Source organism: Copadichromis virginalis, linkage group LG7 (genome assembly GCF_057382275.1).
Source record: "Copadichromis virginalis isolate Kocher_CV1m ecotype Utaka linkage group LG7, C_Virginalis_male_GT1.1, whole genome shotgun sequence".
NCBI lineage: Eukaryota > Metazoa > Chordata > Actinopteri > Cichliformes > Cichlidae > Copadichromis > Copadichromis virginalis.
The window spans coordinates 8,706,892-8,767,839 of NC_140624.1; the positions used below are offsets into that span (position 1 = coordinate 8,706,892).

Here is a 60,948-nt window from a genome sequence, read left to right on the forward strand (position 1 = left end):
TCCAGAAAATCTTATGTACGCAAACACGCATTGCAAATTCTTATCTGGTGCGCGTCTTTTATTTTGACAGCGCATGCGGACCACTTATGTGCACCCCTGATAATAATCATGACCCCACAGAGCGGGACATTCACTCAGCCAAAGAGGTTTGAGATGGCCCAGCAAGCTGCAGGAACAACAATGGCCACTGTGGCAACACCCAAGCCTACTTTACACCACCAAGTATGGGTCTCCACAGTTTCCTTGAGTTCTGCATTGTCTTTTCTAAGCTGTGCGTTCTCCTGCATGAGTTTATCTACCTTACTTTGGACCTCGCACTTCCGGCCTTAGTGGTCTTTGAGTACGCGGCCCTTGAGGACTTTAAGGCTGCAGACCCTGAATTGGGATACAGCCCATATGTGATAGACAACAGGAAATTCGCATGATCTGAGCATGCGCAGAATGATCCACAGCGCTCCTTTGATCTTCTCAAACGATCACTGTGACGTCATATTCTTTGCCACTAGTGGCAAAGAATATGACGTCACAGTGTCCATAGTCTATAAATAAGAGCTCGTTTAACACAGTTTACTTTGGAGCATTTTCAGAAACCAGGAACCTTTCAAAAAGCTAATACACCGTGACACTGTGCGGTCAATTTAAAAAAAAATGGCAGAGGAAAGGTTAAATAATTTACGCTCTGTACCAAACATTGATCAGTATTTTAACAGAATGAGTGGTACAATGCAGACGTTGATTACAAAGGCTCAGATAAAGGAAGAGGGTCACCTTAAGGCGATAAGGAGCCTTCGTGCTGAGGTGTGCGAGGTCCAAAGTAAGGTAGATAAACTCATGCAGGAGAACGCACAGCTTAGAAAAGACAATGCAGAACTCAAGGAAACTGTGGAGACCCATACTTGGTGGTGTAAAGTAGGCTTGGGTGTTGCCACAGTGGCCATTGTTGTTCCTGCAGCTTGCTGGGCCATCTCAAACCTCTTTGGCTGAGTGAATGTCCCGCTCTGTGGGGTCATGATTATTATCAGGGGTGCACATAAGTGGTCCGCATGCGCTGTCAAAATAAAAGACGCGCACCAGATAAGAATTTGCAATGCGTGTTTGATCTCCTCAAGATCGCATGTGCACCTGCGGACCACTTATGTGCACCCCTGATAATAATCTGATCTTATAAAATTTTTATAAAACTTTATCTTATAAATACGCTGTGCTCTCCTTTATGTTTGATTTTATTTTGCCCCTCACCCCCCAACCAGTCATGGCAGAAGACCGCCCCTCCCTGAACCTGGTTCTGCCAGAGGTTTCTTCCTGTTAAAAGGGAGTTTTTCCTCTCCACCGTTGCCAGAGTGCTTGCTCATAGGGGATCATTTGATTGTTGGGGCTGAATTTTTAGATTTCATTTAATTGGCTTGAACTGAAAAACCTAAAAAATTCAGGTGAGGGGTTCACATAGTGGAGAGCACTACATTTGTTAACTGCACTTTTATTTGTAGATTTTGTAGTTCTTCCTACTACAAAAACTACAAATGAAAACAAGGCAGTTAGCAGCAAATGAAAATAAATAAAACACATTTAAAAAAATCTGCTACTGCTCTGTGTGTTTACTTCAATGAATATTTGTATGTTTTTGTGTTAGAAGATTATAGATTGTCCAAATATGTGAGAGTTTTTAAATCAGCACTGCATGAGATTAACTGTGACACAGACGGCTGTCGGCCTGGCGAGGGAGAGCTCCACTTCAGCCTCCAAACTGGAGCCAGTGTGTTACTCACAGAATCACAGATTTACTCACATTTACTGACAGTGGATTGTCTGATTGTTCTGTGGGGTCTTTGCAGTATTCAGCCCCTTCAGGTGACTGTTGTTGTGACTGCAGGTAACATTTGGACAAAAGTCTTATGACTCCATTTTTAGGGTTTAATTAGGTTAAATATTTAACGAGTCAATTCGAGAATTCAAGACATATTTATCACTAAAATGATAGGTGAGAACAGATGGAGGGGGAGTACATGTTTGTTTCTTCTTTTTACATTTCAGAGAAAACTAATCGGTGTAAGATATAACAACAGATGTCACTCACACATCAGAGTCCTTTTACATATTTTAATAATGGAAAATCTCTATTTTCATTGTTTGTTAAGTGCACACACTGCATGAGGTCACATATTTATAAGCATTTTTGGTTTGTTCCACAGTTTTCAGGAACCTGTTCAGTGCATCCCAGTTCATGTTCTGTTGCTCTCGAGTGTTCACACAGAGTACATTCACATGCTTAACCTTGACCTTAACAATTAACAGCCTTGTCCCTGATGCTCAAATTTAAAAAAAAAAAGTAAGTTTCATCAATGATATGGTGAAAAGAAATCTGAACTTTATCACCTTTTGATCTGAAAAGTTACTGGTAATATATAACCTAACTTCCCCAGAAGCTGGTAAAGAAGTTGGACTCACTAGGAATAAACACAGCCCACTGCTGTTCACCCTGCTAACACATGACTGATAGAATCCACACAAACTCTGTTCAGGTGACAAATCTTTTCTAGTTTATTTAGCGACTGCTGTGTCTTGTGCTTGTACAAAGACATGTTCTGTGTTTGAACTGCCTAGGGTAGAGCAAGCTTTGTAAGTCAGTGCAGCCTCACTATGCTGCCCTCACGACACGTGACCATGTGAAGCTAGACAGCTAGCGAACAAAATAGAGGAGATCTTCCTTGGAGTTCTCGATTTGTTTTGTTTTGCTTTTTGTTGTTTTTTGTAAATGTGCATATGTTTCTATATAATGTTAAAGGATTAGTTTGGACCTTTAGAAGTCTGGTTCTGTAAAATAGTGCAGTGTCACCACGCATAATTTAGACTAGTCGCTTGACTGCAGAAACATGACTATGATCTCTTAGAAATTTATAGATATCTAAATTTTGATCATTTGGAGTTAAAGCAGACTTGTAAATATCCAAAGTAACCCTTTGGGTCTTAAAAAAGATGCTTCACCACCATGTATTAAAACACAAATACACACACACAAACGCAAGCCCCGTTTGATTCCTCTTCATTTACCAGGGACACTGTTCTGTACTTCTGCCTGGTTACTGGTTTGGGCTTAGATGCAGCAGGGTATGCATTGCATAATGATGAAGTCTAAATTAACAGTTAGATAAGATAACTCTTTGTAAATGTTCATTTTTATGCAGTCAAATGGAAAAAAGTGGTCAAAATAGTTTATATTTTACTTGTCATTGGAAAGAGTTTGTGCAATACTGCAGAATGTTATCTAGCACAATTTTGTAAAATACATATTTTACTGATTTGTTTGTGTTTTATTACTTCCATACAATTGTGTTTTGAGGTATTTTTAGAAAAATGAAAGTATTAATTACATTTGAGCAAACAATGAATATTGTAATGAGTGGTAGTGATAAATACAATGTGTATGTAGGTTAAGTTCATTGCTAATAAAAATGAAGTGTAAGATGTTTAACTACATTGCTGTCTGTGTTATTGATGAAGTCCTAAATTATCACCTTTAAAGTGGTTGTGCTAATAACATCATGTGCAGTAAGACAAGCATGGAGAAAAGCTCTGACTGGGAGAGGCTGTGAACAAATGACATAGAATAGAATAATCCTTGAATTGTCCCACAAGGGGAAATTTGGATGTAACAGTAGCAAGAAAGACACATGTACGAACAAACAGTACACAAGACACAGAACTGAAACACACACAATTTTTACATATTTACCTTAAGAACAATGCTTACCAAAAACAAAGTACTGTACTGTTATTAAATTAAATAAAGATAAGAGGCAAACCTCTGAATCAACATTAAGATTTAAGAGATGGATAGACCGTGGTAGAAAACTGAGAACAGGTCACAGTTTTTTGGCTTTTTTAGGTTGTAATTTGTACTCACGCTGCTGCTTGGCTAAAGTGGCAGCTAACAGAAAAGGAAATGCTGGAAACAGGCTGAAGATGAGTCGGGGAATCTGTCATAGAGCAAGAATATGTCTACAATTCTAAGATGATCTGTCCCACTGGAGGTCAAACACAGTTCGTCTCATTCACAGGAGGTTTAGGCTGAGTTCTGATCTTTCTTGCTCAAGCCATTTTTACTCTGTGGTAATCCATCAGTATGGTCTGTGTGGTTGCAGGATTTAGCTGGTGGGCTTAGTGGTTTATATTCACTGTGAGGTATGAATACACATGTGACGTGACACACAGCACAACACATGGCACACTCTGTTAGGTCTGCGCTTCCACAGGCCCCGCTAATTTAGAAACTTATTCTCATTCACGAAAGCAAGGAAACAAAACGGAACCAGGTTTTACTTGCTAACAAGGGAAGGCTGTACTGACTGACATCCTCTCTAGGTTATCCAAGCTGTATTTGTGCCTATTGTAGTCCAGGATTGCTTCTTGCTTCCAGGCTTCCTCTATTGCCCATCACTGACTGCTGGTTCCCTGTGTGTTGTGCTCAAATGAAGCACATTCCTCCGTTGCTTTGGCATGTGGGAAATTGTCATAGTAGTGCTCCTGAACCTGAGGAGCTTGTTTCTCCAGTCTCAGAACCATCTACTGATGTGGTCCCGACACAGGAGAATCTTGGTCCTCAACGTGAAGAGCTTGACTCTCCTGTCTCAGAGTCCTGCAGGTTTTAGATGTGTCCTTGAACCAACACAGCTGATTCAAATGGCTAAATTACCTCCTCAACATGTCTTGAAGTTCTCCAGGGGGCTGGTAATGAACTAATCATTTGATTCAGGTGTGTTGACCCAGGGTGAGATCTAAAGCCTGCAGGACACCGGCCCTCGAAGCCTGGCGTTGCCTACCCCTGATATAGACAGTGCTTGAAGCAGTTATGACCTTCTTGTAGTGATGGCCAAATGAAGCTTTCCGAAGCACTGAAGCTTGTATTGAAAAACGGTTCATTACTCGAAGCTTTTCAACACAGTCCTCTCCGGTGACATCTGGTGGTGAAAATTTTGAAGAGCAGCTTGAATCTGCAAAATAAAACGGACTGCTCAATCATCGCTGCTCACTCAAGAGTGGAGTTCTCTCTGATATTGGGCCACCGTTCCGTTGCTTTGAACATGTAATTGGTTTTGTTTTCTCGATTGGGGGGCTGAAAAAAATGTAATGCGTATTTGCGTAATACATTTTGATCAATAAACTTTCCCTATTTAAACATGCACTATGGTGTGGCCTTTCTTTGCTCATAACTCCTTGATGTTGGTAAATACAATAAGTGAGCAATATATATAATATACATATGAGAATGCACAGCACATTATGGAGTATGCCCCTGCTGTGAAGTCCTGCCTCCATCTACTTGTCGTTTAATCACTGGACAGCTGGACAGGTTCATACAAAATATTAGATGAGGCCAATTGTCCTATACATATTTTTGACCTAGGGGTGGGATTGATTGTGAACTGGAAAGGGAAAATGCTTAGGGAGCTGAGTACGGCTGCATCGTTACTGATTTGTAGAATCATTTTTGATTCGATACAGGATCCGATTCAATTTGATTGGAATCTGGAAAGTTTTGCCTCAGTCAGAAATATTACAATTCTGATCATTTAACAGTATATATCCATAATTTCGTATCTATTAAAAGAAAGCTGACACATGTGAGACTTAATTAGAGATGTAAACAGAGAGTTATGAAACCTGCAGCTGCAGAAGCCAGCGGAAAAAAAGAGAGGCAAACACAGCGCGGACCCGACGACGCACCAAAATCTGACTCTGACGCGTCGGGTCCGCGCTCTGTGTTCACGTTTGTATGCAGAATCCGTAAACCTGCTCCCAGTTACTGTTTTAGCTGTATGGTGTTTGACGACATGTTGTGAGGTTTAACCTGAGATGCTGGCGTTTCAGGCATAATAACGTTAATTTACAAATCGACACGGGATTTTAATGAATCAATATCACTTTATTCAATTTAGCATGGATTGTAATCAGAAAGGCGATAATCAAAACCCACCCCTAATCAAGAACTTGCAAAGTAAAAACATGCTCTATGTCAGGTAGCCCTTTTGTTATTTACATTTAAAAAGAGGATTAGTGTTACTGTGCGCTGGCTGAGTCTGTTTCGTTTCTTAGAAATAGTTTCTCCTGCCCTGGAGAAAATCCACTTGCATGGAACAGAAGAGGCTGTGGAGTGCAGGAACTACACTGCAAGCTGGTAGATATGCAGGTATTCCTGGGTCCTGCAGACTATCACCTAAAAACAATAAACAAAATGATTTTCTAAACTGTGTAGCAATGTAATGTACGTATAGTGTCAAATACATTTTTGTAGTCTTCATTAGCTTTAATTCACATGGAAGTGTTCCTGAAGTCATATGCTGTAATGATATTTACATTATGAAAACATGATTTTGGACATTTCAAGTTTTTCACTTCGGCAGATAAAATGAATTGAGCAAAATCAACTCAAAATATTCCCACACGCCAGAATGTCCTCTCTTCCTCGCTGGCTCCATATCTGTCAGTGGAATGATCACCTCTTCGCTCTCTGTCACCATCAACACACTCCACGAATCCCGTGGATGATTCACTTCCTTATATCCGTTTGAATCAGGTACCGAAGCAGTTACGTGCGTAATGAAGCTTCGGACGTCACTGGTCACGTGACTTTTGCCAAACGAAGCAAGCCTCGACACAGTGCTTCTGAACCAGTGTGTTGTTTTTTTCGACACACGCTCCGGAGCGTCAGCTTCAAGCGGGCCATCACTACCTTCTTGCCATATTGGCAGAATAAATGACCTGGAAGCTGTTGCACTGTCTGCACCTGTAAACTCCAGGACACGTTTACAAACAATTTTCGTTGTTATTTGCGCTGCAGCTGCAGGTTAGGGTGGAGTTACTGTATGTGTGTGTGTTTACAAGTAGTTTTAAACCTTGTGATCCACAAAACAGCATAACAGTAAAAGAAGAATTGACTGCGTTACAGTCAGTGCGGGAGCGGCGGCTTTGCTCGTGCGCGATTCATTTGCAGTTTGGACGCACGTGAACATCTCCTGCCCTGATAGCGGCTGGAGGAGGACTATCCTCCGCCTGTGAGCGCTTTGGCACGAGCGATGTGCCCACGGCAGCACCCGCTGCTTGTTGAGAGTAACAACGCTTTCACGTCAAAAGTCGTCATAAATAAGTCTCCAATAACACCAGAAAAAGCCGCCAGATTTGTCGCTAGTCGCTTTTTAGAAAAAAAAAAAAACGACGCTAAGGGGGGTTTGAAAACTCCCTAAATATAGCGACAAAATCGCTAAGTTGGCAACACTGTTTGGACTGTTTTCAGGGTATTTAAAAAAATTCAAAACAAAACCGTGCATCACAATGGGTATTCTCTGAGCATGCGCAGAATTACGCACAGCTGTCATGTGATCCTGTGACCAAACAAAGGATCAAAGGCTCAAAGAGCGCTGACGTCAAATTCGCTGCCACAAAAGTCTATAAATAGCCCCTCTTCACCTTTGCAAACACAGTTTTACTTGGAACATTTTCAGAAACAGCGAGTTGTGTTTAGCAAACCAGAAACCTTTCAGAAAGGGACTATTTTAAAGTTAAATAATTAAGCACACGTATTTTTCTTTCGACACGTTGCATTAAGCTTTTAAAGAAATGTCACGAGAAATAGTCAATAATTCACAGTCTGACAGAGCGATTCCAGCGGAATCACAAAGACTATATGGGTTAGTGGAGAGAGAAATATCGTATAGAGACCTTCAAATGAAAATACAAGAACAAATTAGTACGATCCACCGTGATGTCAAGGCAGAGTTAGAGAGACTTGAGCACCAAGTGGGAGAAGCTCACCACAAAATAACAAAAAAAGAAGAGATAATAGAAAAACAGAATAGAGAAATAGATCACAAGACTGAACAAATAATTGAGCTGAAAAAAGAAATATGTGTTCTTCAGCGTCGGATGAGACAGGCTCTGGATGAAAAACAGTCAAGGCTGGATTCTCTGGAGGCTAAATTGGAGGAACAGGTTAACACCGTTCAAATGATGGATCGTGACTTTCTGGAAAAGGAAGAATATCTCCTTAGACAGAACAGCAGCATTGCTGCTCAGTTGTCACTTATTGAAAGGGAGAGAGACGAACTCAAGAAAACTTTAGAGCCTCTTGAGTACCAAGAACAACAGTCACAGGTGGAATCTCTGGAGGCTCTGCAGCTGGAGAATTTTGCTCCTGAACCTGAGGAGCTTTTTTTTCCTGCCTTGGAACCACCTGTGGTCCTGACACAGGAGAATTTTGCTCCTGAACCCGAGGAGCTTTTTTTTCCTGCCTTGGAACCACCTGTGGTCCTGACACAGGAGAATTTTGCTCCTGAACCCGAGGAGCTTTTTTTTCCTGCTTTGGAACCACCTCCTGACGTGGTTCCGACACAGGAGAATCTTGGTCTTCAACCTGAGGAGCTTGATTCTCCTGTCTCAGAACCATCTCCTGACGTGGCTCCGACTAGTGGTTCATGGCGTCATGGTGCCAAACGCCTACTTAAAATAGGTTTAGGTGTTGCTGCAGTAGGCCTTATTATAGCTGCAGGTTACTGGGGCTTTTCAGTGCTTAACAGTGATTGCCTATTTAACTCTGTCTATGGCCTCGTTGAGCCATATTGCCACCTTGGTGATCGATTAGTCCCTTTTTAAAGACTAGTAATGATGGACTGCTTTTCATCCACAGTCCAGAAAACCATACGTTGTTCATATCAGACAACATAAGCAACATTTAGCTAACTTGTGCTCTCATTTTTCTTTTCTTTTGCCTCTCACCCCCCAACCAGTCGCGACAGATGGCTGCCCCTTCCTGAGCCTGGTTCTGTCAAAGGTTTCTTCCTGTTTAAAGGGAGTTTTTCCTTTCCACCGTGCCTAGTGCTTGCTCACAGGGGATCATTTGATTGTTGGGGTTTAATTTGTTAAAAAACATAACAAATTAGGTGAGGGGTTCACATAATAGAGAGCACAACAAAAACTACAAATTTTAAAAAAATTTGTTAGTTGCAAATCAAAATAAAGACAACAATTTCTGAAAAACATCTCTTACGGCTCTGTTTATTTGCTTAAATGAATACTTGTATTTTTTGTCATAGAAGAATATACATTGTCTTAAGTATTTAATAATTTTAAATTTAGCCCTGCGCTGCATGAGATAAACACAGACGGCTGTCGGCCTGGCGAGGGAAAGTTCCTCTTCAACCTCCAAACTAAACCCAGTTTGTTACTCACAGCATCGCAAAATTAGACACAGCAATTTCTTAGAGTCTGGTTTAAGTCCTGAAATGACATCTCCTTACCTGTCACGGTTCTGGGTCAGTTTGACCCAGTATTTTGAGTTGTTATGTTTTGGTGTGTTTTTGCATTATGGATTTTTTTCTTATTCTCTTGTGGTGCTTGTGTTGGTTATGATGATGATGATGATGATTATTAATCTATGTTTTAGTTATTCTTGTTTAGGGATTAGTTCTTAGGTTTTGTGTTCTCATGTTTTTTGCTGGTTTAGTTCAGTGTCTAGTCTGTCTCTCTCTGTCCGTGTCTTAGTTTAGTGTGTATTGTTTCGTGTTTTATTTTGAAGGATTGTGTCTTATGTCAGTGTGTCCAGCTTCGATCCCCTGACTCGTTAGCCCCAATCTCTCCCAGCTGTGTCTCCCTCCTGTTTTCCATTCCCTGATTACTTCCCTGTGTATATTAGCCCTGTGTTTTCCATTGCTCAGTGTTGCGTCGTATAGGTTATACCTGTGTGTTTTTGTGTTCAGTACTTTCATGTTCAGTACCCTTGTTCAGTTCATGTTTTGTTTTCTCCAGCAATAAAGTTGAGGTTTTAAGTTACAATTTTGTGTTCGAGTCCTGCTTTTGGATCCTCATCTCTGCCTGCCCGCACACAAAGCCCTGACATTTCCAGCATAGAAGCATTCACAGTCATTACACTGTATGTACACTATATGTTGAAAAAAAGAAGAAAAACAGAAAGCCAAATAAGAAATACTTCTAAGCAGTAGAAGGTTGTTGACAGTAGCAAGCTACAGGTCTCTCAATATCTTACTGTTTAACTTTTGTGTTAACTAGATTGACATTATTGAAGTCAAGGTTAAATTTTAGTAATGGTGGTTTCAAAAATAGTTTCAATGCACTGAAAGGTGATCCAGAAGTAGAAGAGTCATCAGTGAATAATGAAACTGGAGATGTCACTTCTAGAGCAGGACATCTGACTTAAGTCTAATGAACCACGTGCCATTCATTCTTCTTAAATATTTATTACAGTAGTTCATTAAAGAAAACCCGAGAGTGCGAGAGAGAGAGAATATGAACTTAAATTAAATAAATGACTCCAATAAGTAAGAAAGGAAACATTCTAAAGTCTCATTGTACTGTCGCCTCTGTCAGTGCGCCCTAGGGTGGCTGTGGCTACAATGTAGCTTGCCATCACCAGTGTGTGAATGTGTGTGTGAATGGGTGGATGACTGGATATGGAAAGCGCTTTGGGGTCCTTAGGGACTAGTAAAGCGCTATACAAATACAGGCCATTTACCATTTTTTGCATCGCACAGTTACTTTTTTTGTGACGCAATTGTGAGTAACTGTGCGTCACAATACAATATTATATGACGTAATTTTTAAAAAGTAGAACGATACAGTCCTTTTGAGTTACAGAGTCGGAACGCTTTTCTTGGTTCCGGTCGTACGGACGTTTTAGAGTGCAACACAAAGCAGTCACGCTTGCACGATATCAACACTGACAGTTGGTACAGGTTTTTGTGTGTTTGCTGTTAAGCAGTGGAGTAAACCATGGAGGTCCTGGGAGGACAGTTTAGCGACATGACCCCACTGGAGCTGGCGGCTCCTGTCAACACTGTAGCTGTGAGTATGAAGACCGGAAAGGACCGAAAGTCTAGCAGCACGAGCACAGAGATGCTAACGCTAGCGTGGAGGCTGTTAGCTCATAGAGATGCAGAGTGAAGGGGAACGTCCTGTGTCCCAGTTTGTTGTTTCTGATAGATATTGTTTCTAGTGTACAATTTGGAGAAAGTGCATAAGTATGGACACAGTTCGAATAGTTTTCGCGTTATGAATAAAAACGGACTTGTTGTTTATTTGCTCGTTTTCCCTTTTTAACAGGAAAAATGGAAGTTGTTACCAGCCTTCCTGAAGGTAACAGAACACAACAGCCCTTACACACTTTTACTAAATTTTAATGCTGCTTGATTAAAATATGTTTAAAGTATGGTAGAAACTATAATAGTGTGCTGTCATGTTTATAAAAACAGTTTGAGGTGAGCTGAGCTCTGTGAGATGGTGCGTTACCCTGCTGGAAGCAGCCATACTGTGGTTAGCACTAATGCTTAGCAAGCCTTGGTGTTTAAATGGTGCTTAGTCAACTGGGGACCGAAGTGTGAGAAGATAATGTCCCCCAACCCATTTATACCACCACAACCAGCAGCCCCATGCTTTCATGATTTTCACACCAAATTCTGAAATCAAAACTCATTAGACCAGAAAACCTTTTTCCAATCTTATATTGCTGAGTCTGTGCAAAATGTAGCCTCAGTTTCGTGTAGTGGTGTAGTAGTAATTTGACTTACTGTTTCCTTCCTATCACTCCAAAGCAGTCAGACAATAACAAGGACATCTTTATTTAAATAGTACAGGTCATTACATAGAATAGAATTCAACTTTATTGTCACTGGTCAAAGGAGCTTGCAAAGAAAAGCGTCTGGACTTCTTTAAGTTGCTTGAAGACGTTTCACCTCTCATCCGAGAAGCTTCTTCAGTTCTAAGGTCAAATGGTGGAGAGTCCCAGATATAAACCTAGTGGGAGTAACCCCCCACAGAGGGACAAAAGGACCCCCTGATGATACTCTAATCGCCTGAGCCAAGGTGTGAAACTGGGCGTGGGTCCCAATCAGCCAGGGTTTCGGGTGAGCTCATTGTGAAACCTGGCCCCACCTTATCATGCGAATTCCTGAGGTCAGATGGCCCAGGATGTGAGTGGGCGTTAAGGCGCCTGGGAAGGGATCTCAAAACTGGATTATATAAACTGGATTGTGAAGTGGCTGTTTGGTCTCTCCAAACAGCCACTTCACAAGCGCATGGCACAACACAGAAGAGCCACCTCCACAGGACAAGACTCAGCAGTCCATCTGCATCTTAAGGATAAAGGACACTCTTTCAAGGATACCAATGTTCACATTTTGGACAGAGAGGACAGATGGTCTGAAAGAGGAGTGAAAGAGGAGTGAAAGAAGCCATCTATGTCCACTGTGAGCGACCATCTTTGAACAGAGGCGGGGGTTTACGACACCAACTCTCTGCCATCTATAATCCAGTTTTGAGATCCCTTCCCAGACGCCTTAACGCCCACTCACATTGGGCCATCTGACCTCAGGAATTCGCATGATAAGGTGGGGCCAGGTTTCACAATGAACACACCCGAAACTCTGGCCGATTGGGACCCACGCCCAGTTTCCCACCTTGGCTCAGGCGATTAGAGTATCATCAGGGGGTCCTTTTGTCCCTCTGTGGGGGGATACTCCCACTAGGTTTATATCTGGGACTCTCCACCATTTGACCTTAGAACTGAAGAAGCTTCTTGGATGAGAGGTAAAACGTCTTCAAGCAACTTAAAGAAGTCCAGACGCTTTTCTTTGCAAGCTCCTTTGACTACGATGACCTGGATGACTGAGAAATTATCGTATTTTACAGAATGATTATTTATACAGAATTACATGACAGCTGAAAAAAACCCTTTGTAGGTTTATGATGTCTTAAGGCATTAGAAACAATAAAATAAAACAACAGCATCTATTAGCTGTGGGCCTGTGTGGCTAAAAAGGTTTTGAGTCTGTTTTTCAATGTACACTGAGATGTAACTGATCTTAGGTCAGCAGCGTGCTCCAAGGAACAGAGCCAGAATATCTGAAAGTACCCTCAACACACTAAGATATGATTTTGAGAACAGATCTGAAACTGATGACCTGAGATGTCTGTACTGGGTACCAAATCATCAAAAGCTTTGTGATTTCTGTGTACCTGTAAGGATTCCAAGGCTAGATTTTAAATGAGTAAGGGAAATCCAACTGATGATTTGGGGAGTCCTGAAACTAGAGCACTGCAATAAACTAACCTTCCTTGACGTCCAATTTCTCAGTCAGTTTGAGATAGGGATTTTCTAACCTTTTTTTAAGTTACATAAAGCAGTTTTGGTAAGCTTATTGATGTGGTTATTTGGTCATTTTTCTTCTGATTCCTTAGCAAGATATTTTTGGCCAAAGAAAAACATTTAGTAAAAAGTGAAACATTTGAGTCCAGTATGGCCATGAAATAATGAAATATTGCCATAATGACCAAATATACCGCATACAGCGTGTCTTGTTCTTTTACCCTGTTAAAGTTTTAAGTCATGGACCTTCTTTAAATTACTTTTTTTTTTGGTCATCAAATATCAAAGTATCCTCCTGTGTAATGATGAGAGAACAGTTGGTGGGTCTACATCTGTGTGAGTAATATTATTTGGGAGAGTAAACATGTATATCACGTTGTGTGTTTTGCAGGTGAAAGGTTTGGTAAAGCAGCACATCGACTCATTCAACTATTTCATTAATGTAGAGGTAAAACACGAGCATGTCTTTGTCCGTTGCTGCTTTTTCATGTACATTTGGATTTTGAGCATCGATGTCTCATTTGTTCTGCTTCTAGATCAAAAAAATTATGAAGGCAAATGAGAAAATCACAAGTGATGCTGATCCAATGTGGTACCTCAAGTAAGTCACTGTGTGCATCTACCATCACTGACTTTAACACTGCAGACATGCACAACAAGTTGTTTTTTTTATTTTTATTTTTTTTTATTAAAAGAGGAAATAATGGATTTTTAAATATTTGCAGATACCTCAATATCTATGTTGGCATGCCGGATGTGGAAGAAAGTTTCAATGTGACCAGACCAGTCTCTCCCCACGAGGTGAGAGTAGTCTGTGTTTCTGCTGTTAAGTATGAACCATTGTTTACTGTGCTTTAATTAAAGTTGAATAAAGCTTTAGAGTAATCAAATACACAGCTTTAAATTAGTTAAAATAAGTAAATTAAAAAAAAAAAAAAAATATATATATATATATATATATATATATATATATATATATATATATATATATGAATGAATGAATGAATGAATGAATGAATGAATGACCTGGATGACTGTCGTGTGTGTGTGTATATATATATATATATATATACACTCACACTCACACTCTTTGGACAGATAATCACACATTAAATACAGAGGGAACATGTGTCACTCAGGCATCTCTAGACTCAGTTGGCATTTAGTTGTAGCCCTCATAGAGGTATTTCTTAATTAATTATTTTTGTTACTTATATTTGAATGCCTACACCTCCAATACTTTCCTTTAAAGATGATGAGATATAGCTGAGAGTCATCTGTTTCATCCCAAAGTGTCGTCTCAGAGATATGACCTACTCTGCGCCCATCACGGTGGATATAGAGTACACCCGTGGCAGTCAGAGGATAATTCGCAATGCGCTGCCCATCGGAAGGTATCTTTTTTTTTTTTTTTTTTTCCCCCTCCCCTGATACAGACATATTTATGTTACATCTATATCAAATCTACAAATTTAAAACCTCTCCAGCAAAGCTCAGTAAGCCAACAAGTGCTAAAAAAAGATTTAGCTTTTGTGATTTTTAAGCTTTGTTTGCTGATAAACTGACCTCCTTCACTCATTTGTGCTGACGCATTCTGCTTTATAACAACACTGAAGCAATATTCATATTTTATTAATGAAGATAACTCTGCTTTTCTCAGGATGCCCATCATGCTGCGAAGCTCGAATTGCGTTCTCACGGGAAAGACGCCCATGGAGTTTTCAAAACTCAACGAATGTCCCCTGGATCCAGGCACGTAACCATAGCACTCTCATTTTAACTCTTTCCCCCTGAAGGGCCTCACCTGAACCCTTAATGATGAGTTTTGGCATCTCAGTATATATATATCAGTAAAATGTTTGATGACCATTTAGGGCTCTAGAGTGCGACTAATTTGGTCGCAAATATGACCAAATTTTTCAGTGGTGTGACTAAAAAAAATATTTAGTCGCACCAGTGCGACCAACTGTTCGGGTAACAAAAAAAAAATCGGCAACTCTCCGTGTGGTCAACAACAGACACACAGTATGCCCCTATCGTGGACTAAACCAATCAGAGATAGTCAGGGGCGGGACCTCTCTGATTGGCCGTGGTCCAGTTGAAAGTGCAGGTGGAAGTGGGAGGTGAGTAGCTTGAATAAAACGATATCGATTCATTAAATCCTGAATCGACTTTTAAATAGAACTGTGTTTTGCCAGAAACGCCAGATTCTCCGATTAAAGCCCACAAAACTAATTCAACAACCACCAAACAGCAAATGAGAGCAGGTACATGGATTCCACACAAAGACGTAAACACAGAGCGGACTCGACGCATCAGAATCAGCTTTCTCTTTCTTGGCTTTCTCACCTGATGGCCCGAACACGGACACACTGTCGGAGCTCACCGATTCTGATGCGTTGGGTCCGCTCTGTGTTTACGTCTTTTTGCGCTGATTCTGAGCTGCAGGTTTTGTTTTGAACCGAGCCAGCAGCAAAAGAAGCAGCAAACTACGCTTCACATTTGATAAATGTCGTCATGAATTCCCTCTTTTCACTTAAATGACCTCGGACAAGAAAGCCTAATTTCTGCTGTTCAATACTGAAGAAACTAAAACTTTTTAAAATTATGCAAAATTGCAGAATATTTTTAAGGTTATCTGCTATAAAAATCCAGGCAGAAAAATCTCCTTCATGTTTTTCTGTTTTATTCTCAGTTACTTTGACACAAAGGCATCTGCTGTGATGTTCACAATTCTGATGAAGTCTCACATGTATCAGTACTGATAAATGATCAGAATTATAATATTTCTGACTGTCTGAGGCTAAATTGAATCAAATCAGGACTTTGAGAACCAGAATCGAATGGATTATAGAAATCAGTGATGATACCCAGCCCTAGTGAGTAGCCTAGGCCTGACAGAATAATAATAATACATTTTATTTAAAAATGGCGCCTTTCAAAGCACCCAAGGACACTGTACAACAGATAAAAACACAAAAACTGGAAATATACACAATGATAAGAATAACAGATAAAAGTTAAGAGCATACAGAGGTTTAAACATAAGCAATTTTAAACAGATGAGATTTGAGGGTGGACTTAAAAAGAGGGAATGAACTAATATTTCTGAGGTCAGGGGGTAAGGAATTCCAAAGTCAAGGGGCAGAGCAACTAAAAGCCCTGCCCCCCAATGTAATCAGACGAGCGGAAGGAACAGAGAGAGAAAGAGAAGATGAAGATCTGAGGCACCAGGATGGGAAGTTCATCTGTACTAAATCGGAGAGGTATGGTGGAGAGAGAGAATGAACAGCCTTAAATGTATAAAGGATTATTTTAAAATGGATGCGAAATTTAACCGGGAGCCAGTGTAGCTGCTTCAGGATTGGGGAGATGTGGTGGGTAGAGGAAGTCCTAGTAATAATACGGGCAGCAGAATTCTGGACACGTTGGAGCTTGTTAATGGATTTTTGTGTAAGGCCAAATAATCGTGAGTTACAGTAATCAATTCGAGAGATAACAAGATTATGGACGAGAATGGCAGTGGCATGAGGAGTGAGGAAAGGGCGGAGGCGATTGATATTACAGAGTTGAAAATATGCTGCACGTGTGACATTATTGATATGTGAATTAAAAGATAATGTGCTATCAAGAATGACACCCAAGCTTTTCACAGAGAAAGAGATAGGGACCAACGAATTATTGATAGTGAGAGAGAAATTGTTAATTCTGGATAGCAATCGTTTAGTGCCGACCAGGAGAAGTTCTGATTTATTGCTGTTGAGTTTAAGAAAGTTGGAGGAGAACCAGGAATTGAGTTCAGCTAAGCAGAGGGTGAGGGAGGGTGGAGGAAGAGTAGAATCGGGTTTGGTAGAGAGGTAAAGCTGGGTGTCATCGGCATAGCAGTGGAACTGAATGTTATATTTACGAAAAATATGTCAGAGTGGAAGAAGGTAAATGATGAAAGGAAGGGGCCCGAGGACAGATCCCTGGGGCACCTCAGTAGATAGAGGAGAAGGCTGAGAAGTGAAGGATTTTAATTGAATGAACTGAGTGCGGTCAGACAGGTATAAATGGTAAATGGCCTGTATTTGTATAGCGCTTTACTAGTCCCTAAGGACCCCAAAGCGCTTTACACAACCTGTCATCCACCCATTCACACACACATTCACACACTGGTGATGGCAAGCTACATTGTAGCCACAGCCACCCTGGGGCGCACTGACAGAGGCGAGGCTGCCGGACGCTGGCGCCACCGGGCCCTCTGACCACCACCAGTAGGTAACGGGTGAAGTGTCTCGCCCAAGGACACAACGACCGAGACTGTCCAAGCCGGGGCTCGAACCGGCAACCTTCCGATTACAAGGCAAACTCCCAACTCTTGAGCCACGATCGCCCCTTAAAGGTATGATTTAAACCAGGCTAATGGAGTATGAGAGAGACCAATAGAAGCTAATCTGCTAAGAAGAATGGTGTCAAAGGCTGCACTCAGATCAAGGAGAATAAGGATGGAGAAGAGACCAGAATCAGCTGCCATAAGAAGATCGTTTGTTATTTTTATAAGAGCAGTTTCGGTGCTATGCAGAGGACGGAAACCAGACTGGAACTGTTCGTAAAGGTTATTATCAGTAAGGTGTAGATGGACTTGTGAAGCAACTATTTTTTTCAAGAATTTTTGAGAGGAATGGTAGATGGGGTTAGGGGTTAGGGCTGTACAGGCAGTGATCACCCTCACTAATGTCTGATGCACATTCAGAAAAGTTGTACTATAAGCAGGTCTGAAATATGACAGAAACGGCTCATTACTGAAAAGTTTCAAGGAGTAAAGAATTAAAACTTCCTTTACACACTCTGAGAGTAATTAAGTAAAAGAAAATGACTTGTCATCAGGTTCTCCAGTTAAATTGATCCGTGTCCCTTGTTTTGTTTTGTTTTCTCCACAGGGGGTTATTTCATTGTAAAAGGTCAGGAGAAAGTCATTCTGATCCAAGAACAGCTGTCCAAGAACCGAATCATTGTGGAGCAGGACAGGAAGGGTGCAGTTGGAGCATCAGTTACCAGGTACTGTAACAACCTATCCATTAGCAGCTGTTCATCCATGATTTTAAAGTCGCCTTCTTGGCAGACATGTAAAGAAAAAATCAGCTGTTTCTTTTCAGTAGCTGTCTTGTTTGACCATCTTAACCTTTTCCTTTTATTGGCTTCTTCTTTGCGATTCTGCCCAGAAGCGCAGAAGTGTGGAGACGACTCAACAGTGTGGATGCTGTGACTGGTGCTTGGTGGAAACCATAAAGTGAAGCTGCTAATTTAAGACCTGTGAAACTCTGATATATTCGTGGTCATTCCAGTTCATCAAATCTAAAAGGAAAAAATTTCCACCAGGACTGTGATCATCAGTCTTTCTTGAATTAATTCCAGGGAAAGATGCACTAATTACTAGGAATTATGCAACATTATCCTTGGAATGTTTTAGGGGAAATCCCTGGTATCTCAGGAGTGTAGCTTATGATAACATAGACTGATGGATGCTTAAAGGTCAGAAAATATTTGAGTGTCCTGTCTGTGATAGCAGATGTTGGAGGCCACGATTCTGCAGACTGGCACTTAGTTTACAGATTCTCGTACACAAGGTTCGTGGCATTATTTAAGTATGATTTAAAATAAAAGTTTAAATCACGGCAATTGTTTTATAGACATTAAAGCTTTAATAAGGAACAGCACTGTTTTATCTGGCTGTAGTGTCCTATTTCAAATCTCAGATGGTCACGTGGGAGACATTTGATGACCTGACACTGAATGACCCTTACACCCTTGCTCAGTTGCGCACTCGGTTCTCCAACTTTGCACTTCTCTTTTCTAAATGAAAAGAATACATCACTGTAGATGTTGGCTGGAGTTAAATATAAACCTTTGTTTTTTGTTTTGTTGTTGTTGTTTTTAAGATTATGCAAGAAGTAGATCTATGTATAGCTTAAGCTTTTAGTCTTATATTAGTGGATCCATCTAATTTCTGACTCATTTTCCAATTTGGGGTTGTGTTGGAGCCGGCTGTCATAGGGTGAGCTCTGCTCAGGTTCCCAGATCAGCAGAGAAAACCATTCACACCTTTGACCAGTTAATTATCACCAGTTAAGTTTTTGGACTGTGGGAGGAAGTCTGAGTATGCAGAGAGACCTCACACAGTTATAAGGTGAACATGCAAAAGAACAAGAACCTGACACTAAACATGCTCGTGTTTGCTCTGCTCTTTGTGTCCTCTCCAGCTCCACTCATGAAAAGAAAAGCAGAACTAATATTATTGTTAAACAAGGCCGTTTCTACTTGAGACACAACACGCTGTCAGAGGATGCCCCCATTGCAATCATATTTAAGGTAGGGGTGATTTTTTTTTTTTTTTTTCTCTTTATGAGTCTGCTGAAATAAGTCCAGTAGGTGGTGCTATAGCACAGGTAAATGGTCAGAGATGAAGATGTTTGTGATGTTATTGCCTTACAGATTGAAGCAAAGACTTGAGTGTTTCCAAACTCTGTCTTTGTTTTTGCTACAGCTTGAAGTTGTTCCAAAGCTTAAGTTACATATATAGAGAAGTGTTTTTATATGAGATCGTGAATAGTTTTAGAACTCTAGTTTCATTAGTTGCTCGACTGATTACATTTCTTACACCACCTCAGAATGAAAATGTTAGCTGACAGCTGGTATCATGAACTTCTTTGCCCTCTGAGGAGAGACCTCTTCAAACATGTTACCTTATGATGCTGCATGCTCGCTGTGTTTTCACTGCACATGTTTGCCGGGTAACGTCTTCCCCAGCCCTCCCTCTGTTTGGCAGCGGCTGCAGAGACGATCTGGAATCAGTTCCCACAGCTTCACATTTCCATAAGCAAATGTCAGGCAACATTATGACTCCCTCCTCACCTCACCCCTCCCTGTGAACACTCCCTGTCTCATGTACTCCCCCTTCCCGGTTAAGCTTTTATCTAAATATAACAAGATTTTTATTTTTTGTAGTTGTACAAATATTTTACACACACCGTTTACATGTCATCCACACAGGGGATGGGTGTGGAGAGTGACCAGGAGATAGTTCAGATGATCGGCACAGAGGAGAGTGTCATGGCCAGCTTCGCCCCGAGCCTGGAGGAGTGCCAGAAAGCGCAAATCTTCACACAGACTCAGGTATTTTATCAATCCAAGAGAACCAGAGCAGGCCGGTGTTATTTCAAGCTTAAACAAACACTCTGGTCAGTTTAGCCCCATTTACTCGATGTTAGATTGAAGCTTTAATTATCTTTGAATTTTGATTTCCAAAGACAATATACTGGTAATATAAGGGAAAAAAGTAATATTACAAAACTGAAGGAGCACTAAAAAGCACTGAAAGTACAGTGCTAATGTTTATGCTATAAAAGAACTACAGTTCTAAGGGTTATAAGACTTGAACTTCACCACCACTAACAAGAGAGATGTCGTAACATGCATGGGATGTACATCTTGGTTAAATCTGTGCTGTAGGTATGCTGTAACCGTAGACTATTCTCTCACCTTAACCTTAGCACAGACATGGTCCTAGCACCACCAAAGATGACCAATTGGTCACGTAGCCCAGAACCTCAGCCTGTTGTTTGTTCCCGGCTGGTTTTTGTAAATAAGCTCCCCACCTTCATATTTACAGATGTGACAAGTTAAAATCACCCAATAAAAATAAACTGTTGTTGAAAACGACACCTTTTCATGCACATCTAGAGTGGAAGTTAATTTTCTGACTGTTTATTAAACAGAAATGTTCCTCGTGCTCAAGTGAATGAAATCCTGATTCAAAAAACTGTTTAGAAAATAATAATTTTTGGGTGAGAGCACGTAAAAGTCAGTGTGAATTGCTTGGCATCTCTAATGTGCGATCATTAGCTGCGGATGTGTGCAGAGCAGGATGTTGTTTCTGTTTCTATTGGCTGTCTGCTGTCAGAAGGTATTTTCTTTGTCTCTTTGAGATCAGATGACGAAGGTTTTGTCTTACCAGCCAGTTAAGTAATGCTTTTCATGGGGATTTCATGAGGCCCACGTGTTTTTCTTTGACATCGACAGATGAATGCAATCGGCCAATTTGTTTTTCATAAAGATTATGTTGTTAGAGGAACCGCTGATGCATTGATGAGTCCACATTTGCTTCCTAGCAACCGGTCGCCACAGCTCTCGTGTTCCTCTGTCTGCCAGCCTCCGTGATGTCTTTTCATGGTATTCATTGGGTCATTGTATTGTGCACAATGAGGCCTAAATCTATATAATTAAAGGCAGATAAGGCTTAAGAAACATTGTTATCAGATTATGATAAATAATCTGGCAAAACCAAATTTGACTGTCATCTTCTTTTCTTTTTTTGAATCCGGACACTGTTGATTACATCTGATTTCTTTTTTTAAAATTTCTCTAAATTAAACAGATTTTTTTTTTTTACCTTTACCTTAAAGAAATATTAACAATAATTATTTTTATTTTTTATGCAGTTTTGAGGGCAAGTTGGGTGGTCCATCCTTATTAACCTTTGACCTTTGCTATAATTCTGTTGAGGACTCCAGCTGGGCGCTTACTCAGGTGTGGGTGATGTGCACATTGTTCCCTTTGTGGTTCACTTGACCTACCAAGAGTCTGATACACGATTCTCCGTTCTCTGTTTAAAAATTCAGAATGTTGATCTTTTACACAAAATATCTCCTCGAGACTGTAACATTAATTTATATTAATATTAGTGCTGTCAATAGATTAAAAAAAATTAACTAACTAATCTCACAATTTTCTGTTATTAATTGCGATTAATCTCAATTACTTTATTAATAGCCTGGCTCCAATTACATTTTTTTATTCTTTATATTTTAAGTAATTATCGTTGTTCACCGAAGTCCAGTGGTCTCCGGTGAGAGCGACATTCCTTACTTGCACAAGCTTGCTGGACTGCTGAGCCCTCTGGTCCCCATACAAAGTGTGCAGTCTCGACACAATGGTTCCTCTTGAGGGCAGATTGTAACACTCATCTCCTGATGCAGCACGAATGACTTCTCTCAGTCCATCATCTTCTACTATGCTAACTGGTCGGCAGTTTTTAGCTATCCAAACAACCAAGGAATTGGTTACCTTTTCTCTCACATTTTTTGTTATTCGTCCACAAGCACCATACTCCTGAAGCGTAGACTGGCGAGGTCCCGTAGAGGTGGATTCAGTTGGGTGTTTTGCTCTCAGGTGATACGCCAGTGATGAACTGCTTCTGTGGTACTTGAATTCAGCGTTGCAAATTGTGCATCTTACTCTCGTTTTGTCCAACAAGCCATCAGGCAACTTCTTAAAGAGAAACTTTCCACCCAAAAGTCCGCCCTCGTCCATGCTTGCGTGTGTTAGCTAGTGTTAGCTAGATAGTAGCATGGTGTCACTTCTTCTTCTTCTTCTTCTAATCATTTCTGTCAGGCCAAATGCCAGCATAGCACACTGTTGCCCCCTCCTCCAGAGGTGCTCATGAATTTAAAGGTCTTAGATTACAGGAAATTAATAAAAAAACAAAACCAGCGTTAAATTTTTTTAATGCATTAAACATTTCGCGTTGATCTTAACAATTAACGCGATAATTTTGACAGCACTAATTAATATTTATTTATATTTGTTGTTTTGGACATTTTTGTTGGTTGGAAAATTAACTGATTCTCATGGTGCGTTCCTTGTCTGACTGACAGTTGATGTAACATATACACACAGCTTTATTAGGAACACCTGCTCAACTGCTTGTTAACACAATATGGCAACAAATCAGTGAATTTAGGTTTTTAGACTTGTTCAGAATGGCTGGCTGAAGTTCAAACTGAGGATCAGAATGGGGATGAAAGTTGATTTAAGTTCCTTTGAACATGCCATGGTTGCTGGTGCCTGATGGGCTGATCTGAGTATTTCAGAAAATGCTGATCTGCTGGGATTTCTCCACACAACCATCTGTATGTATCTGAAACAATCCAGTCAGCCGCAGTTCAAGCGGCTGACTTGAACTTCTTCAAGCTGGTAGGTAGCAGTACTCAAATAACCATTCTTTATACCTAAGGTACCAGAAGAGTATGAGTGCTGCGAACTACAGCAGCTGAAGACCACACCTACTGTCAGCCAAGAACAGGAAACTAAGGCTACAGTTCACATAAGAGTCATTAGAACTCGACAATAGAAGATTAGAAAAATGTTGCCTCATTAGGCTCTCTTCCACAGTGTGTCCTTGTCCTCCTCCTGTCTTCCTCACCCCCAAATTAGTCATGTTGGTAAAAATATTTATGTTCCTCAAAAGGTTGAATCAAATGTTGTTTGGCTGCTCTGTTTCAGGCCCTGAGGTATCTTGGGAATAAAGTGCGCAGACAGCGGATGTGGGGAGGCCCCAAGAAAACAAAGATGGAAGAGGCCAGAGAGCTGTTAGCATCTCTCATTCTCACACATGTGCCTGTATGTAAACAGAATGCTCATCACGATAACTGGCATTCACACTAAAAGGTTACTCGACAAAATGTAAAGACTGTATAACTTGTGTCCAGGTGAAAGAGTTTAACTTTCGGGCTAAGTGTATTTACCTGGCCGTGATGGTCCGGCGGGTGATCCTGGCTCAAGGGGACAACAAGGTGGATGACAGAGATTACTATGGCAACAAACGTCTTGAGCTGGCTGGACAGGTAAGCTTCTGTGCATCTGTCATCCTTGAGGTTTTAATGCACTGCCTTTATTTAATGCTGCATTCAGTTCTGTTTTTGTTCTTTGACTTTAAAACCAAATGAGCCAGAGTTCAGTTCAGACTATAAAGTTTTATTTAAATGATTATTGATTTTTTTTTTTCATGTTTGTGAGCTGAAAGGTGTTTACTTCCTTTTCTTTACTCATAAAACAACTAGAAACAAAACATGCCTGATGCTTATTAATACCATACGAGCAGAAACACACCAACACTCTCGTGCTTCAGTGTGAAGGGATCACAGCACTACACCAGAGGACAGCGCCGGCTCCAGGCCTGATCTCTCACCTGCACCTTTGTTCCTGCCACCTTCTTTTAATAAGACTCTCATTATTTTCCCTCAGCTTTGTTTTTCCCTGTTTTGTTTTTGAACCCCCCTCCTTTCCCCCACTAGTATTTCAGCCTGGCTTTGTCGGGAGAGAGATATGCGGTGGCACCAAAATCCTGAGGCTGTGGAAGCATGGGGATTTTTCAGCACCGTGACAATAGAAATGCTGCCTTGACTGGAGCGATTGAGCTAATCCGCAGGCCCGGCTCTGATAATGTAATTACTGCTGTCTTAAGGCCTTTAATTTCCCCCCCCCCAACCTGCTCTGTATAAGGAGCAGGAGATGGAGGGATCGAGGGAGGGGGGAGCACAGAGCCCTGTTTCAATAGGGGGCTTACATACTAACAACGCCAGCAATCTCCTCACTCTCCAATTATGGTTCCCTGACATTCAACTAATTGGCCTGGCTGCGCAATGGAAGCTTAATTTCTTTATTAATTTCAAGCAGTGCTGCCTGTTTGTTTGGATGTATGCTAATGCACAGGTTGGGTGGGGGTTGTAAGAGAAGTTGCCTCCTGTAGACCGGACAGAGGACCACAGGGACCTGGCTTACTTGTGAGCTGGCACACCTGGCTATTACATCTGGCAGTAGATGCACGTGAACTGACACTGCGTGCCAGGAGACCTGAGATTTAAAAAAGCAAACAAAAAACATCTGCATTTTTTTGCTTCTTTTTAGCTCCTGTCTCTGCTGTTTGAAGATCTCTTTAAGAAGTTTAATGCCGAATTGAAGAAAATCGCAGACCAGATCATCCCCAAGCAGAGAGCAGCTCAGTTTGATGTGGTCAAGCACATGCGGCAGGATCAGATCACCAACGGCATGGTCAATGCGATATCCACGGTGAGAAAGTCATGGCTGCTATAGCTCAGGAGGTCGTTCCATCTCAAACAACATTTTGGAAAGTTTTCTGCTCAACCGTCTGCATGTTGCATCAAAATTTTATGGTCCAAAATTTTTGCGTATATAATGAGAATTTTAGCTTCATATGTCAGACACTTTTAAGATACATAATTTTAGAAAAGGTTCATCGCTGTCAAACCTTTTTTAATGTTTATTTATTTTTATGTTTAAATATAAATAGCTGAAAACTATTAAAGATAAAATCTTGACATTTTCCAAGTTACAGATCCTCTAATTTGCCTGCATCCAAAAATGTCTGTTCATTGGCTAGTTAAAGTTTAAAGAACAAAAAATCCCATATTTGAGTATGCACTAATAAAAACAAACAATAAAAACCTTTAAATAGGCTATTAGTGATCATTTTAAAATGATATATAGTTAAATTTCACAGCACTGTAATACAAAACAAGTGTACATGAAATTCTTTGTCGCAAAAATGGACCAAATTCATTTTCATTCATCTTTTATTTTGGGTTGATCAAATATTGAACATAAAAAAACTAAAATATCAGTATTAATGGTGTCCTGGTCGGCTGAGCTGTATTGCTTGCTGGCTGGACTCTCTTTAAAGTCAGTATCTGACATCAAACAGCTTGCAAAACAGTCTTGATGGATAAATAGAGCTGCAGGCCAAAAGAAACAGACGTGCAGGGGAAATGTTCATTTAACATATCAAAATGTTTATTACATTTATTAAAGATCCTTATGATAGCTAAAAAAAAAAAACAAAAACAATCAAAAACTATCAGGCGTACCGACATCATCAACCGTAGTGCCTCCAATTAAGTAGAGGTTCAGTTTGTGTTCCTATGTGAGTGTTAACTTAAAAATTTCTCATGCTGTACTTGTAATAGAAGAATAAAGTGGTCACTGATCAAACAAAAATTAGAAAGCAGGAGTTACTTAGATGGAGATTTGTAGATTTATATTAAAACAACATTAAGAGTGAAATCCTGCTTCCGCTTTCAGAATTTAAGCCAGAAATGTCTCTTTCTTAATTTGGAGTCATTGCATGAATTTTTGTAATATTAAAATGAAACATGCACCACTTATGAATAGTTGCTAATACTGGCACACTCTAGCTTCCATTTTTGGATGCTTATCAGTCATTAAAATGCATTAATGAGCAATAAAGTGTTGTGTACTAAGTAATATTTACTATGCAGTATGTAATTATTGGTGTTGATGTTTTCTTGCAACAGGGTAACTGGTCTCTGAAGAGATTCAAAATGGACCGTCAGGGAGTCACCCAGGTCCTGTCTCGTCTCTCCTACATTTCAGCTCTCGGCATGATGACCAGGATCTCCTCCCAGTTTGAGAAGACGAGGAAAGTCAGCGGACCGCGCTCCCTGCAGCCGTCACAGTGGGGAATGCTGTGTCCATCTGACACCCCTGAGGGCGAGGTGAGTGTGCTGCGGCAGCCACACCTGATGGCCCAGGAGGTTTCTCAAAGGCTAATATGCTGTGGCACATGTACTGCTATATATAGGAATCATGGTCAGCAATTTCTTTCTCACTTTAATGAGTTATTCTCATGTTATAACACTCCCTGTGATGGTTAGACAATGATCTACCTCTAAATGGGGATTGGAGGGGAGGTTACTGACACTGAGACTCTTAGAAAAACTCTTGTCTCTGTGTTTTTATGTATTTCCACAAGGATAATATTGGATTATATATGTGTATCTGTAGGCCTGTGGTCTGGTGAAGAACTTGGCTCTGATGACGCACATCACCACCGACATGGAGGACGGTCCCATCATCAAGCTGGCCTTCAACCTCGGGGTGGAAGATGTGAACCTGTTGTGTGGAGAGGAGCTCTCCTACCCGAGCGTGTTTCTCGTCTTCCTCAATGGTAAACCTCCTCCTCCGCAGTGGAGCATAATTAATAAATAAACACAGAGAGAATTAACACCGGAGGCTTTTGCTTTAGATCGTTTGAAAAGAAAGTCTTAATCCTCCCTGTTTTGAATGTGTTGCTTATGAACATGAAGGGAAAAATATTCTGTTTAGTTTACAGAAGGTAATTTTGCATTTCACTGTGAGGCTGATAATTCATTCATTTCACGACAGCAGTAGGTATTATTCTTGAGTCAAAACTTGGCCCCTTAATTACTGTATATGTTTGTCTCGCCACTGATAACTGTCAAATTATATTAGCTGCCATACCATTTAATTAGTTGGTAGCAGCAGGTGTCAAAGCCCTTCAGATTGTGTTCAGTGCAAATGTGTCCTCACACAGAGGCAGAGCACAGTGTCTCCTCTGTTCTCCAGTCATTTGTCTGTGAGACTTGATATGAACACACCCCTACAGGCAGTTAGAGCTCCGTTTCTTCCAGAGTAAGCTGCGGTGTCTTACAAATGCCGCCTTCACTCCTTCTTTGCATTTAAAGTTTGAATTTTAACCAAAATCAGCTGATGAATAATTTGTCGTGGCTTTTTTGTGTAAAAATCCCATAAATGTCCTGTTTTAGCCTCTTAGATGTCAAATGTGTCCATGTTTCTTGTTTTATATAATGGAGCTTCAGACAGGTGTTTATTGTACTGTGGCCATTGTTATATGGTTTACTATTCTTTGGCATTTTACTGATAATTTGACTAACTGAGAAAACAACTGGTAAATTATTGGATAAGCAAAATCCATGTGTTTATTAATGTGAACTCTAAATGTTAAACAAATGTGATGCAGCAGGTTAAACAGCTTCACACACAAACAACCAAGCAGTGATGCAATCAAGAACAATCCTACTGTCCCTAATGTGAACTGCAATATCTGTCAAAACTATGTCAAAAGATGTTGTTATTGAACAGTCTCTAATGCATAAACTACATTTAACAGTGCACTCTTTTTAGCGGGTTTACATCCAGCAAACATCTCTGCTGTGAGGGCAAAACCTTCACTCATCACAGCCACACACCTACAGACGCTACCTGGCTCGTCAGAGAGTGAAATGTAGCTCCTCAATGATGCTGGCAACTTTTCTGTCTCTACGCTGTGACAATAGTGTTGTATGCATTGTGATCCATCAGATGTTTTCAACATTGACAAACGTGCTACAAGTGACTGTGACATGAATTTGAAATAATGAAGTGAAAAAGTCACATAAAATAATCAAAGGAAGATCAATATAATGTGTTCTTCTTATCAAAGTGTTTTGTAACATCAATAAATTAAAAAAATTGGTCTTAGCCTGTTTTGGCGTGCTGTATCACAATTGCGTAACAATTGTTTGGTTGCTCTTAAAGATTACTGAATACGCAAAGTCAGAATGTGTTTAGCTCAGCACATCAGTCTTCTAACCCAAAAATATGTTTAATATTTAATGTCTATCCTCTTTATCTGTATCATGTCCACAGGTAACATCCTCGGTGTGATCCGAGACCATCAGAAGCTGATCAACACTTTCAGGTTGATGCGCAGGGCGGGTTTCATCAATGAGTTTGTGTCCATTTCCACAAACCTGAGCGACCGCTGCGTCTACATCTCATCTGATGGAGGACGACTCTGCAGGTGCGGAAGTTTAGAAAAAATAGCATAATGTGGAAATAAATGTTTGCTGAAGATCGTTACACACCAGTGTGTTTGCTTAGCGTAACATTGAGTTCTTTAGTTGTAAGAATGTTTTTCACACAGCTTTGTTTTGTTGTGTTTCCCTCTGCAGACCATACATCATCGTAAAGAAGGGAGTTCCAATGGTGAAAAACAAGCACATCGAAGACCTGTCTCAGGGCTACAGGTGAGGGTAGGAGTGCAGAGAGTGACTGCTGTTATTAAAGAAGCAGCTCTTTAAGTTACTGTTTTGTTTTTTAAACTCGCCACTTTGGCTTATTTGCTAACTTAATAAACATCAATTATACAACTGCTTGAAAAACAAAAGCCACTGGTTAGTATCGTGCATATTTGTGAAATTATGAGTGTATCCTCACACCACAATCACACCATACAGGCACTTCCCAAACAGTAGATTTTTATTAATAGTTTCTGTACTTTGCTTCAGAACTTTTGAGGATTTCCTACATGAAGGCCTGGTGGAGTATCTGGATGTCAACGAGGAGAACGACTGTCAGATCGCCCTTTATGAATACATGATTAACAAGTCAGTGGCACATGATAAGCTGATTTCAGTAAAATGAAAAGATCATTCAGGTTTATGTCAAGTAAGTTATACCTGTTTTTTTGGGTTTTTTTTAAACCTCTCTAGAGACACAACACACTTGGAGATCGAGCCCTTCACACTGCTCGGGGTGTGTGCCGGCCTCATTCCCTACCCCCACCACAACCAGTCACCCAGGAACACATACCAGTGTGCTATGGGCAAGCAGGCAATGGGTAAGAGTGGGCTGAGCAGCTAGCACACAGGTCATCAAACTGCAAGGATCTCGAATCCTTTCTCAAACATCCTCCCCACAGCTGCATGTGCACACACAAACACGGCCTCTTACAGTAATTTAATCTTACATGAACACATGAACAGTGTTCCTAAGCCTCCTAAATCTGCCGGTTCAGAGTTTGCACTTTTATTTGCACAAGTTAAAATCATACAAAAGGGCATTAGAATAACAAATGGTATAGATACAAGCAGCCTGCTGGTTCGTCTCCCCCAAAACTCCACTCCTGCACCACTTCTTGTCAGAATGCATTTGTATGTGTGATTAAGTGTCTCATGTGTGTGTGTGAGTGTGTGAGCATGAACATCAAACATGGGGAGCTTGCGTAGGTTTTCTTTTGTGCTGTGTGTGCAGAGGCCCTTTCCCTGCCAGTCACCCAGAGTGTCATTAGCAATTCATTGTGTCTGCTCTGGCTGTGCTCGGGGGGTCAGTGTGCTCAGCTGCAAAAGACCACTGAGTGTGCACCCGGAGCTCCTTGGTAACCAGAACTTCCCCAAACGGCCCTGCTAACATTCATAAGGACTGCGGTCGCCCCCACCCCTCCACTTTACCTTCATCCGTTCCTTCCTCCCCGCCCTCCCAGTCTTTACAAAAACACTGACTGGAACTATATTTGGCCCAATATTCTCTGCCTTGTCTATTTTGTATGGACGGCTCTCATACATGTGCAAATCTGGCTGTGTGGCCCGGCCCTGTTATCACACGCAGTTTAATTGTGAAGCAGTATCATCTGACAAGTGTCAAAACCACACGGAGGCCAGACTTTAGGCCATAATATAAGAGAGGTCTAATCAGGAGGAAGTAACATCTATAATCCTCTAAAAATGGATTTATTGACAATTTTATATATTTTCTTATAGATGCCCTAAATCACTAGATTACAGACACACAGTGAGTTACATATAAGTTTTTATTAAAAATTCAGTTCTTTTTTTTTAAATTCGTGATTCTTCTCTCCAGGGACTATCGGCTACAACCAGAGAAACCGCATCGACACCCTGATGTACCTGCTGGCCTATCCTCAAAGGCCGATGGTCAAAACAAAAACCATTGAGCTGATTGATTTTGAGAAGCTGCCGGCTGGTCAGAACGCCACCGTGGCTGTGATGAGCTACAGTGGCTATGATATTGAGGACGCTCTGGTCCTCAACAAAGCCTCACTGGACAGAGGTATGAGATCTGTCCAACTTAAAGAATTGCATAGTCGTTTTTAAGCAACAAAATACCAGAATAGGAGGTAGAAAATCTAATGTAACAGTAAATGTGTCTCCAAACAGGATTTGGACGGTGCCTTGTCTACAAAAATACAAAATGCATACTGCGGCGTTACACCAATCAGACTTTCGACAAGGTGATGGGCCCCATGTTGGATGCTGCAACACGAAAACCCATCTGGAGGCACAGCATCCTGGATGCTGATGGTATCTGCTCCCCTGGTGAGTACCAGCAGGACTGGAGCAAATCCAGCATGGTTCGCTGCTCCTTAACAGCCTCTTCTGTGGCATTCATTTTATGAGCATTATCTGTGTCATTAATAGTGGTCAGGAGTTTGAGTGAAACATCAGTAAAAACAGAGAGAAGTGAAGCCTATTTTGCAATATTTACACACACACCACTTCTTACATATCTCCATAGTTTTTCATCGATTGGAACAGTTAGAAATGTGTTATCAATATTATTAGTATGAAGAAGAAGAAAATAGGATCATACAGTACAAGTGTGGATTAATCAGGCATCTCACGTATGCCTGATTACAAGCCAGTCCATTTCATGCATGCACAGTAGCGCAGGAAAATAGTTGCTCACACACTCGCTGTGGCCATTATTGAGCTCTTCACTGTGAGTGAACACACAGTTCCCAGAGTAAATCCTGGTGGAACCACCACAAAATCGTTTTTTACAACAAACCAAATCTGGCACCTAAATCACCCTCACCAAGCTCAATATGGACATTTTAAAGGAGTTAACAAAGAGAAAGTGCCTAAAGCTGAAGCTGTCCAGAGCTTATAGCCGGCCTGCAGCCATGAGATGCATTGTAAGCCTCGGTATGAGCAAAGTATCAAAGCAGTTACAAAAAAAATTGTAGAGACGAGTGAAAAGAAACGAAGGTCCTGTTGTCTGGTGACATTATAAACATGCTGAAAAATGATGTAAGTAACTGACGTTTGTTTTGTAATGTAAATCTGTTGCATCTGCTTTTGTTTCGTTATTATGTAAAGGTGGGTGTACAGAAACTTATTTTCAATTAATCATTTGTACCTCATGTGGCAGACCCCTTTAAAAGCATCCTGTGACTTACTGCTTTTATTATGAAAATAATATTTAAGATTCAAAAAGTTGATTTTTGTTTGTATATCCTGTATTAGCAACAGAGCCCAACTTATATAAAGCTCCTATTTGCTGATATATTAATTTTCATTTGTCAGGCAATAAATTAACAGTAAAGAAGAAACAGAAAAAAACACCCTTCAACCATGTTATCGGTGTTGACTTTGCATAGTTTGTCCACTAGAGGGCACTCTGCTACTTCCCTGTTGGCAACATGCTACAAACAAAACAGCCAGTTGATCTGAGCAGAGTCAGATGGATAATGAATAAGTAAAACAAACTTATTTTTAAACCTGCATTGTAACATTATGTTGGTAAGGACACATAAGTTACTGCACATAACAAGTATGAGTATTGCTATCTGATTTTTAAGTCTGCAAATTTCAGTATCAATTCCAGTATTGGTCGGGCTCTAGCGTGCGGATCGCTTCTCAGTCGGATCCACTCCTCGTTCATCATATTTAGTTTTTAAAAAAATAGCGCAGGAGACCACAAACCTTGGGGGGGGCATGGACATCAAAGAGCTTGTTTCTATCTTTCATATACAGTTTATGGTTTTAGTAGCGATTCAAAGTCATCACCAGAACAGTAGAGACATTTTTGAAGAAAGCAGATGTAAACAAAGCTAGCAAAAACAAAACAGGTAACAAGCAATTTAAAACTGTGTTAAATACAGTTTTAAATTGAGAGCCCACATGTGAGAGCCCACATGTGTGAGCTCAAATAAGTCTGAAAACAAACTTATTTGTTTTCGTTCTTTTGCTTTTGGTCAAAGATTTGACGTTAGCACAAGTTAAAGAGAACTTAATGGCCTTTAGTCTATGTAGGCCAGTCTGTCTAAGACTCTTTGATGTGTTTTGTGTGCTTCAGGTGAGAGAGTGGAGAACAAGCAGGTGCTGGTGAACAAATCTATGCCGACTGTCACGCAGACACCACTGGAGGGCAGTACCCAGCCAGGCCAGCCCCAGTACAGAGACGTGCCCATCAGGTGAGTCAGCTCCCAGCACCACGCCCACACACATCACTGTGGAACTATTTTTTTCAGCTCTTACATCTATGTAGAGGGAAAAACGGGACTCAGTTTGAATTCTCTTGTTTTCAGTTATAAGGGGTCAACGGACTCGTACATTGAAAAGGTCTTGATCTCGTCCAATGCTGAAGACGCCTTCCTCATCAAGATCCTCCTGAGGCAGACCAGGAGACCTGAAATAGGCGACAAATTCAGCAGTCGACACGGACAGAAAGGTGCCGACCCCATGACAGCCACAATGCCTGCTCTGTGAGACCAGAGCCTAAAGATTTTGAGCTCAAAGCTGGAAGGAGAGTACAGAGGGTTAGGGTTTTCAACCTGTTGCGAGAGATTTGTAAATGCCTGGACAAAAAGAGGAAAATCTTTCACTGTGCTTGAGCATTTGTTGAGTCAAGTCCCACTAGCTGCTGTTCTGTCACTGCCCCCCTGTTCTCATCTTTCAAGAGCCTTTTCAATTAATTGGCTCTTTGTCCTGTGCCAGACTATGCAAATTTATTACACCCCAGCAGTATTCTGGTGCTACTGGGGGGAAAAAAGTGTTTATAGCCTCTATTGTTTTGCAGCGCCTCCCCTATAGAGGGCTAGTATGATGTTTTAATCAAAAAGCTAACTGGCGCCATGCATAATTTACTCTCTTCATTAACATGGTGGGCACTGGGCGGTCAGCTCGGGATGGGACAATGTCTTCTGTCTCAGATAGTGACAAGGAGAGAGGTCAGTGTGGGGTTAGCTGGAGGAGTTTTGGATGGAGACACCCAGATGTGCAGCTGATGTGGAGCTAGTTTTAATCACAATTGCCTCAAAGAGGAAAAGTAAACCTTTTTATCTACATTTTTGCTTCACTGTGGTCATCTCTCTGTAAAAACAACCATTTATTTCTTCTCTGATGAGTAATTTGAAAGGAACAAACCCATTATTTCTTCATCAATATATAAAAGTGTTTAATTAGAAGTGAATTTGGCTGCAGTGATGGATCTCCCAGCTTCTCATGACTACTCTCATAAGTCCTGGTCAGCAGAGCAGAATAAGTTAATTATTTACCGGTCACACACACATACACAGCTGTGTAGGTGGGGGAGGCGGCGGACGGGCTGTTAGTAGTAGGGGCCTATTGTGTGAGCCGCCACTGTGGAGCTGTATGAGCTGTGATGGAGGGCTCTGGACCCTTGCTGTTGTCTTGCCTTTCTCTGCTGATTTCATGCCTCTTTTATCATTTACTTTCACACAAAACAAACAACACCCAAGGATGTCTGCTGTTGGTAGTGTCTCTGTGGTGCTTTCCACCGTTTTCCAACTTCATTCTTCCTCCTCTCACTCCTCTTTTGGAGTACTTTTAACCTGATAATCAGCCTTTTTCTTAATGCCTTTTCTCTCTTTATGCTTTCTTCTGGCCCTGCCTTACCCGCCTTTTCTCTTTTCTTTTCACCTTCTTCCTGCCGTTGGATGACTTTCCTGTTAATCGCCGTACTTGTTCCTAGTCAACATCCTGTTGCAACATCCTGTAAGGCATCAGCAGTCAGCTGCGTCGCTGACTGGTCGGCTAATAGTGAATTTTTCCCACGTGCACTGATTCGTTTTCTCCTCTCGAGTTGATCCCCTCCACTTCCTCTGACTTGAACTGAAAATCATGGGTGTGTAATCCCAGTCTCCCTGTCCAGCTAAGCACCTTTCTCCACTTCCTGCTCTCCTTCACTTCACTCCTTTTTCCTTTTTTTCTTCGTTTTTTCATTTGCAAATGGACCTACAATCTGTTTACCATGGCCAAGGAAGAGTGCTTCGGCCCCTCAGTAAACATTTGCACTCACACTTAAACTCCTGGCTACCAGGGGTGCTTGTCCCCCCACATCATGCGAGTCAAAAGAGGTCCCTGTCTGTCCACATGAGTATGGAAATGTCATGCTCTGCCAGTGGTCCACACAGAGCCCCCACAGCACAAACACTATTAAGTTTGCTGAACTGGTGCTTGCAGTTAAGTCAGAAAGTCAGATTTTTTTGTCCTTAAAACCAGATTAAAACTGCAGCCTACTTTTAAAACTTATCACTTTTATTTAACATTTTCTATTCAAAATATTATAAAAAGCCTATTACACATTCTGTGCAGCCAAAGTGATGTGTTAACACTAGGGATGGGTACCGGTGTCGGTTCTGACATAAACGGTAGTAACCAGACCGAAAAGCAGCGCACATTTCGGTGCTTTATTTCGGTGCTTTTTTTCCCTGAGCTGTGATACACTTCTAGCCAATCATTTTACGTTTCCGAGGATAGTAGGCGGGTCCAGGTACGTGCGTTCTTTTAGAGCAGAGCTACAGATTAAAAATGCCCAAGGTGAAGCGGTCAAAAGTCTGGCTGTACTTCACAGCAAAAGATGCAAACTCAGCAGCCTGCAACAAGTGCTTTAAGGTGATACTGTGATACTGTCAAAGGAGGTAACACCTCAAATCCGATGAAACACCTGGCGACGCATAGCGTTTTTTTTTTTTTTTTTTTTTAAAAGCCCAGAAATGCGCCGTATTTGATAGCTTGCTGTGAGACCTCACACCGAGCGCATCTACTGCGGGTGTGGTGCCTGTTATCGGACCCGGATTTAGCAACACCCCCAAAAACCCGAAGAATAGAGTCCTGGCCCCTAGCCCTGCCAGTGTAGCAGAAATGATGAGGATGATGATGCAGCAGCAGCCGTTCTTCTCTGCATGAGTAGCTTAATGTTGTTCGTGTGTAATTTACGTTGAGTAGGCTAACCACGTTATTACATTAATGCATGTAAGGTGAACTAGCAAACATCATCATAGCTACATGCGGCTGTCTTCTTGTTTGATGGCAGATACTCCCTTCACCCTGGCCAAAAAGGCTAAAATGACCAAAGAAAAAGTGGAAAACAGTTAAACATGAGAGGTTTTTGGACAAAGTTTGTGTTTTTTCCATTGTTTAAGCACTGCTTCCATCCAAGAGTGATACCATATATGCCCCATAGCTGCAGAAAAGGCTAACATTGTTATCTTTTTACAAAATCCAGCTGAACATGAGAGGTTTTTGGACCAATTTTGTGTTCTCCATTCTTTAAGCACCGGTTTGAGCACCGTTTAAGCACCAGCACCGTTTCAAAAGTACCGATTTGGCACCGGTATCGGATAAAACCTAAACGATACCCATCCCTAGTTAACACTGCTGTAAAGTTAAAGTACAGCCTCGGATCCTCACATGTGGGAAGCTGATTGGTTTTCTCTTTGCCATATGTGTGCATTAATGTTTTTTGTGTGTGTGTTTGTGTGTTTCAGGTGTTTGTGGCCTCATCGTCCCACAGGAGGACATGCCGTTCTGTGACACAGGGATCTGTCCAGATATCATCATGAACCCTCATGGATATCCCTCCAGAATGACGGTGCGACACTTCACAGCTGTGGAAACTCAAATTCTGCAACATTTTTCTCTGTTGATTCATATGCCAAGTATTTTTTGCATTTTTTCCATTGTTTTGTTCAGAAATAAACCAAAGGGGAAGAAATTTAAAAAATTAAACAGTAAACAACCATAATGTCAAAAAACGGTGTGAAATATAATCTGCAGATAACGAAACGTTTGCTAAACAGTTGATTAAACGATTATTTTCTCAAAAGTTTTAAAAGACCCCAAAGGCAAAAAAGTGATACCTTTAAACATCTTGGAAGATCCAATCATTAATGATCAACCCATTCGCTGGAGCTAGAACTTATAATATATTATTCATGGTATTTTTAGGGCTATTAATTCATCACTGGCTTTGTCATTTCTGCTCCGATGTTGTAACATTTGTCAGGGAGGTTAAGTTTTCTTTTCTCTTGGTGAAAAGCTGGTTATTTGCCGTCTAATTTGAGGACGTGCTTCTGGTTTTTATTTGTGGGTTGTTGTTTTTTTTTGTTTTTGTTCTTTTTGCTACGACTGGAGTCTGAGTCACGTAGGATGCTGTGGCTGTCGCTCTTTATAGGTTTGTGCCGGCTCTCCTGAGACAAAACCCTCATTATCCCCACTCCTCTTCTCTCTGGGTTATCATTGGCTTCCAGAGCACACGTCCATTGACGCCGTTAAGCAGCAATCTCACTGTTCACAAACAGATATTTGTTGCTGCGGAGACAGCTGCCAGTGAGGCCACCGCCTGTAGCGGTGTGTGTGGAAGTTTTATAAAACGTGGCCAGTACATGTGAACTGTAGGATGGTGATGAATGTGAATGACATGAGACTTGGCTCTGTTTCATACACTGTAAAAACCTGAATGATCTTTACTGCTGCTCACTCTGGTTTCCATGGAAAAGGCTCAGAAATGCTTGGCTCCAGAGGATGTTTCTGTGGCCTGGGAGTGATATGAGAGTAGGTGTTTCCCTTTGTGTGTCGGGGTCAGGGGTCCTCTGAGTGCGATCTTAGTGGAATTGTTGAACTCAGCCATCCTTGGACTGCTGTCACCAACCCTGAGGAGTACATGTGTAATCTAATCTCACCCTTAATATACACATTTAGTGCCAGGAGAGGATGTAAAGCACAAAAAGATTTGTGTAATGAACAGAGCTGCTGTTCTTTTCCTGAACTTCGTCAGGTGGGAAAGTTGATTGAACTCTTGGCTGGGAAGGCGGGGGTCCTGGATGGGCGCTTCCACTATGGCACAGCCTTCGGAGGCAGCAAGGTGAAGGATGTGTGTGAGGATCTCATCCGTTATGGATACAACTACCAGGGCAAAGACTACGTCACTTCAGGCATCACTGGGTAATTAATAGAGGATGTTTTAGGTTAATAGCCACACACAACACAATGCTGCTACACAAGTGTTTGCATTGCTACTCATGACTGTTTACAAGTCTTATTTCTCTTAATGCTGTGAAAAATTTCTCAGAGTGATGTTAACATTTTCTCACCACAATATTAGTTCTTAACTCATTCACTGCCAGGGTTTTTGAGCATTTTTACTCATTTTTGAAGAGCCACAGAAAACTGTGTGTTATGATCATATAAATGCTGAACCTACCAAAATGAAGAACAGACTCTCTTCTTTCATCCAAAAAAAAAAGCTTGTTTCTACCATTTTCCATTCTTTAGTAATCAGCTGTAGAAGAGAGGTGGGTTCCACCAAAAATGCCTGTTTTGACCAAAAAAAGGGAGAAAACGAGCTTTTTGTGAAAAATACATTTCAAGCAGTCTGATATTCACTGACAAGCTGCCCGAGGTTGTATTCTAGCCCCTCCCATTGGAAAACGTAATTGACGTCTATAGACGTCAATGGCAGTGAATGAGTTAAACAGTAGCTTGAATGTTTTCATTATGCAGAAATTGCATATTGGCATAGTGGCCTCGTTAGTGCCTGTCCATCCGGCACCAGCTGTGTATAAACAGTACATTTAATTTCTGTGTAAAATCTGCCGTCTGAAGGCAAGGATCACGTGTACAAATCTTTCATTGTTAGTATTTCTTTATTCAAATTTATGGACCAGCAGTCCAAAAAGAAGGCAGATTTTTGTTGGAATCATCTCATGCTCTGCTTATCCACTATTTTATTACAAAAAATGATAGATTTTATATGCTTATGTAATGTATGTGTTAGCCTGATGTGCACACAATTCCTGACCCCTGCTTTTCCCTCAGAGAACCTCTGGAGGCTTATATCTACTTTGGACCTGTGTATTACCAGAAACTGAAGCACATGGTTCTTGACAAGATGCACGCCAGAGCCCGAGGCCCCAGAGCCGTTCTCACCAGGTAGTTTCTCATCTGTGGTGACGTTGAGATTCGATTAGTGCCTATAAGTGTTGAATTAAATTCTCCGTATCCAACTGTCCTGATAACAGGCAGCCCACGGAGGGTCGCTCCAGAGATGGAGGTCTGCGTTTGGGTGAGATGGAACGTGACTGTCTGATCGGCTACGGAGCGAGCATGTTGCTCCTGGAGCGCCTCATGATTTCCAGCGACGCTTTCGAGGTGGACGTGTGTGGGCAGTGCGGGCTGTTGGGATACTCTGGGTGGTAAGCTGTTTCTGCTGGTGAAACATGTTAGGGGGCATCACAAGATCTGGTGCACATTGATACGAACTGAAAGAAGGGGAAATATTTAAGTTTACACAGTGACTAAAAAAGCTTGGTAGCTGTGTAATCCGGGTGGTCCATAAACGTCTGTTCTGTTTCCGTGTTTCAGGTGTCATTACTGTAAGTCGTCCTGCCACGTCTCCTCCCTGCGTATCCCCTACGCCTGCAAACTCCTCTTCCAGGAGCTGCAGTCCATGAATATCATCCCTCGACTCAAGCTGTCGCGCTACAACGAGTGAGCAGGACAGAGACGGGACGTGTGAGTCACAGGTTTAGAGCAAGAGTTATAAGTTGATTTGTGAATGTTTGATCGAGCGACAAACAAGCAGAAAGAAGCTGAAACAGGACTATTTTTGTTGTTGTTTAAAATCTGAAAACTTTTTTCCTGTTTCTTTTTTTTAATGTTTCTTTTTTCTCTGTTTGTGTACATAATAAATAAGTTGATGTTTTTTCTTTAACTTTGACTTCTTTCATTACAAATATCAAAAGGTTGCCCTTTGAGGGCAAAATCTCCAGGATGTCACCAACTTTAAATTGTTTGTCCTGAAACATGTTTTGACCGCAAGATCTTTTGAACATCCTGACCTGGGTCATATTTCCCCACTTTTTTTTTTCTGTCTGCTTTTCTCCTGTCTAATAAATGTTAAGTAGGATTTTGAAGCTGGAAACTTTGAGATCGGCTGTAGCAGTGCAGTGTGAAGAAAACATACCCTAGAGTCAAAGAGGTCCCATAATAACTTCTTTTCAGTAGATTCACTCTTCACTGCTGATTTAATCACTTAAATTCAAAAAGATAAAAGCAGGTGCGTGCAGCTACATGCCAGATATCCAACCCAAGGACGCTATAAAGCTAAATGGTAGAATTAAGTGAGTGAATCTAATCAGTATCGTCACCTTAAATATAAACTGATCTTTGTTACCCACGAACAGTGTCCTGTATGGCTGTAAACTTTGTCACTTACTGCAAATTAACCAGTGTAACCTGCCCCAGCGTTTTCATGCAACCTTTGAATAACATGAAATTAGCACACGCATTTGTTTTTCAAGGTCTTTCTCAAAGATATCATTCAAAAGCACATCATGTATAGATCCACTATCAGATAAATATACGAAATAATAGGACAGTACATTTGAGATTTAGTTTTCTAGTGTATAAAATATCAGCAGTCGTCCCCTTTGTGCTAACTTCTTTCTCGAGTCTTTCTCTACATTTCTTGACACCAGTTTAGTTCAGAAACAGTTTCTGTGTTTTCTGATATTTGCTGAGCCGTTTGAAAAGTATTTGACCCAATACGTAAAAAAGCATTACTTCTCTAATGCTGAATTACTGTGACTATAACTTTACACCTGCACCGTGAACACATGATGTGTGTGTGTAAGGGGGCCATGGGATGTCATTGTTTTTTATTACCTGAATTAACAAATTCTGTTGTGTTATGCTTTAACCTGCCTTAACTTTAAAATTAATTAACTAGGAATCAACTAAAACTAGATGTGAAAACATTTTAGTTACCTAAAATAAAAAACTTAGTTATTTGTTTTTCAAAACTTTAATGAAACAATGTTGTGAAATTAGGAGATTAACTGAAAAAAACCCCCAAAACAACAAATTTAGATGACAATTTTGTATATGTTAGTTTTGTGAGATTTATTCTCACAGCTTGTCTGATGAGGCTTTGATGGATGTATTTATTGAGGCTTCAGATGTCTACAACACTGTGAGACTTTTTTTCCGTAAATCTTACCTCTGGTATATGTCATAAATACGATACTTAGGACAAAAACTACCCTGAAAATAATTTTTAATAACTGCTTATTTTTAGTTGTAAACAATAAAATCTGAACTGAAATGAGCAAACCCGCTCAGGAAACGAAATCAAACTAAACTGGATTAAAATGAAAAACACAATTTAAAAACTCCTTAGAAAATTCAAAGTAATAATAATAATGTTATTATAAAGTTGCTCTGTGGGAATCGTACTGAGTCTGAGAATTACCTGCCCAGGTGGCGGCCATGCAAACTCAAAACACATTAAAAATGCAACAACAAAAAATACAACGTCAGTAACATGTTATACTATACACAAACACCCTTACCTAGTGTTGCTTTAAAGATAAAGAAAGGGCTGTTTTCTGCAAGTGGTGACCACCATCCTGTCAAATCATAAAGAATCTGTAATAAAACAGAGAGATGCCTGAAATAAAAGTGAATGCACTGCATCACTGTAAATAATGTTTTCGTTATGAATTTAACCCAAGAAGTAATGAAAACAAAATAGTGTGCATTTAACACTTTGTGCATTTATACTGAGGTGTGTTGTCAAGTCTTTTTTTTATTTGGGAAGGAGTTAAAGTACAATTTTAAGACATGTATTAACCTTTTAGAATTTACAGGTGTGAATAGTGATTACTCACAAAGCATCAGCTGATGCTTGTGTTAGTTAAACGTATAAATGAGAATCAGAGCACAGTTTTATAGTTATCAATGCAGAAATCCTGATGATTTAAAGCCTTTTCGTAGAAAGAGCAAATAGTTTGTGCTCTGATATCAGTGCATCTTTATGCAGCTGATACACGCACAGAAAATAAGCATTCAAATGTTCTAGAATTCATCTCATGGAACAATAAGTATCTTTTTATTATTATATATAATCAGCAGTGTACAGTTAATTTTTTTACATTTTTAACTGATTTTTGGAAGATTAATTTTGTTTGATCACAATCAAAAACACGAGTGACTGAAGTCTCTCGGTAGAGAGAGCAGGATGTCTCCTGTTTGAATTCAATACGAGTGGACAGCTGGATGCTCGATGCAGCAGCTTTGTTGACGTTACCAGGGAGAGAGCAGCTTTAAGTCATATGATTTCCTCTTTAAAGTGAAGCCCTAATGCCACCAACTTGTCGTATGTGGCGTAACCACATACCCCCTACTCCCACGTGCACACACAACTCTATTGGGGCCTTTTCACTAAACAAAGCAGAGCACATCCGTTTGTGCGGGCAGAGTGTGTGAGAATGGGATTGGTGGAAAAGGGCTCTTTTTTAGTGGCTGCACCTGTCCTATTTTACGAGGCACTAATAAGCAGATAACAGTCACTAGGCTGGGAAAAAATGAGTGAGAGCCATTGAAATTAGGCTGAAATTAATTAGGTCCTCCTCTGAAGTCCTGACTTTGTGGGCCAGCATCTAGAGCTTTGAGAGTTGAGTCAAAAATTAGATTTCCCTGACCTTTCACCCAATCCAGCAGCTCTTTCCTTCCTGTTTGAGCCCGATTTGATGCTCACCCCTGTCCTAACTAAGCGTGGCCCTGTGTCCGTCACCCTGTCCTGTGCGTCGCTGAGTGTCAGCAGTGGTGTCCACGCCTGCGCACTGCGAGTGAAAGTCCTTCTTTGCGCTCCATGGTGTGGTGAGTAATTCAGCCATAATCCGCCTTTCTCCTCTCCCCTCTTCTTTCCCCTCTCCTCTCCCCCTCTCCTGCGGTTCCATTCATATTCTAATCACAGCTTTCCCTTCTCCAGCTCTCAGGCACTCCATCAGAGCCCTCCCAGCCTCGGGTTTTGCACTTTTACTTCCCCCCCTTTGTGACCGTTCCCTCTTCTCAGAGGCATACCAAAAATAAGGTTGCAAAAAAAAAAAGAGGTGAGAACTCCACCAAAACATTCACACTGGTGCAGTTTCATCATGTATGGATGTGTGTTGCGCCGCAGCTCTGGAAAAGTTACCACAATAGTGCTTTGGGTGGTTTGAATGAGGAGTGAGGAGCAGCACAAATGCAGGCAACAAGTGTGTGAGGGATGTGAAGTGGGAGTTAAAACCAGAAGGAAAGGCAAGAGTGGTGGTTGTGTAGAGATGTATGTTTATTCGGAGCTCGGGGGTGTAAAAAAACGTATTAAATGCCATAATGGAAGACGGGGAGGCCACAGTGTTAGGACTGCGTAGATCTAAGCCTCTTTTTTTTTTTTTTCTCTTTTTTTTTTTCGTTGGGAGGGAGCTTTTCTTATTCAAAACAGCCCCACAAAAGACTTCCAGTGAGCCTTGCCACATCCCCATCTGACTTGGGGCCATTCATCAGCCTTCCAAGCCTATCAATGACATGTCCCCATCAGGGCTCCTATAAAATCAGCCCCTTTCCCATGAAACATCAGCAAACATTTTGACGGGTCTGGCTTTCCCCCCGCTGGATTTCTGGAGTCTCTACCCCCCCGCCCCACACCCTCACCCCCTTCCTTTCCACCCTCATTCCCACCTCCCCTCCTCTCCTCCGCCAACACCACCCCTCTCTTGGGCGAACCTCAGATCCTCAACATCTCCTGTGACGGGCAGCGGTCACGGAAACACAGAGCTAGACGAGGGGAGAGCCACTGAGGAGGGAGAAACGTGCGCTAAGCCATTTTCTTGGAGGAGTCAGTGTCGTTGATGGGAAGAGGATGCATTGCGGGCTGCTGGAGGAGCCTGACATGGATTCCACAGGTCAGTCCTGTTAAACTCTGCCTGCCTTGGATATGTTGAGGAAACCCAGCTTCTATTCACATTGTATGAGTTTTCTGCTGCGCTTATGCAAGTCTGGAACTTTCTCTGCAGGCATTCGGGTGAACTGTCCGGATGCTCATTAGCTTTTTAAATTTCTGAAATTACTTACGAGGGAGTGTTTTCGGTCACACTCGCTTACGGGAAGATGCAGGAGACACTTGATTAGAGAAAAGCAGGAAATGGACCTTCAGTCTCCACAATTGGTTTCTTGCTGTTATTTTTTAAAGTCAAACTAGAGAACTTGTAATTATGAGAGCAGCATTTAAAAACACAAGTGTACATCACAGTGCACCTGCTTTTTAAAAAGGTTATTTACTAGGTACAAAACTGCTAAAGCAAGACATTTTTTCAGCTTTGAAACAGGTTTTTACTAAGAATTTATCACCAAATTAATTTTCTTATGGTAAGAAACTGAGTTTCTTATGGTAAAACTGAGTCCTCTCTGCAACGTTAATGACAAATCTAATTATACACACTTTCAGGCAATTTGGTTTGTTTTTTTTATGTGAGTCCTTAATTGTCATTTAGCATAGTTTTCAGGATGATGCAGTTTAGTCCCAAATGTGTGCTCATAAATGAGTGAACATCCATTTTCACTTGTTGATCAAATTTAATCCAATTATTTAGATCCCCAACTTATCTGTTCTTGTGGCAAATGAAGCTTGAGATCCGAGCCTCTGTGGAGAATTAGCTCCACTTCAGAAGATTCTCTTTTTCATTTCCAGGGTTTTTTTTAAGCTAGAGAAAGAAGCCAGTGCAGACGGGAACTGATGAGACACGATGAGGACCTGGAAATGATGTAATTTCTGTGTGATGCTATTTACCATCTGTCAGTGCTACAGTGTTATAACACTGTTAAAGAGTAAGCTATAAATATTTACGTACCAAAAAATCTTTCTCCTCTGGAGTTTTTAGTTGTTTTTTTTCTAGACAGGATTTTAAGAGCAGTCACTCCTTTTTTTTTTTTTTTTTTTTTTCTCTCTAGACAGGACGTGCTGAAGATTGAAGTATCCACTCTTCATCGAATCTTAACTTTTAAAAGTTTTTATTATCTTCCTCGATGCCGTGCTCAGACAGCACCAGCAGCTGGTGCTGTGAATGTTGTCACTTGCAAATGAAAAAAGGTTCAATAACTTTAATGTGGAAGGATTTCCATTTGTTGCAGAGCCTAAAAGTTTGGTTTAGTTTTGCATAAATATGTCGGTGACTTTTTCCTGATCACATCTTCGTTTTTATGCTTATAATTCAGATTCTCTGTTTACGACATGCAGTTTAGCTCTAAACTTCCTGGTAGAGAAAAAGCTGTAGCTTAAAATCCAAGCAATTTTTACACCGAATTAAAGTAAAAGAATTTTGTGAATGCCTCTCATAAAAATAGTTAAAGAATTCGATTTTTTTCCACTCTACTCGGCTGTTTCTATATGAAAGCCTTGGTGTTTTGCTGCTGCTCGCTCACAGAAAGCACACCAGTTGAGCTATTTCTAAGTAGAAATTAAAACAGGACAATGGCTTCTATTCCCCCAGACTGCTTCAGTAATGTGCACAGGCTCTTTTAAGCAAGTGTGTATGCTCGTAGTCTCCTGAGAACAATGCTGGATTCCTGCCGTCCTGGTGAAAACATGTCAAATAGAGCCAGGGCTGCGCTGCTGCCCATACAATCGATTGTTGTCAGCTCACCCTGTCACATTAGCGACATTTAAAGTGTCCTGTATAGCCAGTGATTTGCAGTGTTTATGCAAATACAGCTTTGGCTCTGTTCCACTGCAGGATGACATTAGTCACTTCACAAAAAGGGATTTTTAAATATGTGGGTTTTCTTTAGTTAAATTAAAAGTTAATTTAAAAAACAAAGAACAAAACTGAATGAAAATGTAAACTAAACATTTTTTTAAAACTTATTTGTCATTTTTTAATTTTTTAAAGTCATTTCTAAGAGCTGATCTTTGGTCTTTTTTATAGAGAGCTGGATTGAAAGATGCCTTAATGAGAGTGAGAGTAAGCGATACTCCAGCCACACGTCTCTGGGGAACATGTCCAATGATGAACGTAAGCAGGACCGACTGTACTTGCACTGAATCCTCTGTCTGCACGTAGCTTTTAAACCTCAGAAAATGTCATTTAGCCAGAGAAGAAATGATAAGTGTATGTTTGTGCCACACTTCTGTCATTTTGCTGTAATTACTTAATTAAGCCCTACGTGTGCTGTTTATTCCAGATGAAGAAAAAGAAAATAACAGAGCCTCGAAACCACATTCGACACCGGCTACGCTGGAATGGTAAGTTATTAAAAAAAATTTTCTTTTATCATTTAAAGAGAAAAGCTGCAACATGTCAAAACACAACAGCCTATTTAAAATATTAAATATATTCTCAAATTAATGTAAAACTGATGTAACCAGTCCTTTAAATCAACCACTCACAAAAGAGTCTGTTTTATTCTTTTTAAAAATTAAATAATGTGCACATCAGAGCACTTTTTTTCATTGTTTTAATCCTGTGTTGTCTTCATCCTGCAGATTCTGTTATTATTTTCAGTAAATTTGATTGATTTGGTTAATTTAAATAGTCTTAAATGTCACCCGTACACACAGATGATAAGTTTCTCTGCACATTTTAGGGAAATTTACTTTATATCTGCTAGGCAGCAACAAATAATTGCACCTGCAGCCTCAACATGCACCACAATTCATTCATATCATGTATATATACATGGAATACCAACTCCAATTGTGACAAGTCTGTTTAAAATTAGAGAATTAAAAGAGAATAATTTTATACATCAAATATCCTGTAATAATAATGAACTTTTTTTTTTTTACTTTTCAAAGTGAGTCTCTTTTTATTTTGTGTCATAAGTAAATTGTTGATTTAAACAGAAGAAAATCAGTCTAAAAATGTTATAATATATACTGTATGCTCTATTAGGAAATTATCAGCAAATAGTTCTTATGCAGCTAAGTAGGTAGGGTGTTGAATCAAGAGTAAATAATCTGTCCAGCATTAGTTATGCTTGTATATTTGTAATTAAAGAACAATTTTTTAACCTAAAATAATATATTGGGTCACGTGACTGATCACAGTTTGATTGTCAGAAGACTTAAATGTAGCTGTTTTACCGAAAAGCAGTAAAAATGGATCCAATTCAAAAAACAGTTTCTAAGTAAATGAACATTTATCTTAGTTGTTACTCAGCTTCACTGAAACAGACAATCAGCCAATGCAGAGGTCTACATGCAGTACCCAGACACATACAGTACGGTATGGCATATTACCCAGCATTAAAGTGCATTTAAGAGGTAATTATTTGGAGTAATAAATGAGGTCTCAGAAGCTTGGAAAACCATGGGAAACATTAATGTTTCAGGCTAATAATGAAACTTTTGTTCTATAAATAATAATAAAAGTAATTGCAGCAGTTTCAGGTTTTAACGTGTAGTTCAACCGTTTGAAAGGTCAAATTTACTTGTACTTAATCAGTCTGTTGCGTCTTAATGGTGTTTTTTTTATACAAAGTGGAAATAGTGCTTTCTTCTTCTGATTGTTGTTAATGAGTTACAGACATCACATTTAAGCGATTTGTTTGACGGCTGCACCAAAAACAGGATTTCTTAGGGACAGTTTTTACAAACGTGAAAAAAAAATCAGGCTGACATTGTTACCGACATTCATAGCACATTCATACCGCTCTTTTTGCTTAATTCCTGCGTCCTCTGTAAACACATAGAAGATTAGCAATTAAGTGCTAATCTTATTGGTTAATTTAAAAATCTTTTCTAGATTAAAGAGAATAATACAGGGGCTGTGAAAAATTCCACTGCAATATAAAAGTGAACTAAAAAAAGGTGAACTACAAACAGAAAACAATAAAAACTACTAATTGTGATGCTGGTGTACCTCAAGGCTTAGTTTTAGGTCGTTTTGTATTTGTCGTATTACCTTTTCTTAAGTTGTTAGATTTACACAAATAATATGAGGGATGAAATGTAAAAATGCACATGAGTTGTGATGTGCATTTCTTAAAAATGAGTGACTCATTCAGATATTTGAGTTCGGAAAAGCAACGCTGAAGTATTGAAGTCATTGCTTTGTTGAGCCACTGGGGGCAGAATACTTGAAACCATCTCTGAAATGCTAATTACGTCAGAAGTGTTCATGTCTCCTGTGTTGGCAAACAGTTAAGAGCACAAATGCTGCTTGTGTAAATAAGGGCAAATATTTCAATGTGAATCATTTAGAAATTATGACGTGCTCATTGTCGACGATCAAAGATTGATGAAATATGACGTCCAGTATTGGGAACACTGATAAACAGCTGTTCTGCTTTAATGTGAATTTGTCCACTGCAGCTGTTAGTGAGACGAGGTTGCAGGAAAAATGGATGTTGCAACTCCCGAGGGAGTAGCTGTTGTCTTTGTTGATGCGTTGTCATGTCTTGCATGACAACCCAATGCATGGCTGTTCCGTGAAACAGTTAGCTCTGCTGGGATGCAACAGACAGTTTGCTTTATAATAAACACTGCTACAGTGTTGTTACACTGGAAGTAAGATAATGATTACCATGATGTAGCTCTTTAATTTATATTGTGTCCTACTTCTTTCTTCTCATCTTTGAACTGAATTTGAGGCGGTACCCTAATGGCATATCTGCTTTAATCTGTCCTCTTAATAACATAAACTCTAACATCGTGCAGTTTAATATCAGATCACGGTAATTTTTAAACGCCCTGTTCGTCATAAAACCATACACGAGCTTCCAAATGTCCACCTGACATTTCCCCCTTTGTTATTCACAGGCTAGAAGAAAACTACGAGATAGCCGAAGGTGTGTGCATCCCCCGAAGTGCCCTCTATATGCATTACCTAGACTTCAGCGAAAAGCACGACACGCAGCCTGTGAACGCAGCCAGCTTTGGAAAGGTGAAATGCAAACTTGAGTAGTGATGAAGATCAGACAGTGTGGAGAGTCAACAGTCACATCTATTGTAGCTTGGGAGGAGTGTTTAATTTGTGAAATGCCTTTTCACAATTATTACTACTTTCTTTTAGTTTTTAGTGTTTTTAATATTCAGGTACGAAGTTAAAACTTATAGCTGATGTTGCAGATGCACCACAAATCGAAGCGGTCTTCTGCTCAGTCAGCCGCGAGCGTTACGCTGGGGCCGTTGCACGCCTGGGTCGGTTTTTGTGCGGCTGTGTTGAAGTTATATCAGATCAAAACTCAGTGTGAAGCAAAGCTCTCGCTGAACACATAATCTAGAGCCAAAGGAGATGTGCTTTGGTCTGTTCCCACAACCCCAAGAAGTTCCTCAGCCTTCCTACCCCCAGCCATCCCCTGTACCCTGGACTCCAGCCCCAACCCCCAACCCGGGCCTACCCCCGCCCCTCCACAGCTCCTGTCGGAAGATATTGAAAAAGAGAAGGGGCCTGGATTAATGTGTAATTAAAGGAAATTTGGAAGGGTGAGATGTTGCGGAATGTTAGATCAGTGGCTGGAGCAGTGTGGGGTGTCCTTTAGGAAGGCTTCATTGATTCAGGACAAAAAAACGAGAGAGGGCCCGGACTGCCTCCCTGTCTGCTCATTTATCAAGCGGGGCCTGACAGAAACTTCACAGCTTGGCCTCTTTTTTCATCCCACACAATGGAGAGCTACACTGTTTGCTAAAGTTTCTGCACCAGGAGCTGGACCGAGGAGCCAATCTCTTTGGACAAAAAAAAGAGAGAAAGAGAAAGAGAGAGGAAAGGTGGAAAGGAGGGAGTGGAAAAGGTAAAGAGGGAGAGAAGGAGTCAGGATGGGTGGGTGGAAAGATGCAGGGAGGCTGTAGATATGGGGGTAAGGGAGGGGGAGTAATACCCATGGATGTCATAAATACATAGACTCTGGAAGCTTTTCTTCTGCACGGCGCTCCCTGTGGATATGACTGCAAGACCAACTTTATTAAACACTCTCTCACCAAGAGCTAAAAATGAAGTGCAGCGTATTCTGTTGACTTCTGCGTGCTGTAAAGCCATATTGTACAATAATAACAAGTAAAATGCACACACCTGCGACATAAGGTGCTTCCTTATGTCGCCTCTTTACACCATCTTTTCTTTTTCTTTTGGTTTTATCCAACGCAGACAAAAACACATAAATATTTTGAATCTATACTTGCTAACAGTATTTCTCTCACAATAAACAGATCATAAGGCAGCAGTTTCCAGCACTGACTACCAGACGACTGGGAACAAGAGGGCAGTCAAAGTAAGATGTTTCAGGGTTTTTATGTTAGAGAAGCTGAGTCAGTTCCTCAGCTTAAAAACATTTAACCCTTGTATGGTGTTCGGGTCTGTGAGACCCGTGTTCAGTTTTTTTCAAAAGAAAAATTAAACAATTAATTATTTTTTCACGTGTAAATGTGTTGTGTCTTTCCACTCACTCCACTTGATTATAACTGATTTATTTATAACATTTTATATAAAAGAAAAACGAGAAGCACATTAATTCATAAATGTGATCTAACAAAGGTAAAGGGAAAAAATTAACCATGTTTGCTGTTCATATGTCTTGTAATTGGGATGAAGTAAACATCTGTTGAGTAATTTAACATAAAATTGTTTGATAGTGTTAATTTGGAAAGCCAAAACTCTAGCGGGTCCACCAGACCCATGAACACTGGCTGAGTAACAAAAATACGAACACCACACAAGGGTTAAAAACCACATGTTTAGACTGCATTTTGTGCTTTGCTGACATCAGTGCGCCCCAGGGTGGCTGCGGCTACAATGTAGCTGCCATCACCAGTGTGTGAATGGGTGGATGACTGGATATGTAAAGCGCTTTGGGGTCCTTAGGGACTAGTAAAGCGCTATATAAATACAGGCCATTTACCATTTACCATTTATCTTATGTTCCTGTAGTTTTCCTTTTTAAAAAATATTTTTTTGTCATGTTCTTCCTGCACAACAACCTGTAATGATTTGTTCACATGCTTTTTTAAATTAGTGGATATATTTATTTGTAAATTGTCTTTGAAAAGCAATATGAAAGAACTTATTGCTTTTCTGATAACGTACTTTTGGAAATATTCACCTAAAAAATAAAAAAACAAAAGACATGTATTCAAAAAGCAAAATTAAAATTAATCAATAAAAAAAATTAAATCACACTTTGAGTATTATTATTATTATTATTTTGTAAATAACATTTATTTTAAAAAAGACATTAGAATTTTCAAACAATATTTTATTTTATTATATATCAGCCAAGTGATCCTCAAACGTCCTTGCCATTGATCTGTCCGTCGTCTCTGCTCCTCAGGTATCACTACTATGGAATAGCGGTGAAGGAGACCTCCCAGTATTATGATGTGATGTACTCCAAAAAGGGAGCGGCGTGGGTGAACGAGACGGGGAAGAAAGAGGCCACGAAGCAGACAGTGGCGTATTCACCGCGCTCCAAACTGGGGACGCTCCTGCCAGAGTTTCCAAATGTCAAAGACCTAAATTTGCCTGCCAGCCTGCCAGAAGAAAGGGTAAACAGGAGTTTTAAAAGTCCATCCTTCCAGCGCCCCCCTCAGCCCCCTCCTCCCTTCGCCGTTGCTTGCCATCTCACCAGCTCTGCGCCCCCTCTGGCTCTTTTATCTGCCCCGGGAGCTTCAGTGGGTTTGCGTTTAGAGAAGGACCTTGAGGATTTATATGCTGGCTCCTCTCTAACTCTTAATCTTTTGGAGGAGATAATAAGATCTAGCTGTGGACAAAAGGACAGGCACTAGCTGTCCGGCTTTTAAAGGGGGGCCATGATTTTAAATGGTTTGTGTTTTGCTGATCTCTAAAGCTCGTTTTATATTACTCCGCTCAAGCCTAGGCCTGTAACATCTATTTATTGGCTCCCATGCTTTGTTCAAGATTTATCTTCTTGTTTTTGCAGCATTTTTTTTTCCCAAAGAGAAAAAAAAGCTATTAAGTTTGTTATGCAATTAGATTAATACCCTGCTGTTGCCCACAGGTGTCAACCTTCATCATGATGTACAGAACACACTGTCAGAGGATACTGGACACCGTTATTCGGGCCAACTTTGATGAGGCGAGTCCTTTTCTGTTTAAAATGACCACTTTAAAGTCTGTTTGAGCACATTCGGTGTTTGCCGCTTGTATGTTTGTAATATCACGTCGTGTGCAACGGCCACAGGTCCAGAGCTTCCTGCTGCACTTCTGGCAGGGCATGCCGCCCCACATGCTTCCTGTCCTCGGCTCCCCCACGGTGGTGAACATCGTCGGTGTCTGTGACTCCATCCTCTACAAGGCCATCTCAGGGGTGCTGATGCCCACCGTCCTGCAAGCACTGCCTGATAGGTGAGAGTGTCCCTCTACTGCAGCTCAGAGTTCACAGTAATATCCTGATTTAACCTCTCTTTTTGTGGTTTTAATATCTTGTGCACAGCTTATGCAGCTACACTTTTACAGTGTGTGTCTTGTAGGGTCACGTCATTCCATCTCCGATGATTTGCAGGCACATCTTCAGTTTTAAAGTTATCAGCTGTTTGGAAACACAATTAATTTATTTACCGTGATGTGTAAAGGCGGGGTGGCTCGTTTTCTAAAGCTTCAAAGTTTCAAGTAAAGTCTCATCTGGAAGACAAAACAAGAAAGACGTGCTGAAAAAATTAAATTTGAGTCTTTTGTGAAAAAACAAATTGAACAGTCTTACTGAGGATCAGTGCTCAATCCTGAGCTCCGAAATGGTTTTGAACTCATGGTCTGCTCTTTATGTTTCGTTTTTATGGCTCTAACAGTTAATTAGTTCTTTAGTTGTGACCCTTATTAAATAAAATCACGTGTTTTGTCTCAGGTACTAAATGTGCTTCATTTTCTCCTCATCTGCACAGTTTAACTCAGGTCATTCGAAAATTTGCCAAACAGCTCGATGAGTGGCTTAAAATAGCACTTCATGACCTTCCAGAAAACCTGAGGAATATCAAATTTGAACGTAAGCATAAAATATGCCAAAGTGATTGTTTGCTTCTTAAGCACGTGTGGATTTTATAGGGTAACTTCTCAGGGATTTATTGTATTTTCTTCTCCTTTTGTATTTCAGTATCGAGGAGATTTTCGCAGATCCTAAAGCGGCAAACATCACTAAACCATCTATGTCAGGTGCCTATCGTGGTCTGAATGTTTTTAATAAAATCCATATGAAAGAACAAAGCTGATAAGGGATGTGGGTATGCTTAGATTTGTCATATTGTTGACTTATCTGTCCCAAGGCATCGCGGACTGTGATAAACAGCGCCGACATCACCTTTCAAATGCTAGAGGACTGGAGGAACGTGGACTTGAACAGCATCACCAAGCAGACACTTTACACCATGGAGGACTCGCAGGAGGAGCACAGGCAGCTTATTATCCACTGTAAGTCGCCCTGACTCACCCGGACGGGCACTTTACTATGACGTGAACGACTCGCCGAGGGACGGTCATTCCCACGGCCGGCAGAGTCAGAGCGTTAATGACGGAGAGCAAAAGGTTAAACAAGTTCAATCTGCTCTCAAACACCCTGCGGAGCATTTCCAATTCCCTGCACCCTCGCGCCTCTGCATTGGCCCGGAAGGGGTCAGAGGTCACACATACGTAGAAGCTGCTGTGTGAAGGTGAAGGTGCTGTTTGTGTTCTATGTAACGCTCCCTTCTCTCACAGTGTATCAGGAGTTTGATCGTCTGCTGGAGGAGCAGTCGCCGATCGAGGCTTACATCGAGTGGCTGGACTCGATGGTGGATCGCTGCGTCGTCAAGGTCAGACAGCTAACAGGCATTATCCCCTGTTTTTGTGTGGTTGTTTAGACACTTCAGTGTAAGCTGCACAGGTGAAAAGTGCATATTTTTTTATAATCCTCCCCTCACTGAGACACCTGTGGCTGAAAGCCCTCTTCCCTCTCTTCCCTGCAACTCTCTCTTAAACCGAGTCACTTAGGTTGCGATCCTCCCAGTTAATGATGTCTTCAAGCTTCCCATTTGCGTCCATTATGTGCCAGATATTGCCTTGTAAAATTTCCGTCTCCCCGGCAACGTCTTGGACTGCTCAGACAATAGTTCAATGGGAAGGCGTGTCCCCGGGGGCAAATTAAATAGTTGACTTGTTGACATGTTTTTCGTTCCTGAGGGTTAAGCCCCAATACGGACCCGGAGGTTAATTCTACCCCGGCGTCCCCACCCTTCCCCCCTCTTTTCTCATGGAAATGTTCTCTCTAGGTGGCGGGGAAGAGGCCCGGGAGCCTGAAGAAGGTGGCCCAGCAGTTCCTGCTTATGTGGTCGTGTTTTGGTACCAGAGTCATCCGGGATATGACCTTGCACAGCGCGCCCAGCTTCGGTGAGCTCCTCCTGCTTTTCATGCAACAGAAAACACACAGCGTTGACAGTCGTTTTATTTACTGTGTCATCCATGTAAACTGCTGAAAATAGCTCCGCTAATAATATCTTTAGTGAAATTTGAGGGTTTTTTAAGTATAAGTTTAGAGTTTCCCTCACTTGCTCATGATTTTCACATTTAAAAGCTAATATGAGCCAAATCAAACTGATATAAAGAGATGAAATGTCTCTTAATTGGGGCTAAATGCTCATTTAATGATTCCTCTGCTTGCTTAGCTTCGACTTTGAGACGAGGAGAGAGTAGGCACGAGTGAAATGGCTGCTGCTTTAACAGCTTACTGTTTGTGGTAAGCGACAAGCAGTAAAAATTAAAGAAAAGAAAATGGCTTTTCTCTCCCCTCCTCTGTCCCTGTCTGTGAATATCAAAGACACAGCTGGTTGCAGTGTTTTGATAAAGCAGGTCTCTGTGCACAAACAGCTAATTAACAAAGGTCGCCCCTCCCCTCTCCCCGATGCGTTTGCCTGTCTTTTCCCATTTTATGACCGGTCAGTGTTACACCCGGCTCCCCTCAATGGCCACAAGTGTTTATTATGCACACGGCGGCGGCAGAAGCGGCCGGCACAATGACACAATTGTGACACTCCCTCACATGCTCATCTTTCGTGCGACCCCCGGGGTCAGCTGACATATTTCTGGCACTGACTCGGTACACGGAAACAAGCGCGCTCGCTCCTTTTTAATAACAGCGGCCCTCCTGTCATGCCTGCAGGATGTGATGTCATCATCTCAATGGTTGTAATCAGTTACATGCTGGACAGATGTTTGTTTGGTTTCAGCGACTCACTGGAACTGTGCCACTCTAACTCCAGATAAATGCTTCTACTGTCTGATTGTGCTTTCTTGTATACGTCTGCAGGCTCCTTCCACCTGATCCATCTCATGTTTGACGACTATGTGCTTTACCTGCTGGAGTCCCTGCACTGCCAGGAGAGAGCCAACGACCTCATGAGGGCCATGAAAGGCGAGGGCAGCACAGGTGAGCGCTCCAGCTGTAGGTGCAGGTGGTAACCAGCAGCACAGCTGTTTGGTAAGGTGACTACATCAGTGGACATTTCCAAAACCCTGAACTTAACTTTGACTGATTGGATGATCCATAACCCTTGATGGCAAAAATCTTCCTTCAGCTAAATGATAGAAAAGCTGAAGTTGGCTTACTTTCCTCCGATTCCAATCCCTACAAATACCCAAACAAAGGCACGTTTTTATATACAGATCTCTGACTTTTAACAATCAGATCAGTGGTGTTTTTAGTTTATGCCACACCTACATCACCTCTCAGTGATGCACCTCTGCAACTTCCTCTGTAAAGGATCGTCCAATTTCACTTTTCCTCGATTGCAGATGCTTCAAAACACAGTTGGTGCACATAAAAGACAGCCCGTCGCTCCTGTTTTAGCTCAGTTTCTACCTCCGAAACACAGAGTTGATTTTAAATGGTTTTCATTTGGTTTTAAAGCCCTCCAGGTCGGGCCTTTGCTGTTCTTGTCCCCAGGCTCTGCAGTAGTCTGCCATCCCACATAAATCCTCTCCAACCAACGTTTTCATGATTTTTTTATTGTTGTTTCTAATATCAGGTTTAAGTTACAGGTGTTTAATTTTACACTATTTGATTTATTTCTCATATTTTGGTCATTAGTGTCATTTTTTTGCCTGGAAAACACTCTGGTTCTTTTAAATGTTCTACATAAATACAATTAACTTGAATTTAAAAAATCTGTTGAATATCTGTTAAATGAAAAAAGAACTGTTTTATTTATTTATTATTCTTAACTTCCAGCATAATTGATTTGTTTTATGTGAGAGCCACTTTTGGGTCATTTATTATGTATTATACTTTTTTTTTAAACAAATGAGAATAAATTAATTTAACACTTGTTAGTCAACACTCAACATTATTATCAAGTAATATAAGGAAGCTTGTTTTCACAACTGGAAAAAAAGAAATTGTTATCATCCATAAGTAAAAATTTCCATCTGTTATCTCAAAAATTTTGACTTATTCTCAAGTTTGACTCTAGAAGTTGAACTTGAAATTTTGACATAGCTTTGCCTGGAAACCTTAGACATACGTTTGCGCGTACCCAGGGAGATTTGCACCCTAAATGTTGTGGTGACTGTCCAGAAAAGCCTCCGAAACACCAGCAGAGGTAGTTTATTCTTACCTGTCCAGGAATTCACTGTTGTAAGGTGTTCCTGTTCATTTCTCTCAATTTTAAATGTTTTTTTAATCTTATATATTATAGAATAAAATGTATACACTTGTTTGCAGTGACCTTGTATTGATGAATCTTTTAGAATGAGCCTGTTTTCTGCCACACAAAAAGACTTTGTTGTCTAACTGAAGATTTGTTCTGGCTCTTTAACATAGCATCCCTCTTTGCATTAAACTGTCTAACCGCCTGTTTCCTCCCGACACCTTCAGCAGAGAGAGAGGAGGAATTTACGCTGACAGAAACCGCCCCTGCCTCGCCGTCTCCGGGATCCTACTCTCCCGCTCGGTCAGTCCACTCTGTGGGCGTCTCCTCGGCCAGCTCCCCCACAGCAGCCGTGTCCCCGGAGTACACCGGAGTACCTGCCACGACAGGTGAGACAGGACTCGCGTACAAAAAGCCCAGAATAAGCAGAGTTTAACGTAGTTCCTCTGCGCCAAAGCGTCTGTCTCTGTGTCTATATATGTGTCTACCAGGCGCTGTTCAGTCATATACCTGGTCCCTTACATACACAGTGACAACAGCAGGCGGAGCCGCTCCAGAGGCCGGGCAGCAGCTGTCCTGTATGAGGAGCAGCGCTCCCGTACCCCCTCCGTCTTCTGCCCACAGGATGCCAGTCTACAGGGAGGAGCATGGGTGATTACAAAACTATTGATCATTGCAGTATTAAAATACATTCTCAATTTATTTTTTGGATTCATTATATTTACTAAATTTCGACTGTTTAACTCCATTTTAGGTACACTGGTAGCTACAACTATGGCAGTTACGCCAACCAGCATCCTCACTCCATCCAGAGCCAGTACCCGAGTTTGGCCCACGAGCCGACGATCCCAGCCCCGCTGCACTACTCCGCCTACCACCGTACATCTGCACAGGTCAGGCTCTGATGCTCAGGAATGGGGTGTGGTAGCAGATCAGATGAATTCAGGTTTTATATTAATCTAAGGACCTGTTAATGCTAAATAATAAAAGTATTAGGTTTTAATAATGAAAGAAAATAAATGAAACACTTGGGAAGACATTTGTTAGATTCCAAAGATTAAAAAAAACCCTCTGACTGTTTGGATGATCTGAAATCCTGGATTGCATCTATGCAGTGATAGGACACTTTTAGACTTTCACAGCGTGGAGGTAAAACTATGATTTAAACTGTATAAAGTAACTCAAGTAAGTAGCTAAGTAAGTCATAAGTATCAGTATGAAAATACTGGGGTTTAATACCTTGTGTGATGCCTAACTGCTACTTAAACTTTATGCATTATATGAGGCTGATACTACGTGTTAAAAAATATGTAGCATCTGATAAACTAAATGTGAGGATGAACTGACTGAGTTGTCCTTTTAGGGGAATAAATAGATTTAAATATGATGCTATTTTAAAAAAAAAAGAAAAAGAAAAGAAAGGTTATTAGAATGAGATTGAGCCGCTGATGTTACCGAGTGAGTTTTACTCGTTTGGTGGCAATTTCCTGTCAAGGGTCCTCCAGCCTCTGCTGCCTTTATAGAGGGAGGAGATCAGCTGGGCCTCAGCGCTCGCAGTGTTTCTAAAAGTCCCTGAATCACCCTCTCCACACAGCGGAAGCAGACAGTGAAAGGTGGCTCGGCCGGGGCCAAGGGGGGGCCTTGCTCTGTTACTTCTCTTTCCAGCTCTCAATAGTCTCTTCATCTGTCTGAGCCAGTGGCCACGGAGCAGGGCAAGGGGGCGTTTATTAAAATATTGTTATTCAATGGTCTCTTTTCTGCTTGTGAACAAGAGGCAGCTGAGCCGCCTGTTCTGCACTGACTGTCTTTTTCCATGCCGTGATCCCTCATAATGGCTTCGACTGTCGTGTTTATATTTAGTTAAAAAAAGGGGAAAGGGTCTACTTCCACATTTTTTTTTTTTTTAGCCCCGTCTGAGCTTAAATAGGGCACAATGCCTGCACTTTGTCACTGCGAGAGGTTGGACATGGAGCTGAAACGGTCTGAAAACTTTGCCGGATCCCCATCTGTCCAAAATATTTTTGTCAACAGGCAGATTTGGTCTGTTTGAGGTCAGTCACCACAGGCAACAGATCACACACATGCACGCACACACAAGGAGGGAGAGAGAAAAAGCACTTTTTTGGGTGAAACCCTCATTTTCTTAAGTGGCTTAATTTTCTATTTTGACCACTGTGCCACAACTTGTGAAGCAATTTCCCATGACAGGAAATTACCAGCAGCAGGGTCAGTTCAAACCCAATATTTTATGCTTAATACAGCATCAAATGAGATATCGGCCGGGTCGTGGTCACCTTTCAGGACCACGAGACCTGTGGAAAAGGGAATTTTAAGGTTCGTATCACTCTGGCAGCGCAAAGAGGGCAGCATTTAAATTACTTGCTGTCAGGAAGAGAGTTAGATCAGGTATCCTAACATAAAGGATGGAAAAAGATAAAATCCACGCAACAGCTCCTCTAAAGCTCGCCATCACTTGGGGTTGACTGATATAGTTTACCAGTTAGAAGATTGGTGGTCTTCTTCGGGCCTTGGACAAGATACCAAACCCTGAGTTGCCCCTGATGGTTCCAGCGAAGAGTGACTAACTAGAAAAAAGCACTTTGAATAGCAGTCAAAGCCGAACAGCACCATAGAAGTACTGCTCCATCTTCTACTTAACTTATCCCCCTCCTTTTCCTCTCCACAGTACCAGCTCAACAGCCAGATGTCCCGAATGGAGCCGTGCCTGATGGGCAGCACTCCTCGGTTGCACCCCACGCCTGTTGCCCCCCGGTGGCCAGATGTGTCACCAGGTAACAGCTGTTACACCAGCCCGCCTATGCATTCGTCCCGCTATGCCACCTCTGGGGATATGTACTCACCTCTGGGCCCACGCAGGAACTCAGAGTACGAACACTCGCAACATTTCCCCGGCTTTGCCTACATCAACGGGGAGGCCACCACCGGCTGGGCCAAATAGCCTTAAATCTGAGAGCTGTGAACACTTTCCAATCAAGCGCATGAAAAAAAAAAAAAGGGAACGGAGAGTAAAATGCGCCAGCGTAAGGTAAAACGAATCACGGCGTGGATGTTCTGACAATTTTAAAACACGCATTACATCAATCACATCCAATGATTGGCTGCAACTTGTGGGGAGGTTTATTAAAGTTTCTTCAGCAGTCGACAGAAGAAAAACAAAATAAGATTGCAGCAAAATCATTATGAGAGTGCAATGCTGCTGCCAAGCTGTGCCTTCGATTTAAGGAATGTACACCTCTGCCAGAGTTTCCCTCATCCACGAGGTCGGGCGCACACACGGTCCCACCAACCCGCCCGCCCCTCCGTCAGTGATGTCCAGCGACTGACGGCTCTGCGTGCTCTAAGCTGTACAATCTCAGTCTCCTCTTGTTGCTCAGCAGTATCCTGTCGTGAGCCCTCTGCAGCAGATGCTTGCACTGCAGCTCGATGATGATGATGGACTGCACTGCCTTAACGTTCTCCTGGGATACTTAACATCACAGGTGACCGATACAAACTCAAGAAAGACCTTGATGGGTGTGTTAAGGTTTCTTCATCTTGGATACTTTTTTAAAAAAAATGATGAACAATGTGACTTAGAAAGAAAAAAAAAAGTGTATTCTGTCGCAAGCCTTTTTGCTGTTTTTCTGTGACTATATATCTATACACACACACACACACACACACAAACACACACATATATATAAATATATATATATAGTATGTATTTTCTGTAACTTTGTAACATGGTGTATCCTTTATTTTCGATGTTACAATTGGTACTTTGTTCTCTGTTTTGTATCGCTAGTAAAGACGCATTAACCTAGGGTTGTGTGTTCTATATAATGCACTCAAAGCTACTGAGGACCTATTACCCTATGGGTATTTATAAAAAGGGAAAAATATCAAAGTGTACAGTAACATGAAGTCTAGTCACTTTTCTGTAAATAAAAGCACTGGAAACCATCCGTGGTGACTGTTAGACTATCACAGTTAAAACTGGTGTGTATGTGTGAAATATGTTGACACATAAATTTAAAACCATGAGACATTCTTGTCAAATGTCTTTTTTTTTTTTTTTTTTTTTAATCTCTTTTTTTCTGGAGGGAAGGGGGGTGGGGGGTGTCAATGCATTGTGGTACCTACTGAACGATCACAGCATCAGCGCTGGAGTAAAGTCTCGAGTTAGCCTCTTTCTAAACTGTTTTACATCGTATTCATTTAAATTAAATCATCTCCTGCCCAAATACATTAATCTTGTAACTGCTATTGTGTTGTTTTTGAAATTCCCTCATTCCTCTTTATCCATATGTCACATTTCTAATCCGTGTGCTGCTGCAGAAGTAGAAATGTTTCCTGAATTGGATTTTCCTTCTCGCTGTCCATGCACCGACACAGTGGGGGGCTGGGCGAGTAGCAGAAAGGCCACACTGCAGAATGGGTTACATTTCTAAGGACTGAATGTCCCTGCTGTGCTGGGGTCATTGCACTTCAGTCCCGTAACCTTTGACCCCTGACCCCTGTCCAGTTTGTATTTATTAGGGCGTAGATCCTCTGTGTTATATCTGATTCCCAACAAGAAACTTTGAATAAAGAAAACTTCTTTAAAGACACAAAAACAAAAACCACCAAATATAAATATATAAATATATATATATATCATCGATTTAATCAGCTGACCTGAGTGTCAATATCAATATCCGCTGGAAATTTCAGACTGAGATCTGCGATCCTATCAGCTGTGAGAAATGTGCTGCCACAGGAGGTTTCATCTTTGATATCACCAAAGCACCACTTACACAGTTATTATAGCAACCACATCCCGTTTTGTTTTTAGAAATACATGAAAATTAGTTCCTTGCATAAACCACATTAGACTTCTTATGCAGTCCAACAGTTTGTGTGAAACTCAATCGGGAATACTGTATTATAATTAGAAA

The 60,948-nt window shown here is 41.0% G+C and overlaps 2 protein-coding genes across 5 annotated transcripts; both read left to right on the forward strand.

Annotated features, from left to right (window-relative positions):
* The first annotated feature begins 10,577 nt into the window (after window positions 1–10,577).
* polr3b (polymerase (RNA) III (DNA directed) polypeptide B) lies at window positions 10,578–39,343 on the forward strand. Of its 2 annotated transcripts, none has more exons than XM_085461515.1 (28): window positions 10,578–10,848; window positions 11,107–11,139; window positions 13,539–13,595; window positions 13,684–13,748; window positions 13,873–13,948; window positions 14,441–14,541; window positions 14,808–14,899; window positions 18,070–18,187; window positions 19,390–19,498; window positions 20,180–20,302; window positions 23,471–23,587; window positions 23,677–23,811; window positions 24,875–25,036; window positions 26,299–26,499; window positions 26,789–26,951; window positions 28,454–28,607; window positions 28,759–28,833; window positions 29,095–29,193; window positions 29,299–29,426; window positions 30,446–30,655; window positions 30,763–30,921; window positions 32,684–32,801; window positions 32,916–33,058; window positions 36,120–36,223; window positions 37,409–37,575; window positions 38,449–38,562; window positions 38,652–38,825; window positions 38,995–39,343. In XM_085461515.1, exons 1-28 carry the CDS (start codon window positions 10,777–10,779, stop codon window positions 39,122–39,124), a joined length of 3,399 nt encoding a protein of 1,132 aa, XP_085317641.1. In that variant the 5' UTR covers window positions 10,578–10,776; the 3' UTR covers window positions 39,125–39,343. The 2 variants fall into 2 exon arrangements, with proteins under 2 accessions (XP_085317641.1, XP_085317642.1); XM_085461516.1 differs by lacking the exon at window positions 10,578–10,848 and adding an exon at window positions 10,857–11,024.
* A 68-nt stretch (window positions 39,344–39,411) lies between these two features.
* rfx4 (regulatory factor X, 4) lies at window positions 39,412–60,259 on the forward strand. Of its 3 annotated transcripts, none has more exons than XM_085461518.1 (18): window positions 39,412–43,355; window positions 45,375–45,461; window positions 45,631–45,691; window positions 48,209–48,332; window positions 49,595–49,656; window positions 50,713–50,926; window positions 51,400–51,477; window positions 51,583–51,746; window positions 52,280–52,380; window positions 52,489–52,547; window positions 52,658–52,802; window positions 53,088–53,182; window positions 53,639–53,756; window positions 54,673–54,792; window positions 56,239–56,400; window positions 56,503–56,662; window positions 56,766–56,904; window positions 58,698–60,259. In XM_085461518.1, the coding sequence occupies exons 1-18, from the start codon at window positions 43,313–43,315 to the stop codon at window positions 58,968–58,970; spliced, it is 2,205 nt and encodes a 734-aa protein (XP_085317644.1). In that variant the 5' UTR covers window positions 39,412–43,312; the 3' UTR covers window positions 58,971–60,259. The 3 variants fall into 3 exon arrangements, with proteins under 3 accessions (XP_085317644.1, XP_085317646.1, XP_085317645.1); XM_085461520.1 differs by having other exon boundaries at window positions 56,542–56,662; XM_085461519.1 differs by having other exon boundaries at window positions 56,242–56,400.
* The last annotated feature ends 689 nt before the right edge of the window (window positions 60,260–60,948 follow it).

Bases quoted from the DNA above. Each gene is read 5' to 3' on its own strand.
- polr3b (XM_085461515.1), top strand. From the start codon at position 10,777: ATGGAGGTCCTGGGAGGACAGTTTAGCGACATGACCCCACTGGAGCTG. The intron at 13,596-13,683 runs GTAAAACACGAG...TTCTGCTTCTAG, and splicing joins ACTATTTCATTAATGTAGAG to ATCAAAAAAATTATGAAGGC. The intron at 25,037-26,298 runs GTGAGAAAGTCA...TTCTTGCAACAG, and splicing joins TGGTCAATGCGATATCCACG to GGTAACTGGTCTCTGAAGAG.
- rfx4 (XM_085461518.1), top strand. From the start codon at position 43,313: ATGCATTGCGGGCTGCTGGAGGAGCCTGACATGGATTCCACAG. The intron at 51,747-52,279 runs GTGAGAGTGTCC...TCATCTGCACAG, and splicing joins CTGCAAGCACTGCCTGATAG to TTTAACTCAGGTCATTCGAA. The intron at 54,793-56,238 runs GTGAGCGCTCCA...CGACACCTTCAG, and splicing joins GAAAGGCGAGGGCAGCACAG to CAGAGAGAGAGGAGGAATTT.